The sequence below is a fragment of the Adiantum capillus-veneris genome, chromosome 16 (assembly GCF_014529385.1).
Source record: "Adiantum capillus-veneris isolate H3 chromosome 16, ASM1452938v2, whole genome shotgun sequence".
Taxonomy (NCBI): Eukaryota; Viridiplantae; Streptophyta; class Polypodiopsida; order Polypodiales; family Pteridaceae; genus Adiantum; species Adiantum capillus-veneris.
Window position 1 is genome coordinate 107,463,415 of NC_140946.1, and position 72,089 is coordinate 107,535,503.

At 41.8% G+C, this 72,089-nt stretch overlaps 1 protein-coding gene across 2 annotated transcripts; it reads left to right on the forward strand.

Annotated features, from left to right (window-relative positions):
- Nucleotides 1-14,019: 14,019 nt before the first annotated feature.
- Nucleotides 14,020-16,879, forward strand: LOC147439604 (isoindolinone tripeptide biosynthesis cluster protein B-like). 2 transcript variants are annotated; one of them, XM_086485427.1, is made up of 3 exons: nucleotides 14,020-14,153; nucleotides 14,270-14,715; nucleotides 14,814-16,879. In XM_086485427.1, exons 1-3 carry the CDS (start codon nucleotides 14,110-14,112, stop codon nucleotides 16,469-16,471), a joined length of 2,148 nt encoding a protein of 715 aa, XP_086341553.1. In that variant the 5' UTR covers nucleotides 14,020-14,109; the 3' UTR covers nucleotides 16,472-16,879. The 2 variants fall into 2 exon arrangements, with proteins under 2 accessions (XP_086341553.1, XP_086341554.1); XM_086485428.1 differs by having other exon boundaries at nucleotides 14,817-16,879.
- Nucleotides 16,880-72,089: the final 55,210 nt, after the last annotated feature.

Genomic DNA, 72,089 nt, shown 5'->3' on the forward strand with positions numbered 1-72,089 from the left:
CCAAACAATTTACAACTTCCTGCAATGCTCGTGCCGAGCCATGCCAGCTTCAAGTGGTCCTACTTACATCGGTTGATTGGGGAGCCACCCCATGACAAGAGATGAGCCCACACCTTTACCCCAACAAAATAGCCAATGTGCAGCTACCCAATGACGAGGAAAAATCCCACTCCTTTATTCTTGTCAGTCATTTATCAAGACGCACAAGGCCTTTTTCCACTCTTCAGAGTTACTCTACTTTCCAATGGTGATGATCGCCCCTTGGATTTCTTGAATTATCTCTATAAACTTGGCACTTTTCATGGTGTTCTAAAAAATTTGACAGTTCCTTGCCTTCCAAATATGTTTGAAGTAACTAAATCTCACTATTTGTGTTGCAATGAGTAATGCTTGGCTCTTGAACATCTTCCCTCCCAAGAAGAGATTGTTATTGAAGAATCCTATTTTAAAAGTCTTTTGAACCTATTTGCACACCTTCCCTGCCAGGCCACAAATCAAGTGGCATTCCTTTACAAGGTAAGGGAGGTCTTTGCTAGCCTTTCTGCATTGCAAACATCTATCCAAGTCAATTCCCCTGGCGAGAACCTTCACCCCAGTTGGCAAGGCTCACCATAAAACCTTCCATATAAAGACCTTCATCTCATATGGCCATTTTGGGTACCATATGATCTTCGCGACTGTCTCCCATTTTAACTCTGGCCAGTCCTTGCCCCATTGCTTGTTCAACAAAAGGAACCAATCCTCCAAATATATAAGTGTTAAGTACACTTCCTTAGTTTGAGGTTTAAGGAAAGGTATGTTCTTTGGCCATTGCCACACTTTCCACTCGAGCTTGGATTCACAGCTCGACAAACACCACATGCTAAGCTGTTCCAGGGCTCTTCTTATCAGTAATCTTTCAGTGACATTGAGGTTATAATGAGAGCCAGTTGGTTCATCTCTTTCCAGCTATATTTGTTGTAATCCCATAGCTGACCTAGACGTTTAATACCTTTATCATTAATCTCCCTAGAAACTTCTCTCTAGAAAGGGGTTAGAAGAATGTTTCCAACCTTAGAGAGCCAAGGGGACCAGTGAGTCATGGAATTGTGGAAATAGTACCTTGACACCTCTCCCCATTCCAGGGACTCAGTTTTCCTCTTGAATTTTTGATTGAGCTCGCCAGTCAAACCTCCAAGTTTCAGGGATGGTCGAACTAGGGGCAATAAGCTTGTCATGGTTTCAAGCCCTTTCCATTGTCCACCTTTTGAACATAGCTTAGAGCTTTCCATCATAGGCTCAATCATAATAGGAGCCCAAGCCTGGTCTTGCTTTGATAGTGTAACCACAAACTTAGCACATTGGGCCTCTGCATGAGTACTAGGGTTTGGAATCACGAGACCACCTTGCTCCATAGGTCTCGCAATTGTCTCCCATTTAGCCCATTGCCAGGGTATCAAGTTTTTAGTGTTGTTCTTCCATAAGAATCTCTTTACTGGTTTCAAGAGCTCTTTCCATTTGCATTTGGCAAGCTTCAATAGTGGGCCAGTAAAGGCAATATACGAGAGTGTAAAGGAGTTAATAACCTTAATTCTGCTTGGAAAGGGGAGAAGCACATACTCCCACCTTCGTATCTTATTCTTTGTCTTTTTCATGACCACAGGAACCTTTGCTTCTGGGTTCCCTTTCAACACAATCTTCCCTGTCCACATAGACAGATCCAATGAGTCATTCTCAGATAGTGAGATCATTCTTGACTTGTCAATACTGCACTTTGACCATGATGCTAAGGGATACGTTTGCACAATTTCTAAAGCCTTCTGGATGACCTGAGGGCATGCTTTGAGGAATAGTAGGGAGTCATTTGCAAACATCTTAGCCAAAAGTTGATTGTTGCTAGGAAGACTTAGCCCTTGAATCTCTCCTTTAGTAGCATTGTCTTCAAGTAAGGTTACCAAAGGATGGGATCCAATGGAAAACATTAGAGGGACAAGGGGGTAGCCCTGTATAATTGACCTCTTGACCTCAAAAGATCCCACAATTCTCTCATTGAAAAGGAGCTCTGAGTGGTTGTTGGCACAAAGGGTGATGACCGGCCGACTCATCCGAGGCCCAAATCCTAGTGATTTCATGACATCTTCAATGAAAGACCATGTGATCTTGTCATAGGCCTTATCTAGATCTAGTTGTAGTAGGATACACTCTTGTTTTGTGCTTGTAGCGTATTCAATGCCAACCATTGCTGCCAGCATGTTATCATAAATTGATCTTCCCTTAAGCTGGTAAGGTATGGGGACTTTGTCAAGGAGGGGTGAGAGCCTGAGGGCTATAGATTTTTCAATGATTTTATAGACAGTTGACATCATTGTTATGGGTCACCAATGCTTGAGATAGGAGCAACAGACTTGTTTTGGGATAGGCTTTATGAGGCCCCTTTTAATGCTCAAGTCTAAGACTCCATCAACCAGGGCTTGGTTAGCCATCGACGTGATTGGAGATGTAAGATACTCACAATTTTTTTGGAAGAATTCTATTGTCCATCCATCCCAACTCGAAGACCTCTCATTGCCTAAAGCTTGTAGCAGTAGAGAGCATTCATCCTTTGTGAATCCCTCCAAGAGGTTAGCCTCGGAGAGGGAAATTGTTATTCTGATGGTTCTAAAAAGAGTAGATTTGCCGAGTCTACATCAAGGAAGCGACGGTCCTCGGGCTGGCCTGTAATATTTTGCAAGTGGTTAGGCATTAGTTGGGCCATTTCATCCAGATTCTTAAGATCATTTCCATCCCCATCTGTAAGCAAGTGGACCAATCCTTGATTTATTTTAACTTTGTGGGCCCTAAAGAAGTGATCTTGGTTGCCCTCCTCTAGCTAGAGAAAGGTTTCTTTGGATAAGATCCTGGTCTTCCTTAGGAATTCCTCAAGTTGGTGGTCAATTAAGTCCATTTTTGCATCTAGCCATCTTTTGTGCTCAGCCTTCGAGGCTGCCCCTTCCATTTATTTTAGGACAACAACAATCAAGCCCAATAGGTACAAGGTACATACTTTACAAGTATTTTTTCTTCTTTTCAATACGATGTACAATTTGACAAGGTTGACTATATGTGCATGCGCGACAAGGTCAACATTATTTTTCTATGACATTTGTGAATGGGCAAGAGTATCTGTTAGCTATGAGCACCAAAACTCCATGCACACTTATGTGAAGAAAGGCTTCCACTTTGGCATTTGGCATCACGGTTTTCAAAGTTTGGAATATGCTATTAGCATACGAACTTGGAGGAACTTTCCAAGCTGTCTTCAGGTTATTATGTCACAAGAAGAGGGCGTATATGATACATACACTAACTTGAGCAATACGTATGGCTATGAGCCAAGTTCAAGCGAGCTTCGTAATTATGAATTATTAGACACCTAGCCACAAGTGAGCAACTAGGTTAGACAATTTCAAGTTTTCTTGTTTTTCTACATTTTAACCTTTAAGTTGGCAAGGATTTCCTATTGTACAAAGAAAAGTGCTTTGGAAACATTCATGAGAAGCAAAGCTTCTAACATGTGCAAGGATCCTGCCATTGACTTTGACTCAATGACATCGGCACACAATTGTGGGAATTTGGAAACGTGAGGATATAAGCTCACAATTTACGTATGACAATGGCGAATCGTGATGTATCCATATCTGCTTGTGCAAGGCACTTTTGGTATCCACTCAATCTGTAGGGGCCGTCATTGTCACCAACAGTTTACACCTCTGCGCGCATAGACTGCTAGTGAGGTGGACATAATTCCATCTCAATATTGTTTACACTTTCGCCATAATACTAGCTACTCTGTCAAGGACGAGGTAAGTTACTGATGTCTTAAAATATTTTTTATTCATGTTTATTTCTCACAGGCAAAGTGCCATACTTAAGTCACCCAAGTACATTCATGACCACATACAAGGTAGGTGGGTCAAGATGTGACTTATGTTACCTCTCTCGACGAGAGCCTTGTACAAGCACCTTGTTGTACGCTTATACGATAAGCTACAACACAGCCATTGTCTGCATAGAGGCATATGCAGGGGGCAAACAACATAGTAGAATCAAGGATTTTCCTCAGCCCAACATTCTCTCTCTCTCTCTCTCTCTCTCTCTCTCTCTCTCCCCCCCCCCCCCCCCCCCCCCCCCTTCCTAATTCTCTACGGGAAAATTGAAATTAGGCATGATTTTACTAAAATATTTTTATGTCGATATAGTAACAAGAAGGGCTAAGAGCCATCTGTTTATAATCCATTAGTGATTGCTTTCAAGATTGAACAATTCTACTACCCATCAATTCTAATGGACAAGCAAGAGTCTTGCCATTACTGATTTTTTGGGTGTTATTTTAGCACTACATACTTTAAGTGTGAAGGTCAAGTTGAGTTTTTGCAAGTCTTAAACTCATAAAGGCTTATCTCTACCAAGGTGTATAGATGAAGCAAGCATTTTAGACAACATGGATGTTCGCAAAAACACAAGATTATGGACTTTCACGTCTAGAAAAGATCCCGTTGTGAATACATTCCAACTTGAGTGGATCTCCTATTTCGTCTATAGCACTAAGAGTGTCTAAGCAAGCGTACTTTTGGGGTAAGACCTAGCTCATGAGTACTAAATCATGTTGATGGTCAATTCTTGGAACCTTCACACTTGCACTTTTACGGAAAAAAGTGCACAAGCTGCCAAGGGGTAGTGGACAAATTCAGTTTTTTTAGTTGATTTCAAATACTTTTGACCATGGTAGACTATGTTTATCACCCTTGCCTGTGCTAGGCTAAGTAGTCTCCTGGCAAAGTCTAACCAAGGGGTTTGACAATGTAGATTTTAACCAAGGGGTTTGGATTGCAAAGGCAACACCAAGGGTTATCCGTGCACTACTACTTGATTTTCACTAATTTTCAATTAGTGTTCCTAAGCCTTTGCAAGCCAAAAATTTAGGCAGGTACATTTGATTACGGTGTGAGCGGGATGGAAACACACGGAACGCCTCTATAATGATCCAACACACACTCTTGGAATGATACACACACACTCTATGGGGCACCACTCGGCTTACACAACCCACCTGGCCGAGACAGGAAACACACCGATGGAGTGAGAGGAGAGAGACTACCCACTTACCCACTCCACACAGAGATACACACACACACACCCAAAAAACTCAGCTCAAAAGAGGAGAATTTCTGATGTTTAGATACAATTGAGCTTGGGTCAACACCAATGGGGAAAATAGCTCACACAATATGGGTAAAATATGCCAGATACAATCACAAATTGGAGCAGAAGCTTCGCTCATAGGAGAAACTTACACAACAAAAACAACAGAAAAACAGTGAGGAATTTGGCAAAATGGACAGCGCCATCGCGTCTAGAACGGCCCAAAACCTCAGTCTACAATGTCAAAGTGCTCAAATCCGACCTCGGATGAGCAGCTTATGGCCAAAACAGGTTCCAAAATGGGCAAAAACACAGTTGCAGCTATTCCTCCTCTTCTATCCACGTTTTTTTCCGGTCTTCTCTTAGGTTTTTCAGTTCCCACACTTAGCTTTATTACTTGGGCACCCTTGGCCTTTTAGTTGACCTCAAACCGGACTCCGAACATGCCAAAAACTGACCTCGCAGTGCATAGTTGTCACCTTTTTGCATCCATCCGCACACCTGACACTCAGCTTTTTCCAATAATGCATCCCGCCACCACGTGAAGTGGCCCCAAAATATGGTCCGCATGATGACCTTTCTGCATAATTATCACAAGAAAACATCCACGTTGTGCCCGTACTTCTCCACGTGCAAGTATTGACCCCATTCGACCTCCTGACGCCACTAGATGCCATCTGACGCATCTGCTTACCTCATGTCGTCGGCCCGCGGATAGCTTCCTCGAAAAGTTTAACGTGCTACCAACTCCTCATTATTATAGAAAAAACACACTGGTACTGGTGATAGTGAAAATCGATGCACTATGTACATGCTGTCCTACCTGTACACATGTGGGCCCCACGTAACTACCTGGCTCTGAAAAATGGGCAATCCTTTATTTGATGCACCATGCATGGGTATGTACATATGCGCAATCCCTTGCTCCAAAAAACTCATGACAACGGGTACGTGAGCACTATGTTCAACCTCCACGTATGCATCTGAACCAGTTTTATTTCTTTTTCGAATATGTTTTTGTTTACTTTTCCAAGTAGAATGCATAAAATTCTATGTATTCATCTATTTTCCACTTTAAGAGACATGACCAAGGTCATGTAGGAGCAAAGTATTTTGGGCCGTACTGTCCAACATACATTCTTGCATTATGCAGTTGAAATTCCAGAGGATTTCCTTGGTCCGGATTCACCACCCAACCCACCATATAGTGCCCTTGGCCCTCGAACCCCCTATTTCACATTGGCAGTCGGTCACCTGGTCTGGGTCCATGACCGCCCCTGGGTACGCCCTTGGCATGACATTATTCCCCCCTTGGAGAAGTGTTTTCGTCCTTGAAAATAAAAGTGGGAAACTTCTTCTGAAGAACACTAATGTTTTCCCAAGTGGCACCTTCTTCAGGTCGATCTTTCCACTTGACTAAAACTTGACGACATACATGATGACACGTACGTAAATAATGATAGTCAAGGATTTACTCAGGTTCATGCGGTGGGGTAGGAGGCTCAACAAAATGAACCAAAATTTGTTGGTCGACAACATTGTTCCATGCAAGTGTTTACGTAAATGGCTTACATGAAATACTGGATGGACATGAGAATGTGTTGGTAACGAGAGTTTGTAAGCACGATCACGAACTCGCTTGAGTATCTTGAAAGGCCCACAATATCTCGGAGATAATTTAGGTGTTGGCCCAGTCTTCAGACTTTTTGAATGTTCTGGCACATGCAAAAATACCTCTTCCCTCTCCTTGAAGGTAACTTGCAGATGTTTCTCATCAGTGTACTTCTTATACCAATCTTGCACTTGTCGGACATTTTGACGAGCAAGTTTAAGCATATCCATATGGTCTTGGATAAAATCCTTAACCTGCTGGAGCTTTTCGATGGCCAACCCCACTGTAATTGGTGGCCTAGGTTGAAAACCGTACATTAGCATGAAAGGACTAAATCCAGTTGTAACATGCTTAGCACTGTTGTAAGAAAACTCAAGAAGAGGTAGATACTCTTCCTAGTCTGTTTGTTTCTTGCTAACATATGCTTGTAGTTTATCTTTTAGCACTTGGTTAACTCGTTCAGTTTGACCATCCGTTTTTGGATGATCTACGGTACTGAGGTTACCCAATCGTTTAAACACAACCCTCCAAAAATGATTGTTAAACTTGGGATCATGATCACTCACAATGTTACGTGGAAATCCATACAACTTGTACAGATTGTCCACACATAACTTAGCTAATTCTGGAGTCTTTATGGTCGCCTTGGTTGGAATAAACTTGCATAGTTTAGTCAATTGGTCTACGACCACCCATATCGAGTCATGACCTGGTACAGTAGTTGGTAAACCTACGATGAAATCCATAGAGATACTTTTCCATTTACCATTGGGAATATCCAAAGGATGTAAGAGTCTTCCTGCCTTCACGTACTCTGCTTTGTTAACTTGACATTTCTGGCAATGCAAGACATAGTCTTGAACAAAGCCATGTAAACCTAGCCAGTGAAACTGTCGTTTTATGAGAGCATAAGTCTTTTTAATGCCTGGGTGCCCTGCACTTGGACTGTTGTGACATTCATAAAGAATTTGGCACCGAATGTCCGTGTCCATCGGTACACAAACTCTCGCCTTGTGGAGTAGGTACCCATTATCGATTGAAAAATTCTTCTATCTGTGTAGTTCATCACTCGACAAGGTGAACTGTGTGTGGAGGTTAACGAAACACTACCAGCATTGGAGAGAGAAGGATCCCTAATTTTCACATGGCTCAACATTTTGGAGTATGCGTCATCATGCTCATATTTTCCCTTCAGAGAATCCAAAAACTCACTTCAAATCCATGAACAAAAGAGAATTGATTTTAGGCATACGACTAAGAGCATCATCGACCACATTGTATTGTCCTTTGCATCATACTCCTGAAGAATCTCATCCCACCTGGCCTTTCGACCCTTCAAGTCAGTTTGTTGTGTAAACCATTTTATGATTTCATGGTCAAACACAATCTCAAACTGAGCTCCATAATGCCGCCATGTCTTTAAGACGGACACTATTGTGTAGAGTTTGTGTTCATAAGCAGAATAATTCTGCTGCGCTGAATCAATCTTCTTGCTTTCAAATGCAATTGACCACCCCTCCTATAGAATGACTGCTTTAATAGCACGGTTACTAGCATCCGTTTCCAAAATGAATGGCTTCAAAGGATCCACAATAGCTAGAATAGGAGCTGTAGCTAATGCATTCTTGAGCGTATCAAAATTTTGATATTGAGCGGCACCCCACCAAAAGGTTTTCCCTTTGCCTATAACTGAAAATCTTGGAAAGTTGAAAATCTATAACTCTTCCATATTTTTGGGTGAAGGCTACCTCCAAATGGCATCCACTTTGGATTGATCCACGTGCAGCCCATTAGCTGAGATAACATGCCCTAGATAGTGAATTTCCTCCTTGAGAAAATCACACTTTGACTCTTTGGCATAAAGTTGTTTTCTCTTAGCAATTCAAACACCTGCCTCAGATGTTGCAAGTGCTCTTCCTCAAAAGCACTATATACAAGAATGTCATCGAGACAAACGATAACAAACTTGCCCAAGCATGGTCACAAGACACTATCCATGAGTGTCATGAAAGTCGAGGGCGCATTAATTAACCCAAAAGGCATAACCAAAAAATCGTAATGTCCAAAGCTTGTTCAGAATGTAGTTTTGGGTATATCAGCAAGTCAAATATGTACTTGGTGATAGCCCACCGACCGCAAGTCTATCTTTGTAAAAATACGAGCATGAGTGAGCTTGTCGAACAGCTCATCCACTCGTGGTAATGGGTACTTGTTCTTAATAGTGACCGCATTTAACCCATGGTAGTCTACGCACATGTGCATATTACCATCCTTTTTCTTCACCAAGAGGATAGGAGAAGCCCATGGTGAAGAACTCGGTTGAATAAACCCTCTGTTGAGATAGTCAGCAAGTTGACATTCCACCTCAACAGCCTCAGAATGACTCATTTTGTAGGGTGGTTTACTAACTAGTTTACTGCCATGTTGCACATATTGTGTCGGAGATAATCTGATGGTAAATCATTAGGAAAAACATCTTGAAATTCCATTAATAAATCTTTTAAATGACTAGAAATGTTTTCTTGTTGAGAAGAGAGAGTAGTAGACATTGCTGGAAGAGAAGAGAGAGTAGCATGCGGCGTTGAGGAATGTTCAATAGATTGAGCATTTGAAAGAAAATGACACAATGAGTAACACAAGAAAACTTCTTCTATTTCATTATTAGAAGTGAGCTTCATAAGCTCTGTTGTACATATCAGTGGTAAGAAGGCACATCCTTCTCCTAAAAACAACACATGTGCACCATGGGATTCAAACATCAGACTGTTGTGCTCGTAGCTATGCTTCAGTGATGGTCCTAGGCTATGCAACCATTCTCTACCAAGTACCACATCTGCCCTCTCCATGTTCATAACCTGGAAATCCAAGGATGTGGAATAGCCTTGAATTTCCAACAGTACAACTCTCACTTGAGTATCCCATACTTTGGCATCATAACCGTTCATCATTGCTACCTTGTAGTGGTGGGATCTCGGAGTTTGGGGCAATTTGGGCCACTAATTCGTAGTAAGGAAATTGTGAGTAGGTCCATCATCTACCAAGATATGCACCTTGTACCCTTGAATAGATCCGCGCATACGCACTAGCTCATGTGGACCAAAGGTCTGTTGCCACATGGAATCTGTGATACAACATTCATGCACCACCTCGGTGTGTGTTACCTCCACCTATTGTAAACATAACTTCTCTATTTTAGCCTTCTCAAAATCCTCAGTAGAGAGAGGCCCTGAAGACCCCTTGGGTTTCTTAGCTGCTTTTGAGTTGGCTACTATAAATTGTGCCCATGCTATGTGTGTGTATTACCATGTGTATTAGCAGGCACATGAGTACTATGTGATTTCTTATCATCTGGATCATCATGAATGTGAGCTTTCACTATGGCCTCCTCAAGTGTTTTAGGGTCTTGAGTCTTGACGTGCTTCTTAAGCTCTAGCATCAAACCATGGATAAACCCACGTACTTATTGAAAGGTGTCTAACCCTTCCAACTTTAGGATAACATCCCGATAATGCAAGATATATTCAAGCAATGATGTGTGTTGGCGCATGAAACACGTGTCCCAAGCCGTCCAATTTCTATCTGCCTCATTCGTGGGCAGGAACTCTTTTCTAAACATAGCCTCAAAAGCTGTACAACTCTATGGTATGACGTTCTTCTCCTTGAGAGACATCCACCATTTATAGGCCTTGCCTTCTAGAGTCAGACTTGTCTATAGTGCCTTGATTGCATCCGAAGTACGTCGTAAGGCGTGAATTCCATCCCACTTGCTAAGAAATATTTTTACTGCATCCTTATTGCGCTCTCGGTCCTCTCCCTTAAAAGTTGGTGGCTTTGTATTTTTCAACAACTCGTCCACCTCCTTTGCAGTGAGAGAGTGCAGAGAATCTGGAGGGGGACCTTGTCCCTGGACAAGGAGGACCCTGCCCCTGATTGGCTACGTGCTCATGCATGTGTGTCAATAGGACCCTTGGCCTTCTATTGCATAAACTATACCACTAAAGTGGATAATTTACTAACATTTTCATTTAGTGATGCAAAATTCGTTTCCATCACCGACAGACATGCTTGGAGTGCTCAATTATCTTGAATATCAAGCAATTCATAAGCGTCATCTCCTCCTGCAGCTTCGCTTTGTGAGAGTACCCGGCCGCGAGCCATCATTGGGAGGATCGAGCATATGATGCTTGTAAATCAAAAGTCATTTATCCAAATCCATGGCGACTGTGCAGTGCTAGAAAGAAAAAGAAGAATACCTTGATATCAAAAATCTCGTAGCCGTACGATGTATCGCCACCTCCAATAATTAGCCGTGCTAATTAGGCTTGTAACCTTAATTCAAAGACGTAAGGGTGTCCACAAAATTAAGCCGTGCTTGAATGTGTGAAGAGATTAACCCAAATCCAAAGTCGTTCTTGGTTCCGTGATTGTATTGTGGTTCCACGTTAGATGTTGACGTCTAATTGCAAGTCTGTCCAATCAGAATGTTCCCCAACGAGCGCCTCAGCATAGAAATTGGATTTGCAAGTAGCAATATGTGCTGCTTAAAGCTTCAATTTGAAATACGACTGCTTCACGACTATGGTTTCAAAATTTTTGAGATTTTGAAAGGTTCTGCAGAAAATTGACAGTTTGTTGATGAAATTTTCCGGCCCCTTGTCGATGAATTTGGTCGATGTTGTCACCGTGTATGCCAGCGAGGAAGAAGAAGGGTTCGACCGTGGGCACTTGCCCTATTTTTAAATTAGGTTTTCCCTAAGGCCCAAACCTTTGGGCGCTTATGTATGAAGCGAACGATGGCGAGCAGGCCGCAGTGGGCAAGGAAGAGAGAGAGAGAGAGAGAGAGAGAGAGAGAGAGAGAGAGAGAGAGAGAGAGAGAGAGAGAGAGAGAGAGAGAGAGAGAGAGAGAGAGAGAGAGAGAGAGAGAGAGAGAGAGAACATTCTGTTGATTTCCAGGCCCCGACCCTGTGTCAAGATATGCTCCCCTGCCTCCTACGACCCTGTAGAGCCGCTCTACAAGCTCTGTGTAGTCGGTGACCTCCCTTCACTTCCCCCTCCTAGGTTGCTTGCTTGCGGCCGTGGCATCCTTGCCTGCTAAGCGGCCATGCCCGCTTGAGATGGTCTTCGGCCCTCCTTGCTTGCATGCACATGCAAAAGCATGAAAGTGGCTCCACGCCCTTGGCCCCAAAAGTAGGCTCGATACCAGTGAACTGTCAGAGGACTACCTTGGTCCGGATTCACCACCCAACCCCCCATATATAGCCCTTGGCCCTCGAATCCCCTATTCCACACTGGCAGCCGGTCACCTGGCCTAGGTTCGTAACCCCCCCTGGGTATGCCCTTGGCATGACAACAATTATGGACCTATATGTAGGGTTTTCTTTGGCACATGTTGACACATGGGATACAACATGGTCTAGAAACTCAAGGAGTTTGATTTAGCCAGTGTGGAGCAAGGTTAATGAAGGTCCCTCTCACTCACGTGTAGAGTGTTTTGTAGTTACCTCCACACACAAGTACATCTCGTACTTGAAGGATATTCTTTTTTCCGACATCCTTAGTTGAGACATATTCCACATGTGGAGAATATGAGTCTTTGGGACTGACACTGGCGGCCGCTATTTTAGTTATGTGTCGCGACAATTCCCTAGGTGCTGGTCAAACATGTTTTATGGACCATTTTCAATATGTTGTATCAGGAACAATTTCAATGGCAAAAAATTGTTAAATACTCAAAATGACTTGTTAAGGTTACAAGTACTGCTAAACAATATTAACGGATGGTTGTTTATGCATATAGCAAGGCTATGTGTTGTTAATGAAAATGTTTCATTGTTTGTACCTAGAAGTGACTTATGTTTCACCTTTTAGCTCAAACGTATCAATAAGGCTTGCAAAGATTGCAATAGAAAGTATGTAGTTTCTTTTTAGAACTATTTACACTCCTCTTTCATGTAATCATATTCGCCATAAGTACTAGCAAGCATGATCATGGATATGCAGGTTCGGATCAGTTTTTTCTAAATGCATGCACACTAGGTGTTATGGACCCTAGTGTTTAGCAAAGGCTGATTTTGAGCGGCATGCACATTCATGACATAGATCTAACAATCACCAATAGAGGTCATGACCCAGTTTGGGTGCTTTTTAATCTTTCAAGTTAACCAAGCTGGTTATTTATAACGTTGTTGATTCCTCAACCATGTTGTAAGGCATTGTGATCCCTGTTTACCAGTCATTTTGGAAGATTGTCTGTATGCGGTGGAGAGAACATACCTCAATACTATCAGTTATCCATAGAGAATAGGCAGATTACAAAGTGTAATCTTGTGCTATAGGATATGTGAAACGCATACGTTAGCACCAAGCAATCGAATTAGAAAGCATATATCACTCTAGGTTTGAGTTTGTTTACCATAAGGTAAAGCATGTTTACAACTAGGTTTAGTCTCTTCATGTGTAAGTCAGGCTCTCAACCTTGAACACTAGTTATAGTGGGGTTGTTTCCTGATGCGATAAGATAACAAGTCAAGGACTTAAGTTTTGCTGATGAGTTACATCAGCCAGTTACTTTCATGGAAAGTGAAAAGAGGTACTCTTTGGGGTATATATTTGTTGTGATAACTCGTTTAGCCTGCTCATGGGGTTCTACATGGAGTTTACACGCTATGTTGGTTATGATCCAGTTACACAAGACGGTTGCAAAGGGACAACAATGTGGAAAATCAAGATGGAAGTCTTGGTTTCATTGAACCTCCTTCTAAATCGTGTTCTGATCCAACGAACAACTGGATCCATAAAGGATGCCACTGTGGAAAACATTACTATTCCAGGGGTAGTGGGGGACAGTGGGGGGAGTGAGTTCTCCAATCTTGGTAAATCCTATAATGAAGCCAGGAAAATCGAACGTAGCTTCTAGCACTTTGAGAAAGGGGGGGGGTTTGAGCTATTTTTTTGGTTGATAGCAAACGAACATAACTCTCGCCATCTCGAGCCAATGAGACAGCTTCACTTTTTAGCATTTTTCAGCAGGATATTTGTAAGCTATGCTAAGCGTTTCTGGGTGCGACCAAGTGTCCAGTAATATGATGTTAACCCTACCAATGCTAGGGCGACTCAGCTCTTAGATAGTACATATATAGATAGCTCGATTTTTTTTCTAGGTGAGGTGGGGTGTGTCCTAGACCATTTTTTCTTCGAAAAGACCAAAAAAAGTTGAGGTTTCCAAGATTCAACATTTTGTCCTTTTCATACCCAACCATCACTACGTGACACCTTCAAAAGTTCAAGTGTGCGCATATCGATCGATCTTCTCCACCAGCAGCAGTGCAGCAGCAGCAATGCCGCTTCTTGCTCGACAACTCCTCCAGCATCACCTGACGAGGTAATCAAGCTCATTGTTTCGTTTATACTCACAAACACACACACACACGCACGCTTGTGCGTCTGTTTGTGAAAGAATGTCTATGCATGATTCCTTCATTGGGTGGCTGCATGCAGATCAATGGATGGTGTGGACGAAACGGTTGAAGAGGATCAGACGAAGACTGGGAATGTGAAGGATCCTGAGTGGAGATGGCCTACTCGCGAGAAATGGTACTCCATGCTGGAGGGCGTATGGAAGATGAGACGAACAACCAAGGGCAAAGGTCTTCAAGATGGACTCCAATGCCCATTTGAGGTCACTGCACTCATCAAGGAAAGAAGTGAAGAGCTTTCTGAAGTTAATGTTACAATCCATTCACCGTATCTCATCACAATTCTCCGCAAATACTTGTCCGGCATGGTAGGAGATCTCTGCACTCAGGAGCCCAGCATTGATGTTAAAGACCTCTTTGGGATATGGGACTCTCTCAAAGGTGAACTAAAGGTTTCTCAATCCGAGTGCCATTGCAAAGAAGAAGCTACTGAAGATGGGATCAACGGTGTTGCTGTAGAAAGAGAAGGTTGGTCAGATTTTCACATCTCTTCCTTTTCTTCCCGTGACTTGCTCTCTGTTTCTGCTATATACTTGCACAAGATTCACTGCTTAATTTATGTTCAGTAGGCAGCAATGCGGCTGCTGATGGTAATGTTAGTGCTAAGAATGATGGCAGTGGTGTTGCCAATGGTGTTAGTGATGGTGAGGAGCAAACCTTCTCTCGCCTACACCTTCACCACCTGCTACGGTTTCTAGACGAACATTTCAAAGATATATCTGCTAAATTTGCATGGGTAAAGCGGGAGGGCCGTGTCTCATACAACATGCTGTGGACCTTCCTTGCTCCGGGTGTTGAAGTTTGCTGTCTCTGCAACATCTCTGGTCAGGTATGCCATGCTGTGATAAGTGAGAAGGGAAAGTATGACCATAAAAGCTGGGCACCAGATGAAAATGGGTTTAAGATCAAGCTCAATGTCATGGCCTTTAATGGCAAAAGCTACCGCCACTGCACCATGACCTACAAGATTGACGAGTTTGATGGTGAGGTGCTGTTCACATCTTTGCGTGTTTGTCCATGGTCTTTCTTTCCGAGCCAACAGAGGCAAGACATGATGGACCACCTAGAGCAGCGTGGACAGCTCTTCTACAATTATGCAGTGAAGGAACCTTTCATGTTCATGCATTTTCATGGCTCCCTGGGCTACTACCAAAGAAGCGCCAATGGATGCTTTCAGTTACGTCGGGTGAATGCCGACGGACGAGTGATGGTGGATCTGCTAAGCTTGGCCAAGGCAAACCCGGATTGGCCATTGGGTAATGCACAGCCACCATCCGAGCTGCTGAGAGGCCTTGGGGAAAAGGGGACAGAAGAAGCAAAATCAGAGAAGGGAAGGCAGCTTACTAAAGAGGAGCTTTGTCGGGCACCGGCAGTAGTATATGGGTTCTCTTTCAGCCTGAAGAGGTGGGGCTGCTTCGATGTTGAGGGTCTCCGGGAGATAACCTTTGAGGATCAAGCGTATGAGCAGCTGGTGATGAAGAGTGCCAAGCAAAAAGAGATGTTAAAGGCCATTGTGACCACTTACCTATTGGAAGAGGGTGGAAGGGGCAAAGGTGTAGATGTTGTGGCTCAGAAGGGAGAGGGATGTGTGGTGCTATGTTACGGGCCGCCTGGCACAGGCAAGACCTTGACAGCGGAAACGCTAGCGGAGACGCTGCATAGGCCATTGTGGGCTATCAGTGCCTTTGAGTTGGGGGAGGAGGCTGGGGAGCTGGAAAAAAGCTTGAGCCAAGTTCTTAACACAGCTTTACGGTGGCGTGCTATCGTCCTCCTCGACGAGGCTGATGGGTATCTGGAGCGTCGAGCATTCAATGTGGATGTGAAGCGCAATCTCCTCACTGGCGTCTTCCTGCGTTTGTTGGAATACTATGCTGGAGTCCTCTTCCTGACCACCAACCGAGTGGGTGCGTTCGACGAGGCTTTCTTGTCGCGCATCTCACTCTGCATCAGGTATCCTGAGCTCGACGATGAGCGGCGTGGTTTCATCTGGCAAACTCTTCTGGCACGGGCTGCCATACCCACCAATGAGGCCAACTTCAGCGGCCTTGTGCAATGTGGGCAACCCCTGAATGGGCGAGAGATCCGGAACATCATCTCCCTTGCTCAAACATGGGCTCATAGCTCTGCACAACCCCCAAGCATCAGCCACGTGCTTGATGCTCTTCAGCTGGTCATCTCTGGCTCCAAAGAACTCCTCCAGGACCTTGGGTCTGCCATAGCTTGATAACACCAGTGGTCTGCTTCTTTGTTGCAGACCACCAAGGGAGAGACAAGGTGTAGTCTCATGCTAAACAAAAAAATTAATATTACTATTATTAATAATATATGAAATGAAGGGACTTAACTACAAAACAAGCATAAGAAATGTTAAAAAAGTATTTAGGATGGCTTGGCAATTAGAGGAACCTTTGAAGATCTTAGACAATAATGGAAAGAGTGACTCTTTAACTTTTACTTGATATTGTCAAAAGATTAACCCAATTTTTTCCATATATTTATGGCATTGGGAGATTTACACAGCAAAGTGTCATTCTTTCTAAAAGTTGAAAAGATTAGTCCAAATCCCATATGTAATAGTTATTTATGCCAACCCATCTACTTTTAAGTTTTTGAGGCAAATTATTTTTGGCGATCTAAAGGCCTTAGTATCATATGGGTGAAGGTCGCTCAATTCTAATTGTTAGACATGTATCCCTCAAGAGAGCTTAAAAGTCTTGAAGAAAAAGAAATCTGGTCCTTTTCAAATGCTATTTTTCAAAGCTACATTTATTTTTTTGTTATGTTGAAAAAAGTTTGTATTCATAAGAGTGTGATCCCATGACGTGTAGTATTGATTCGTTAATACTTTGATTTGTAAAGAGTTTTTTTATTTTAAGACTTCATAAAGATTCATTTCATTAAATTGTTTTATTCATTTTTATGCTTATTAAATCTATCTTTTTTTATGAAGGTTTTAAACTATACTTTTGTTTCAATTTTTCTGAGTCTTTTTATTTCATTTTATTTTGTTTTCAAATGATAATATACAATGTGCACATTTCGTCTTATTATTTAAGTGGAGCCTTTCTTAATATATAAATCATTCGTGATTATGTATGTATTTTAAGACTTCATAAAGATTCATTTCATTAAATTTTATTATTGATTTCTATGCTCATTACATCTATCTCTTTTTATAGCGGTTTTAAAATGTACTTTTGTTTTGGTTTTTTAATGTGTGTTTTTTTTTTTCAAATGATAATATGCAATGTGCATCTTTCATCTTATTATCTAAGTGGAGCCTTTCTTAATATATAAACCATTCATGATTATGTATGTATAAAAGATAATATAATGTATATATGAGAGAGAGAGAGAGAGAGAGAGAGAGAGAGAGAGTCGAAGCCTCAAGTAGCGGCACCGATGGAAGTAGTGTTGTTGGCGTAGAGGAGTGATGGGTCAAGCATGTTGCTAAGGCTAACTTACACGGGAAAGAGTGCTAGGAAGTCTAATTATCGCAAGGCAGAGCACGGCTAAGTGTAGGAGGAGCTGGATTGATACGGAGGATAGGAGTGCTATGCAAAAAACAAAGGGAATCCAATGTGAGAAAAATGCACCTCACATGAGCATCCTCACAGACGAGTTGTGGCAACACTTAATGAAAAACAGTCAAGCAAGACTTTAGAGGGCAAGAGATGGCATTCATGTAATGACATGAGATTTGAGGCAAAGGAGGAAATCTTTGAGAGTTGGCAATGATTGTGAGTAGAGTGTTTGTGGTTAATGAGTAAAAGTAACGAGGAAATGATACATGTTTCTCAACATACTATATTTTCTATACTAACCATAATACCGTTGTAGTGTTGCCCCCCCCCCCCCCCCCCCCAAACCGGCCGCCTTTCTAAAAGCAACACAACAAGCTAGAAAAGTAATTACAACACAATCGATAAGCGCGTATGCAGAAGCTTTAGCAGTACATAGAAGTTGCTTCCACACCATTATGCATGTATTGTGCACTCCATGTATGCGTACGTGCACGTGTGTGCGTGTACGCGTGTTGATGCTAAGGATTGTCACTCTTACAAAAGTGTGTGAGTAAGAAAAGGTTTCTCGTTAAACTATTTGATGCTTCACATTACATTGAAAAAATAAGGTGAGGTTTCCTTAGGTAACAATGCCAAAGCAAGAAAGCTTTTTAATAGTGCGGTATTATTTTCTTGCTCATGTAGTTGAGAGAGAGAGAGAGAGAGAGTAGAGACAGATGGCAGGATGCAAGATTATATAAGGGAGATAAGTTCCAACTCTCTCTCTCTCTCTCTCTCTCTCTCTCTCTCTCTCTCAATATACATGTAGGGCTTGCTTGAATTGCGTGCTACCAAGCCCACCATCACCATTCGACTTTCGTCCGCCATCACGAGTACCCTTATGCAATGCCAATTAATGACCCCAATATTTTATTTTATCTCAGTCGATACTCCCTACTTGTAATTGAAATAGTTGTGTCATCATATTATTCTTCAACTCATCAACTCATGGTTATGGTGCTCTCTCTCTCTCTCTCTCTCTCTCTCTCTCTCTCACACACACACACACACACACACACACACACACACACACACACACACAAATATTCACACATTTTCTTTGTTAGTTTGTTAGGTCATAATGATAAATTTAGGCTTTCAAAACTTCCAAAATTTGGCATACATATAACTTACAAAACAAGTTTTCTTCTTCGTTGAGTATTCTTTGCATATCAAGACATGACAACTTCTCGTCTTCAAACTTCTACCAACATTGAGGGAAATCAACATTAAGTCTACATGTGATTAATCAATAGGAAAGAAATGGACTCATTTTTGGGCCTTTTAGCTCTAGTGAGAGAATGCTCCTTATCCAATAGGAAGAAGGCTAACGTTATGTTGAAAAAACCTTTTTTCTCATTTTGAAAATGTCCATGAAAACCATTTTGGTGAAATTGTCACTATCATAAAAAAAGTAAGGCGCTTGATAATGACATCTTGCACAAGCGTCGAACGCCTTTTTATGACCCGTTGTTGCTATCTTATAAAGTGAAGTACTTGTATTTGTGTATCTCGCACAAGTATCAATCACCTTTTTATAAAGTACTCGCAATTTAAATTCGAACATATCGTACTTGATAGTGATTGATAGGTACTATTTAAAACTATGAAGGAGTCAAAACTAAGTGAACAGAGGCCCTTGAGGGGCCTGTGGGACCTCTATTCACTTGGTTCTGACTTTATGAGGCCCTATGATTAAGATATAGCATTTTTAAAGCCCACCTATACATTCGGAACGTCCAAAAACCTTAGGATAGCTTTTTAAAACGTTGAAATTCGATGTCTCTATAGCATTTTTAAGCATAGGGCCTCATGAGGTCAGTACCAAGCGAATAGAGGCCCTTGATTTGCTTGGTACTGACCTCATGAGGCCCCAAGCTTAAAAATGCTATAGAGACGTCGAATTTCAACGTTTTAAAAAGCTATCCTAAGGTTTTTGGACGTTCTGGATGCATCCGTGGTATTATTTTTGTATTTTGAAATCAACTCTTATGTGTTTTCTCTCATCGCACATCACATCACTCATTAAGATTTGTAGACATGGATTTTTGTGTACACTTAAGTTGGGCTCTCGAAAAGCATTTTGTACGAGCATGCATTTAAGTGATTGAGAAAACTTTTACGTATGTACTATGAGAAATAGAATTCCAAAAAAAAACTTTTGCATTTGTCATAATTACCTCTCTCTATGCTGAGTTGGCGTTTCCTACAGGGCCAAAAATTGAGTCCAAGTTTCTTCGATATTTCTTCATGGACAACGCTAGTTGTGTGATTTTTTTAATGCTCTGCTAGCTCCTAAGAAAATTCTCATGGATTTTGAAGAAATTGCCCTTGATAATGAAATATATAGTTGTTCATGGCTAAATTCTTGTAAATTTGGTGATCTGTGAGTGCAAGGGAAGAAAATGAGAGAAGGGGAAGGGTATGGAGATGAGAGGAGACACATAGGTGTTTTGGTGGAGCTTGTGAGAAGATAGTTCTCATTCTCCTTATTGTTCATTATAACCAAAGAATGAAATGGACGGGCACCCGGTCACAACCCGGCCATGGGGCCTGAGGGCCTAACAATCTCCCACCTGAAGGCCAACATGGCCCAAGTGGCTAAATAATGTAGGGGCTATTATGTACAAGTGTATAAATGTGAAGCATGGTTGTAGCTTCACCCTACGCCCATTATCTCTATGCAATGTGCAAACCACTCTGAGGCTAAGCTCTTGGTTAGAGCATCGACTGGGTTTTCATCCGTATGAACTTTGAATAACTCAATGTGTTTGCTAGCCAAAATATCCCGTACCACATGATACTTGACCTCTATGTGTTTCGACTTGGAGTGGAATACGGGGTTCTTTGCTAACACAATCGCACTCTGACTGTCGCAATGTAGCACTGGAGTCTATTGTATACCAAAGTCTTCCACTAGACGAGATAACCACACAGCTTCCTTACTAGACCTAAAAACTGCATCATACTTTGCCTCAATGGTGGAAGATGAAGTGCAATTCTGGATACATGATCTCCAAGAAATTGCCACTCCAGCAAACAAGAAAACGTAGCCAGATGTGGATCGCGTAGTGTCCACACAACCCGCATAATCCAAATCAGTGTATCCAACTATGGATGTATCACTGTTTCCAAAGCGTAAGCACTTGCCAGCTGAACCCTTGATGTATCGCAAGACGTGCTTCATCACTTCCCAATGCTTTCTGTATGGATTTTCCATAAATTTGCCCACTCCCACTACACATGCAATGTCTGTCCGTATGCTAACCATGGAGAACATAAGACTGCCAATTGTCGAAGAATATAGTACCTTTGCCATCTTTACCTTTTCAACATCCGATTTGGGACAATCATGCTTGCTAAGTTTTTCGTATGCTGCCATTAGGGTACTCAATGCTTTCTCTTCTTGTAGAGTTAAAACGTTGCAAGACCTTGTGAATATACTCTTCCTACGAAAGTTCAAGTATACCACGTTTGCGATCTCTCTTGATACGCATACCATGAAAGTGATGTGCATCGCCCAAATAATTCATAGCAAACTGCTTGCTTACAACATCCTTGAGAAGTGCAATCTCATCTTTTGACTTCCCGGCTATGAGCATGTCATCCACGTACAAAATCAAAATGATGAGGGAACCATCGTTCAACCTCTTTGTGTACAAGAAGTGATCCTCTTGGCTCTGTACATAACCCTGGGACTGAATGTACTTATCAAACTTGATGTACCATTGCTGTGAGCCTTGCTTTAATCCATACAAAGATTTCTTGAGTCTACACACCAGTTCTTTCCGTGTTGGCTTCTCAAGCTTTATTGCAAAACCTTCTGCATGTTTCATGCGAACATCCTCTTCAAGATCCCCATGAAGAAATGATGTCTTTATATCCATTTGGACCAATTCCAAGTCCTCAATGACTACTAGACCAAGCATAAGACGTAATGTAGTCATCTTGACCATTGGAGAGAATATTTCATCGAAATCCACGCCTTTCGTTTGCTTGAACCCTTTAGCAATCAATCTAGCCTTATACTTAGGCTCATGATCATCTGTGATATGCTTCTTCTTGTTCACCCATTTGTATGGCAATGAATGTTTACCCATAGGTAACACTGTCAATTTCCAAGTTTCATTAGCTAAGATCGAGTTATACTCAGATTGCATAGCCTCTTTGCACATCATGCTATCATCCATTTGAATTGCCTCTTTGTAGGAAGTGGGTTCACTGCAATCAGTGACTAGCAAGTAGTTCAATCCTGGCTCAAAATTCTCAGGTGCATGAGATGTATGAGTAGATCTCCGAAGTGCATGATTGCTCAATTTCGCTCTCTCAAGAGAAACATGTGTGTTTGTACTAGTGGAAGGTGCATCACTAGCACGTCCAACATTCTGTGTAACAAGTGTTGAGGAAAAATCCTCAAGCCGTACTTTGCGATACTCAATGTCTTTCACTGGCTTTTTATGCATCTTAGACTCATGGATTATCACTTGTAAGCTGCATATAAACTTCTTAGATTCTGGGTGCCAGAGACAATATCCCATCTCTTCGTCTACACCATATCCAATGAAGATGCACTTGTGTGATTTGGGATCCAGCTTTTGTCTAAGCGCGTTTGGCATATGTGAGAATGCCTCACATCCAAATACATACACGTAACTTGTCATAATTGAGCTTTTTGTCCGTCCACATCTCCTGGGGAACCTTGTACTTTAGTGGTGTCCTAGGTGACAGATTGATCAAATAAGTAGCCGTTGTAATAGCTTCTCCCCAAAGTTCTTGAGGTAAGTTGGCCATAGACAACATAGAAGTGACCCGTTCCTAAATGGTTCTATTCATTCTCTCAGCCACACCGTTTTGGTCGGGTGTGTAAGGCATGGTAAATTGTCTTCTAATGCCTCTTTTACTGCAAAAATCCTTGATCTTGGAGAAGATGTACTCGTCTCCATTGTCACTGCGCAAGGCTTTAAGATTTCTACCCGATTGGTTCTCTACCAATGCTAAGAACTTTTGAAAGACACTAAAAACGGAGCTCTTCTACTTCAAGAGATAAACCCACACCTTTCTAGTAGAGTCATATATGATTGTTACGAAGTATAATGACGCTCCCCCTAGAGACTTGACTGGCATAGGTCCACAAGTCGCTATGAACAAGTTCTAAAGGACTCCCTAACTCCTTGTCCAAAGGCACTGACGTCAACCTAGTCTGTTTGCCATGTAAATACAATGCTCACGTAAAGAGAGGTTAGAGTAATCTAACATAGGGATATAACCAGAACGCTGCAAGACTTTCATTCCCTTTTGACCATTATGTCCTAGCCAGCTATGCCACAACTCTGTAGACGGTATTTCGGCTACACAAATATTTCACTGAAGAGACATAAAGTGAGTACAATGAGCCAGATTTCTGGCCTTTAAGCATGATGAAATTTTCCTTCTTGATAATCCAAGAACCATGAGAAAATATGGTAGTATAACCCAAATCATCTAGCTATCCAACTGGCATCAAACTCTTTGTCAATATGGGTGCATGTGACATTATGCAGCATAAACTCTGTGCCATTACGCATAGAAAACTTGATGCTGCACACACCACTTATATCAAGATCATAAGAATTGCCTAGCTTCACTGTGCCATGTGTGGCAGTGTATGTAGAAAACCACTCCTTATGAGAAGTCACGTAAAAGCTAACAACCGAGTCCAAAATCCAATTCTGTGCATAACACTTGTCATGAGCTAACAATGCATTAGGACTCAAACTTCCAACGTGAAAATCAACACATCATTTTGGAACGTCAGAAACTGTCTCAATGGATGAATACTCAACCACATTAAGCTCTTCAATTTTCACGTTGCTTTTAGGTTTTTGAGAATTTTCTTTCTCTTTGACCTTATCACGTTGCACTGTGTGGAAATCTTTCTTCAAGTGTTCCTTTTTATGGCAGTAGTAACACTCAACATTTCACATGTCTTTGCCGCGACTCTTGCTACGACCTTGCTTGTGATCTTGTGAATGACCGTGGCTACGACCATGCTGCCTTTGCTTGTCACAATTTCCACTAGCCACATATGCATCACCATGCCCACTCGCATCAAGAGATTGAAGTCGAATCTCCTTAGTGAGCAACACACTAGCAACATAGCTAAAAACTAGCTTTCCATTGGGTGCAAAATTTCTTATGGCTATGTTAAAGGTATCCTATGATGATGGTAGCAAACAGAGTAATAAAATGGCCTTCATTTCATCATCAAAATCGAGACCTTTTAAAGTAAGCTGTGAATACACGTTGTTCAACTCGTTCAAGTGAGAAATAACATTACTGCCTTCTTTCATGTTCATGTGCATCAATTTCTTTATCAAGAAAACCTTGTTCAAGGCGTTGCTGCCATCCCAAGCCTGGCATAGAGCATCCCACAAATCTTTGGCATTGGTCTTATCCATTATGGTAAACTAAATGGATTCACCAAGGTGCAGGAAAATGGTCGCCATAGCATGCTCATTCAAATCACGCCACTCATCATTGGTGTACGCATTCTCTCTTCTTGCGCACAAGGGTGCTATCAAGCCTTTGTTGATCAAAACATCTTGCATACATTGCCGCCAAATGATAAAATTTGAGCCATCAAACTTTTTGATGGAGTATTCTTCTCTTTCAAAAGCAATACTCGTAGCCATGATTAAGAGAATGTAGCCAAAAACTCTATAGTGAATTGCTTGGGACAATTTTGGCAGAGTTTCCCCTAGAATACGAGCAAAAACTCAAACCAAAATATAGTAAAATCATTGTGTAAGAACAACTAGAGGTGCCAAGAATGCATAAAACGGACTCGCGAAAAAATATCCGGCAGATTCTCCTTTGTATGAGGAGTCAAAACTCAACTAAAAAACGCATACAATTATCAAAAGAACCATTGGGCATCAGCTGCTCAAAAACCATTGTTGTGTGACCACCAACTCAGTGTCAAAAGCACAAAAAACCGTCCAGATACATGTCCTATGGTGAAGGTATCGTAAAGGGGAACTCCAACTACCTGTATCACGGAAGGTATCTCAACATTCAAGAATACCCCAGATCAAAGAAAACCTTAGCCATAGTCTTAGAAAGGGCTCTTCCGGTTCGAGCCTCAAAACGGCCGAGAAAACTACCAAAATAGCCAAGAAATGCTCCACACAAAGTACAATGGGCAGTGCCCGCAACTCAACGTACATTAGTGACTGCGCTCAAACATGCACCAAAAAACTATTGCATGCAATAAAAGTGATCCCTACGGGAAAATGCTCTCAAAAGAGATCATAAGCACTATGGTGTGCTAAAGTAAACATGCATTTGTCAACGCATCTATCCGCAGAGAAACTATTGTCAAAATGACTGGCAAAATCACTTGAAAAGCGTCGTGTCTTGGAACTTGGAGAATTTGTGTGTAAACAGGCTCAAAGGCCCTTTATAACTTGCGTATCGATGTCGGTGTTAGTATGTGCCAATTTTTGTGGCCTAACGGAAATGCGCTAATTGAATAGCCGCCAAAGGTGCTTGGAGTCCAAAAAGTATCGTAGAGCACAATCGGTGCGCTCGTCCGTGAAAATGCACGTTCAGGGTCGGATGCCAATAATCCGCCCTGTAATTTGCAAGAATGGTGTCATGGCCGTCGAGATCGGTGTTGAAATCGATGTGTCGTGTCGTTGAAAAGATGTTGGAAATTGAGTCAATGCCGAGGGACTAACCAGTGTTTGAGATATGGTTTCAGTGTCGAAGCCGGAGCTCTTTCTCTCTCTCTCTCTCTCTCTCTCACACACACACACACACACACACACACACACACACACACACACACACACACACACACACACACACACACACACACACACACACACACACACACACACACACACACACACACACACACACAATTCGTGAGAGTGGTGTCGATGTCGGAGAATCGATGTCAAGAAATCTAGTGTTGATGGCCGAAAACCTACTTGCTCTTTCTCTCACTCGCTCGCTCTCTCACTCTTAGCTGTCTCTCAAGCTCTCAAACTCTCTCTCTCTCTCTCTCTCTCTCTCTCTCTCTCTCTCTCTCTCTCTCTCTCTCTCTCTCTCTCAGTTGTCTCTCAAACATGGGGTGTGTGAGAGCGGGGTCGAGGGATGTAGGTGGGATTGAATCCTTACACACAACATTTGTGTAAGTCACTTGATTTTTTTTATAGAAAAAAATAATTTTTTGTCAGCAGAGTTGTCGAAAGCTTGTAGAAATTAACACGCTTTGACAAAATTGTAGAGGTGTGTGCCATAAGAAAACCATGTGTGTGTGAGTGTGTGTTCAACACACAAAGTTTTGCTTTGCTCTGATTCTTTCTGTCTCGATTTCCTACAAGGTTTTGCAGCATTGCTCGATGCTTTACCCACGACCTCACTCACAGTGTGAGTGTGTAACACACAAACACATTTTCCAACCCTCTGCAAGCTCTTGCTTGGCTTTGCTCACTGCCCGATTCATGCTCACTGGCAGCCCGCCTTGCCTTTAAATGCTTTTGATTCACTGTAGCCACGATGAACTTCAATTGCTTCAAGATTTCGAGTTGCTGCATCCCCTGATTCCTACAAAGCTTCAAAGCTTTCTCAAGAAATTTCAAAGCTCATCCCAATTATCTGCTCGATCCTGCACAGCTTGCCAAACTCCCTTGCTTAGGGTCGATGAACACACAGTTAATCGGGGCTCGAGAGTCAGGTGCCATGAGCTCTGATACCACTTGTAGATCAGGTGATCCATGAGTGCAAGGGAAGGGAAGGAGAGAAGGGAAAGGGTATAGAGATGAGAGGAGAAACACATGTATTTTGGTGGAGCTTGTGAGAAGATAGTTCTCACTCTCCTTATTGTTCGTTATAACCAAAGAATGAAATGGGCGGGCGCTCGCCAGCCACAACCCGACCACACAGGCCCTTAAACCTAACAATTCTTGTGTCAATAAATATATTCCGAACTTTGATATACTTTTTCTTTGAGGTTCATTTATCGCCATTGCAAAAGGCAATTGTACAGGAAACTGTCTTTATCTCATTTCAAATAAAAGAGGCATTGACTTTGGAATGAATGCTATTGTTGGTAAAAACTCTATTTTTAGTGTGAGTTCCAGTAATGATTTCAACTTCAATCATATTTTTGAAAGTTTTTTTTACAGATCATTCGTGTTTCATTACATGGACCCCTTTGTGGGTTTATGTTTCTCAATAATATTATAGGTGCATTCTTTTTCAACTTCATTTTATGAGGTGGATATCCATTTCCAAGATTTAAGTTATTTAGATACTCAGTTGTAATCATATTTGCATTTTCATCTCGTTTGGATATTGAATGTGCATTGAATATTCCGTTATATCTCTTTCCATCAAATCCATAGCCATTAGATTTACTCTATGAACTTCATCATTTTTTGGTGCAAGAAGAATCACTCTCTCCTTGGAGAGCTTTTGAAAAAAAATTATATTATTTATACCTTTTTGAAAGAGAGAGTATGTGAATCTAAGGATGCTTCATTTTCTATAGGTATGGGCATGCTTGTGTATACAAATCATTGTTTATATATGGATTGTACATGGAAAGTTTCTAATAGTTTGAATTATTTATAGAAGGATTGTACATGGGAAGTCTCTAATAGTTTGAAATTTATAAATTTTTTCTTTTTTTGTGTTAAAAATGAGCAAATTTTTTGCTTGAGATATGATTTCTAATAGAAAATTTAGTGTCTTTTGACAGTTCTTTTAAAAATATTTCCATAGTAAAATCGGTGAAATTATATTACAAAAAATAAGTATCATTGCAAATAAATCACATAGTTGTAAGCATATTTGATGTAAAGAAGCTTTTTCTTTGAAAATTTTCAACTCTTCATTGCTTTCCAAAAGACCTCTTGCAATATACGCTCCTTTATAGGTTGTATAGAATTGATTGTCAATGGATTTTAATTCTTCAAGTGACTTGCAACCTTTGCAATTTGTTAATAGCATTCATGAAAAACATTTTTCTTCTGTTGATGTCAAAAATATAATACATTATACCATTTGAAAGTCCTTCTTTCCTTTTAGTCAACTTACATAATGTTTTATTTCAGAAAAATTTTGTTGGAAAGTCAATAAATAATAAATTTTGTGCTTCTTTATATTCTTTATTACATACAAATCATTCTAGGAGAGTTGTTTTTTGGCTTTCAAAAGGCCATAGGAGAGTGGGTGGAGAATTGGTGCAATTTTTGAACCGTTGATTAAGAATCACAGATTGGTGAGCTTGTTTTATAATGTCTATGGGTCTTTCCATCATTGTAACTTGGTCTCTTCTTTTAATGCTCAATTGACTTCTTGTTTTATAAAAGTTATATTTTCTTCTTATAATGTAAATGGGTCTTTTCATCATTGTAATTTGGTCCCTTTATTTAATGCTCACTTGATTTTAAAAAAAAATCTTTGTTTAATTTATAAATTTTATAAAGGTTATATTTTCCTTTTATAATTTAAGTGTCTCTTGTCATCATTATAATTCGGTCCCTTTATTTAATACTTGATTTTTTTTTTAAAAATATTTGTTTAGTTTATAAATGGGTCTCTTCATTTAAAGATCTAATGACTTTGTTGTCAACTTTTTGATTTAAAACATACTTTGTTTCTTGTAAATTTATTTTTCATTTATAGACAATTTCTAACTAAAAGATTATAAATTGTCCTTAACTGAAAGAATTTTTTCACCACCAAGGTTTTTTTTTTCAGCTTTTGGTTTTGACATGCAAATGTCACTTTATTACTTTAGTGCATGTATTATTATTAGGGATTAACTTTAGAAGTTTTTCACAACTAAGATTTTTTTTAAAACTTTTTGTTTTAACATGTAAATGTCACCTTGTTACTTTAGTGCATGTATTATTACTAGGGATTAGATTTAGACATTTTCAATATTCATTTTTATCCTAAAGATATTTTGGATTTCTTTCATTTAATAGAATGCATCATTTTATTGTGTAGTTTCTTTTATTGATATATTTATGCAAGAATTAAATCAATTCCTCAACTCTCACTAATATTTTATATGCTTTATGTTTTCATGAGGTCAATTAATATAATACTCATACACTGCAAGAGGTACTTCACATTAGCGACGCTCGCAGTGCGACGCTCAAAAGTGAAAACCCACGGCGTCGTTAGTTTACTTGTAACTTAGCGACGCTCATAGCGACGACCATAGCGACGCTAACAGGGGTAAAAAAATAACCAAGAGCGTCTAAAAACTCAGATCTCAGATTTGAGTTTTCGGTGCTCAAGCAAGCAACGGTAACCCGCGCTCTCCCTCTCTCTCTCTCTCTCTCTCTCTCTCTCTCTTTCTTCTCCACACACACACACACACACACACACACACACACACATACACGAGGAGAGGACGGAGAGCGAGGTATGCTCCTTCCCTCTCCTCTCTCTCATGTTCCCTTCCCCTCTTTCTCTCTCTCTCCCTCTCTCTCTCTCTCTCTCACACATATACACACACATTGTGTTTTTGAGAGAGAGAGAGAGAGAGAGAGAGAGAGAGAGAGAGAGAGAGAGAGCATGCATAAACAAAAAACACACACACGCATACATGCATAAACAAAGAATGCATACACACACATTGAGAGAGGAAAAGAGAGAGAGAGAGAGAGAGAGAGAGAGAGAGAGAGAGAAGAAGAAGAAGAAGAAGAAGAAGAGAGTTTTAACGTCATAGGAAACTATCCCAAGAGACCTTAAAGATCTAGTCGATGAGGAGTTGAACTCAAGACCTGTTATTCAAGAGGGAAATGGCATAACCAATCTACCACACTTGGGTGATAGAAAGGTTATACCATTTTCCTCTTTTTATTGGCGCACACACACACCCACACACACACACACACACACACCCGAGAAGAAGAGAGTTTTAACGTCGTAGAAAACTATCCCAAGAGAGCTTAAAGATCTTGCCGCGACGAGGAGTTGAACTCAAGACCTGTTATTCAAGAGGGAAATGGCATAACCAATCTACCACACTTGGGTGATAGAAAGGTTATACCATTTTCCTCTTTTTATTGGCACACACACACACACACACACACACACACACACACACACACACACACGAGAAGAAGAAAGTTTTAACGTCGTAGGAAACTATCCCAAGAGACCTTAAAGATCTAGCCGAGGAGGAGTTGAACTTAAGACCTGTTATTCAAGAGGGAATTGGCATAACCAATCTACCACACTTGGGTGATAGAAAGGTTATACCATTTTTCTCTTTTTGTCGTTTAAGATTAGCTTAGATTTAGATTTATGTTAGATTAGATTTAGGTTAGATTATATTAGATTTAAGTTTATTTTGAGTTAGATTTACGTTAGATTAGTTTATGTTTATTTCCGCACGTTAGATTTAGATTTACGTTAGATTAGATTAAATTTAGGTTTATTTTGAGTTTAAGATTAAATTAGATCTAGATTTATGTTTGATGGACCATGCGGACTAGCAATTCCACGACAGTCTAGCGGTGGTGGTTGTTGTGGCGAGGAGCACGTCGTTTCTCGAGCTCATGTGTTGAAGAGTCCCTAGGACACACGGAGGAGTATCCCTGCTTGTGAGACTGCTCAGACTACACCGAAGGATTATACTGCCTACGCGTTTGAGAGTGGTGTCCCGGCCACTGCATCGGAGATGCTGAGGATTGACCCGAACACTGTATCGGGGTCGCCTAGAGGCCTGGACGACGAGCATTCACCGGACAGGGTTGCTATAGTTCACGGGAGGGATATGCCAAAGGGATACGTCTACCTCATCAATCATATGTTCGATGAGATCATTATGACCCCTGAGGGGAAGCAGGTGATGGGTCACATACAACAGTTGAGTAGACAGGTTTTCTGACACACTGTAGTCTGTCATGGTCTCTTGGAGGGCTCAGGATAAAGCCTCCAAGGATTATCTTATTGCTACGCTGCAACGGGAGTTTCCAGTTCCCTCTCTGGAGAATACATTTGACGATGCTTGGATGAGGAGACGCATGCACGACTACATGAAGCATCGGAGGTCAGATGCAGAGATGCCAAACCTGCTTGGCTTGAAAGACAGGAGTGGAGGGGCATCAGGGAGGAGAGGATGACCAATCCAGACAGGTGGTGGCAGTAGAGGGACGCAACAAGAGTTCGCATCAAGACGGGATTATCCCATCACCTGGGGAGTGGCGGCTGGGCCCAGCTTCGAGGAGGATTTTATCCCATCACCTGGGTCATGGATTGACGGGGTGGAGAGCTGAGATTATTAAACTCTTGCATTGAAGTATTTGTATATGTGAGGCCCATTCACATCTACGCAGCTAGTAGCCCCATTGGTATGTCTTTTACCCTTCAATGGAGCGGATCACCACATGTTCAATTACGTTAGATTTAAGATTAGATTTTGGATTGAGTTTTTATATTAGAGTCTACCTTCAAGATTACGGTAAAAAAATTAGAGTTAGACGAACGATAAAAAGATCTACTGTGAAAAGATGTTAAGATGCTGTGAAATGCTACAGCTAGAGAAGAGGCAAAGGGGTTTTATCCACTACATGCACTATCATGTAGACGTGGGTGTGTAGATTTCTTGTACCCACAAATATAGGCATTGACCAATAAAGACAAGATTATAACCTGGTGGTTCTGATCTTCGTGCACCTCTAGACCGAGGTGTGCTGAAATTGGACATGACTAGAGAATGTGAGGTAGTTTATAGTGTGAACAGAGAGAGAGAGAGAGAGAGAGAGAGAGAGAGAGAGAGAGAGAGAGAGAGAGAGAGAGAGAGAGAGAGAGAGAGAGAGAGAGAGAGAGAAAGAGAGAGAGACGAAGAATGCCAATAGTAGATTAAATTTATTGTCCAGGTTATAAGGTTTTTACCCTCATTATGAGTAGTGACGAGGATGTGGGGCCGTCCAACCAAAACACCTATCTCTCACTGAGGATCTTATGTCCTTGTAATCAATGCAAGCATGCTGTGCGACGGACAAGACGCGTTTCTTTGCAGCACGTTCGCGAATTTGGCGAGTTTGATCCATCTATTATAGATCGAGTTGTTGCCAATTATAACTCGTCGTACTCTGACGTTGGCCAACAGGCAGCAATCGTGCAACCCAATAGAGGTGTTCGCGCAGGCACTTTGGTCAAGCAGCATATGTGAGGCCACAAGAGCCTCTGATAGCTCGGGGGATGATCATGCATACCACATTCCCAACGAGGAAATGTTTGAGCCCGAGATTGATGAAATGATCGAGACAATCATGGATTCAGAAAGGCTTATCTATGATGATATGAAAAGTGAAGCTGATACGCCATTGTATGATGGAGCACGTGAGTTTAGATTGAAGGTGCTCTTGGTTCTTCTCAACATGCAGACAAAGTTTGGATGGAGTGACACTAGTGTCACAACGCTTTTCAGATGATCTATTACAATGTATTTACTTTAATAAAAAGCTCTAGATGTATAATGATATAATAGATTTTTACACAATTGTACCGTATTCTTTTGCTGTGTAGATTGCTCAAAGAGCACATATTGCCAGCTGATAATGTGATGCCTGATTCCAGAGAGGAAGCAAGAAATATTTTTTGAAACTTGGGGATGGATTACAATTTGATCCACGCTTGTCCTAACGACTGCATTCTTTTCAAAGGGGAATACATAGAGATGGAGAAGTGTCCGAAATGTGATTCCGAGAAATATCAAGTAGATCTCCACATAACAAAAATTCCACAAAAGGTTTTGCGATATTTTCCTCTGCTTCCTTGCATCAAGCATTTCTTCGAATGTAAGTCCATGGCCACCCTAGCATCATGGCATGAGGAGAATAAATCTTCGGATGGTGTGTTACGGATTCCTGCAGATTGCGCAGCCTGAAAACATATAGATGAAACATGGTCAGATTTTTCCACGGAAGCTCAAAATTTGCACCTAGGCCTGACTATGGATGACGTAAATCAATTTGGTCAAAGATCAACATCTTACAATGTATGGCCCGTTGTCATCGTCAGCTACAACATTCCCCCGTGGTTGACTACGAAGAAGGGGCACCTATGGCTAAGCTTGATTGTGTCGGGGCGGTATAAAGTGAAGAATATGGATGTGTATCTTCGTCCACTATTGGAAGAGCTATAACAATTGTGGATTGGCATAGAAGTGGTGGATATGAGCCGACACACAGGTCGACGGAATGCTTTGATGAGAGGCATTTTAATGTGGACCCTGCATGACTATCCCGGACTAATAGAATGCTCAGGTGATTTACACTTAAACTCAAACACTGGAAATCTTGGTTTTTCTCAAGCTTATCTATTATCATGTGTATACATGTAGGGCTTCAAACAAGCGGATACAGAGCACGTGTCACATGTGGACCTAGATTGAATGCACGTCGGGGGCCCTCATTGAAGAAGCAAATCTACGAAGGTCATCAAGCGTATCTTCCAGAGAATCGTGTTACGCAACGGCTTTTTGGGAAGAGAGCCATCAAGGATGTCTACAAAAGCATGGTTAGAGCAGAAGGAGATGTGTGATGTTGGTTTTCCCCAAGGGATGAAGAGACTCTCTCTATGGTACGAGTTACCATATTGGCCTCGACTCATGATCAATCACTTGCTCGATCCAATGCACATATTCAAGAATTTGGGTAATCTACTATGGGACCATCTGATCGGCAAGAAAGATACTTTGGGAGCCAGGGTTGACCTTAGAAATGTGGATCGTATGGAGAAATATTGGCCGCAGATAGCATCCGATATATCGATAAAACTCCCTAAAGCGCCATGGATTTTCACAACACCCAAGAACGCAAAGTAAAAGAGACAATTCGATCTTTGTGGACCCCCGCCGGCGTAATGCACTCGCTCCAAACGTGTTTTACTAAAGAAGGAAAGCTTACCGTTTTGAAGTCACACGACTGGCATAAAATGTATTAGGTATGTTCATAGTGGAATATATCATAGTGGGAATTGTGTAACAAATTCGTGTGTGGACTTTAATATCATTGCTGTACGTGTTTTGCAGTTTATTTTAACGGTGGCCATTGAGGGATGTTTGTCTCTTGACGTCCGTAACATAGTCTACAAACTTGCGAAGTTGGTGCAATGGATTTCACAAAAAGAGATCAACGTAGACTCCATATCATTTGCCAAACTAAACGCTGCGGAGGTTGTGTGAATGTTTGAGAAACACCTTCCTACTACCATGCTAACCATTCAGGTGCATCTTCTTGTTCACATAGTTGATGAGGTGGAAATAGCTGGCACAGTACATTCCAGATGGATGTTCTTTTTAGAAGGTTTCATGAAAATTCTCAAGGGATATGTGCGTTAGAAGGAACGTCCGGAGGGTAGGATGGCAGAAGGTTGGCTGGTATCAGAGTCCCTAGTGTACATTGGAGAGTGGCTAGACGGATTTGATAAAGCCCGGGACATGCTATGGTGAACCATAGATGCTGAGCGCATATCTGGGATTGTCATGTGCAATCTTGGTGTTGACAAGAAGATGATGGAAGATCTAGAGGCTAAAATCAACCGATTTTTCATGCTTCATAATCCAGTGATGCAAAAGTGGATTTCACAATATGAGGATGCAAAGCAAGAGCAACAAAGGGCACGAATCGAGTGGAGACGGGGAAGATGACCACCGATGCACTATCCGACGGGTCTGGAGAGCCTACCAACATTCATGCGCTTAAGATGGTTGCACAACCAATTGAAAAGCGCACAACAGTGCGGTGAAGAAGTGACTGAGGAGGAGTGGGAGTACTCTCGGGGTTGCACGACCAAGGTAAGTTTACAATGTACGACTAGTGACTTTCTAGATGTTTGAATGGCCACTCATAATCTTTGTTGGTTGTAGTATAAGTCATACACAACAGCATGGTGTAAAGGTCGACATTTTAGGGTGGAACGGATCGACAAAAAGCGTTTTACTCAAGATTGTGGAATCATGGCAAAATTGAATAGTCTAGTCGACGACGGTCCTCTGATGCAGATCCTATGGTGGTGGAACTCACTTACTTCGGCACGCTACAAGAGATTTTGAGGATCGATTATAGAGGATTTTTTGTCGACTTGTTCGACGTGCAATGGTTCAAGATAATCATGGAGGGTCGCAACGCTACTGTGCGTAGAGGAGAGTCTAGTTTTCTTGAGGTGGATTCGACTAAGAAATGGACTGACCTAAGAGACACTTTCGTACTACCCAAGCATTGTGAACAAGTAACTATGTAAATACTTAACATCTAATTTTAGAAGTTATGTGCTTGGAAGCTCTCATGTAAGTTATGTGGCTCTGGCAGGCGATATTTCATCCTACAAAGTCTGCATCAAACTGATGGTATGTCATAGAGGTAGCCTCTCGTAGTGCACGGACGTATGAAGGCTATCATGTGCCAATCACAGCGGCATCAATGGAGGAGATCGGAGAAGATGCTTAGCTAGAAGCCGCTGATGTGGTGCCAAACGAGCATCAAGCTGCTACTCTCTATGGGGTGCATGCAGAAGATCTACAAAATGAAACGGAGGACATCTGTTTAAACGGAGGGCTCTATATAGATATAGGAAGTTATGCTGAGCTTTGTGAGGATGAGAGAGAGACCTCTTAAAGCCATAAATATTGTATTTGAACAATCTAGCTCCATTTTATAATGTATATTGTATTCACGTGGCTTTTTGTCCATTTCTGTCTATATGCGTCATTGCGTCATTGTATTTAATAGTCATTGCATCATTGCGCCATTATATTTAATGGTCTTTGCATCCACTCTAGGTACGTATGCTCTAGGTATTTTCTCTCAAGCAGGAATGACGAGCACTGCGCTTCGAGTGGGATGGAGACTGAAGCTGCAATCGTGAAGCTGGTCTGCTCAATATAGATGATGAGCTCGTCCCACCGCTAGATCTAGTTGATCTAGTGAAAGAGACACTAAGAAGCACTACTACTGCTTCTCAACGTCCTTTCACCCGATAAATTAGATTTAGTGGTGAGGCAAACAACTTCTATGAGCAGACCTTCGCGATGCAGCTTCAGTCTCCGTTGCACCCAAAGCGTAGTGCTTTTATAAATTCACAGAAATTCAACAAAATCTCACTACACAGGAATCCTTCCCCCTTTATGAGTCCCCTCTCTCTTTCTCTCTCTCTCTCTCTCTCTCTCTCTCTCTCTCTCTCTCTCTCTCTCTCTCTCTCTACTTGTCCATGTGTTCTTCTCCATTCATTCAACATTAAGTTTAAATGTTCGTTTAATGAAGGTATGGATGATGAGCAATTTCTTTTTTCTTTGTCACCCGAGCAGAGGCAGTGGTATGTGGAGCGTCATCGCTTTGGCGCACCATCATGCGTTCCTACTCCGGCCGCGTCTCCCTCTATTTTGGAGCATTCAGCGCGATCCGAAGCTTTGATGTCGAGGAGACGATCTTCACACTCGTCCAGGCACCGGTGCTCTAGTGGTGGCGGCGGCCGTTGTTGTGGGGATGCCGCCACCGATGCCTCAACACCACTTCGTGTTTGACGAGGCTCTTTACCCTCCCCTTCTTTTCCCGCCCCAACACCATCCACGTCATTGCCATCTACACCAGTTTTTGTGCGGCTGACGGCCGTTCCTAGAGGCTACACACCACTAGCTACTATTACAGGAGTCACTCCAGTCTCAACACTCCTCGCTTCGGGGCCCAGACTTCAGTGGAGACACCTGATGTCCATATCCCCATCGACACGCCGCTAGAGACCCCTACCGGGACACCCAGGTTCACGCGTCACCGACGAGAGGGCTTGCCTTACTCCGTCGACTTTAGCAGCGACAACATCTTGGATGATGAAGGTAAGAAGGTGATGTCGCGCATGTACGGTCTTTGCTCTCAGGTGTTTAGACACTACATACTAAACACCTAGAGTGAAGTACCAAGTGATTTAAAAGACAGAGTCATCAGCATGCTTCAGACAAGTTTCCCGTTCCAACACGGGATGACCGCTTCAATGAAGATGTGATGAAGGTTCGAATGCGCGAATATTGCAAGCACAAGCGTTACGAAGTGCAAAAAGCAATTAAGTACGGGTGGAACAGACTAGATTGGTTGCCTAAAGAAGATTGTAAGAATTCAAAGAAAGGAGCGCGCGAGAATTCCGACAAGTGGAAGCAACAAAAGGAGGCAGCGAGAGCGCGAGTAGAGGCAGGGGGCTTGCACCACTTGGAGAGCGGCGGGTGGGCATCATTTGAGGCCGATTTTGTAAGTGTTTTTGTATTGCTCTTTAGGTTTGATAGTTTAGGGTTTAGGGGTTTTTAAATTCTAACATAATGGATTCTTTTTATGTTTTGACAGTGGTCGATGTGACAGAATGTGACCCCACACCGTACGAGCGCGAGTACGCAGGCAGGAAGGGCTTAAACGCTCTGATGGACATTCTGAGTTCTCACGGTGGCATGGTTAGGATTAGGGTTTACTTTTTCCTATTTGTTGTATTGTTTTATAAATGTTGCTATATGTTTATACTTACAGAAAGCTGTTTTTTTTTTGTGCAAAATCCGACAGATATGTCGCTTAGACGCGATGAGACATCCAATTAGATGACGTCAGTCTAGCCGTAGCTAAATAGCATTAGTTTCCTTTTGTTATAGCATATGTATCATGAGATGATGTTTATACGTCTTTTTGAAAACCATGTATATTTTTTCAATAATGACCATGGTTTTGTAACTATTAGATTTGCAAAGTTTAACAATCAAGTGATTTTGCCTATGATGTGTACAATTGTCATTGATTTACTTTCATTAATTTACTTTTGTCAGTTTTGTATCTTTATTCTGCAAAGCAAATAGTACTATGGATGATGGAGTTAATGGTTATATTGTCTTGTGAGTGACTACTTTGGGTCTATATCTAAGCTTGCACTTCTTTTAAAGGTGAATCAATTATTGAAACATTCAATATGGTTGAATGTCTTGCCACCAATTTTTTTTCTCTCGGGCGTCGCTATGACCGTCATTATATAAGGCTCTGCAGCGTCGCTATAAACATCGCTATAGGTGGCCTGTAAACATCGCTATGATCGTCCCTATAGGTGTCACTATATAGCAACGCCTATGGCGACGCTTATAGAGACCGTTATAGCGATGCTAATAGCGACGTTCTCGTATCGACGCTCTTAGCGATGCCGAGAAGTATAAAAACCCAATGTAATTTTCGTCTCGCTAACAGCGTCACAAGTGTACACAACCGCTTGTAGTGATACATAAGGGCATAAGAAAAAGTGAAGATTTTTGGTGCAATTCCTTTACCATTGAATTGAATTGTTGGATGTTCTCCATGTGGCATTTGAACGTTTTTGGATTTTATTGAGTGATGGGAATGTCCTCCCCCCCCCCCCCCCCCCCCACTCTCTCACTTCGTTGGAGTCTAGGTACGTTGCTCTCTTTCTCTCTCTCTCTCTCTCTCTCTCTCTCTCTCTCTCCCCTGTAGGCCGCCGTAAATCTTTACCTTGTTTAATTTTTTTTCTTTCTCAATTTTTTTTTCTCAAATCATCATTATCTTGAAAATACACATGGTTTTGATTCTCTAAGTGAGCATATTAAAATCTTGATATATTAAAAGGTATAAAATTTTATTAGTTATAATTTCAAAGAAACAAAGATACCTGTAATTGTTGTCTACCCTGCTTTTTTTTCAGAAAATTTTATTGAAAGATTATCCAACATGCCTCTGAAGCACACATATATATATATATATATATATATATCATGCATCCAAGTATTTTTTATTTCATAAACTTCTTTATTTTGTATTTGGTTGAGGATTATTGATTGTTTGTAAATGTATATTTTTCTCTCTCATGACCTTTGTACACATATTTGTAGAGGTATTTTACTACTGATATGGTTGAGCAAACCTCTACATTTATATGTGCATTAGATTTTACAGTCAAGAATGGATTGTAAGGAACAATCCACAAATTGTCCAATATTCCTTCTTTAGCTTGCATTTATTTTTTGCTATATGTCTCATGTATATCGAATATTCATCTACATCCAATGTAATGGTTCATGTAGATTTTCTCAGATAACTGTGAATGCATTCTCCCATTCTTTTGCTGCATTTTAATAAATGTCTCCAAATGGACCATGTACATTACAATAGTAGACAATATCATTAAGTTCAGAAAACTTTTCTTTGTTTGAAATCTCACCACAAGCCAATCTATCATACTGTTAAACATTATTTGGTTTGCTTCCCCTTGTCAAGATCAAAAGAATATGAGAATAAGGTAAACCTCTTTTTTAAAACTGGATAACATAGACACGGCCCTTTATTTTACCAAATTTATTTCTTTATCAAAGCATTCATCAATTCATTGTGCTATTTGTGAAAAGACCTTGTAGCTAAGTTTGGACGATCATCAGGTTTTTGGTTTGGATGTAAAGCATCTTAAATTTTTTTTCTTTTTGGATTACATGCGACTATTATAAACAAATCTTGTTTACCATTGGATCTGACAATTGCTATTGCATCTAGGTAAAGTTGATGCATAAAAAGTGATCCACTTTGGAAACTTGATGGTAAGATTATTCTTCTTCAAGTACCATTTCCTTTGATTTTGATTGAAACATCCACTATACTTACCATGTCAAAAAGCCCTTGATATATTTCAGTACTTAGATTTGCCTAATTTTTCTTTAACCAATATAGTATGGATTCTTCAATGCTACAATAAGTGTTTTGACTATATATTCTTGAAGAAGCCTACCTCTCCTCAATGGACATGCATTGGTGTCATTCTTGATTTGCAATATGTAAGCATAATACTCTCTGAGTAATATTGAAATATTTTTCTACCTTTTTTTTGTGTTTGGATGTATTTTAGATATGTTTTGGCATACTTAAATTCCATCTTCATCTCCTTTTGGAAAAAGTAAGACATAAATTCATGGTATATAAGAATTGTTTAGATTTATGATTCTCTTAATACTGCCATAAATATTCAAAAGTTGAATATCACGATGCTCAATATTCTCATCATCTACATGTCCTAGCATTATAGCTATTAGTAAAACAGCACCGCCTTCGGTGGCGGTATGGCCCCTCTTACCCTGAAGCCCCTTGCTCTTGACAAATTTTATAAAAGTAGATCAAGAAAAGTACTCTCCCTCTCTCTCTCTCTCTCTCTCTCTCTCTCTCTCTCTCTCTCTCTCTCTCTCTAGTCCATTGAGTAGTGCTCAAAAATAACAAAGGTCTAGCCTTTAATCCCACCTTCAAAATTTGAAATCTACCTTAAAAGAGTCATAAAATCTAGTGTATTTGAGAATTAAACCAAGTTTTCTAGAAAAAAACTTATCGAGCCCTAGTTCTAAGGTCTCTCTCTCTCTCTCTCTCTCTCTCTCTCTCTCTCTCTCTCTCTCTCTCTTTCTGCGCGTCTCCCCTAGGAGAGGGCGGCTCGGTGGTGCATTAATGCACGAACCCTACACCATGCCCAAGTCCGACTCTATTGCGACTTGCTCGTCAACAGTGCCTCTATTGTGGCCTGCTCGTCACCAATATAAGGTAGATTTGGTTCAAGAGACTCTCCCTCTCTCTCCCTCTCTCTCAGCCCATCAAAACCTAAGCTTCATCCTCTGCTCGTCCAAACCTCCGTTCTCTGTTATCCCGTCTACACAGAGCGTGGCTGTTAACCCTCACAGACACCCTATCACCTACGACAGACACCGTATTATTTATTTGGTAGAGTCAGGGATCGGGCTTGTCGGTGCAATAAGTGTGTAGGTGATTGCCGATGAGAGGTGCACCACTTATCTTATTTTTACAGCAGTTGCGCAAAGATCGACCAATGTGGGCATCCATGTGTGAATAGGCCAAACTCTTATGAAAGGTCCATTTGACCTAAAAATCCTCATTCTCTGAGGTGTAGGCTAAGAAGTGCTCTTGCTCCATCTCTGTCTCCTTCTCCTTCTTTGTGTGTGTATGCTAGAGAGAGAGAGAGAGAGAGAGAGAGAGAGAGAGAGAGAGAGAGAGAGAGAGAGAGACTGATTGAGCATTGCGGTGACATCGACAGTGGCATAAATGGCAGCTCCTTCTTCTTCGCACCATAGGATGCGTTATGACAGCAACATTGAGAGGTGACACACCATTGTCCTTTGAGCTTGCTAGGATTCTCTAGCTGTCCTTTGACACACCATTGTCCTTTGAGCTTGCTAGGATTCTCTAACTGTGTGTTTGCAGCCTTTCGAGGCTCGCACATAGTGCACAGGCAAGTTCCCAGCGTTCGACACGTCTGGCAAAGCGTACATTTTTGGCGCCACTGCCGGGGACAACATTACATTAAGCTTGAGGAGCGCTCAGTGCTACCTCTGGAAGCTTTTCTTTCATCTGTTTTCTATTTTTTGCTGAGTTCTGTGAGAAGTGTTTAGTGATTGTAAAGGATAGATTAGTAGGTTTTTGGCAAATTATGTTGGTAATTGTAAGCTCTGTTAGTGGTGCATTGTACTGGTTTTTGTTAGTTTTGCAAGATCTATATTGTGCAGGTGTTAATAGAGCTATTAGTGAGTGTAGACAATGAGAAGTAGAGTAGACAGTGAGCAGCAGAGTTGACTGTGTGTGTGTGTGTGTGTGCAATTCTGTGTTAGACAGTTAATTAGCTATTAATTAGTTGCAAGGAGGTTAGATAGACCTCCTAAGAGCTTCTGTGTGCGCGTGGGAGCTCGGCCTCCAAGTGGCCACATTATCCTCAAAAAAAAAAAAAAAAAAAAGTTAAAAAAAAAAAATTTTAATTTATATATATTTTTTAAAAAAGTAAAAAAAAAAATGCTTTGGCACTAAAAATAAATTCAAAAATTAAAATTAAAAAATATTATTCTAAAAGAAAGGGATCGTGATCTTTCCCCAAGCCCAAGCTGAAGCCCATGCCTCAATCCTGAGTCTTATGATATATTGCTCACACTACCTTATATATAAAGATTAGGATCTCAAGTGAAGGGAGGGCATGTGGAATAAGTTCCTCAAGTCCTCCACCATCCCCTTCACACTCACCCTTTGGACTTACTAATTCTAACCCTCTCCCTACCTAGGAAAATACTAGTTTTAGGATTTTGAGGGCTGTACGTAACCGAATCGGGGGTTGTAAAGCATGACACGTCTCCCTAGCCAAGACACTCGTTTTGAGCTATCATACGTCATATTTCGTGGCTCGATTAGAAAAAGGGACCAAAAATACAAAAAAAAAATGATTATAAAAACCTAAAAAACTAGGTGAGCGGCCTTCACGGGCACTCATCAACACTTCTAGAGTGTTGAGGTCACATGCACCTACGCTCTAGTTCTGTGCCAGAGGACGAGCACATCAAGAGTGTCTCTGTTTACATGGACACTCATTATTCCTCTACCATAGGCTCTAGACCCTCAGTGGGAATCCCAGGTAGTACCACTCAGGGCCCACATATTGCTTCTAGTGACTCTTCCTCTGACTACGACGTCATGGAGGGTTACCTAATGCCTAATCCAGATAGCTCAAGCCAAGAAAGACATGCCATGGGCCCATGGTCCAGGCCGAGCGTGCTTAGCCGCTTGAAGGGAACCTTTAGTAGAGCCACTCGCTCCGAATGTGGAGCTAACGATGTAAATGAGGGGGCTGGGGAAGTAAATTTGCCATTCATGACCAACATAGACCCCATGCTCCTGGAGAGTTTGTACGTGAATACTCTATTCACTTCACCCCCTGACTCTTCAGAGCTATTCCCCTCTGAGGTTATATTACCTAACGGTAGAAGCCTTGCCAAAGTGCAAGAGGTTGAGCGGTATATCATTGCGGCTAGGGAACAAGTAATCGAGAGCTTACGCAAGGCGGAGCAACTTAAAAGCGAAAGCCCATATGTCAATATCCTTGCTAGGAGAGCAATCGACTGCTCTTGAATAAGCGACCACTAAGGGTCAACCCATAGAGAGCCACATTGCATCTAGTTCAAAGGATGCCCCTAACACCTCAATCCTAGATGGAACGTTCCTAAATGACAACTGGGAGTGTGAACTACAAATGGAAACTCTAACCGACCTATACACAGGTCACACCTATCATGTGGTGGGCTCATTAGATGTCCTACAGTCCACAACGGGTGCTACTAGTGTAGAGGATCAAGAACAAAGAGTTTGTGAGGTCATCCATAGGGTTATTGAGCTAGAGAGACTAAACAAGGGGATCCACATGCCTTCAACGGGTCTCATGAGATTCTTGGATACAGGGAAGGCTAAACAACCAACCTTATTGCAAATGGAGACTCCCTCAGTAAGTCAGATGGATCCTCGATGTGTTGTTTCACCAGGGGTCTTAATGAAATCTGAGCCCACAAGTGATAGCTTTACTTTTCCAAGTCTAGCCCATCTTTCCCTTGATGACACCACGGATACGATGCCCACCCCAGTGATGGGCATGTCAAGAAACACGCCATGGACCTCTTTTGTTAGTAAAGCACCGCTACATGGTAGCTCAATGCCTGCAACAATACCTACAAGTGTGTATCAATCATATACACCTATGGGTCCTCGTACTCATGTAGCTCCTATCCCTCCCATTGTTTCAACAACCTATGCTCCACAACCACAACACCCAAGATCTTATTTCAATGGGACCATATTGGCTAGCATTAGCATGTTACATCCGACATCTGCTATGCCTAAGGCTACACATATGAGCTTTGGGCTGCCACATCACACAACACTGTAGCAAACTTGGAACCCAAGGGCTTCCTATGCGCCAAGACCAATTCTAATACCTACTCCACATGTAGTCTCTGGAGTGCCTTCACCCACAATGCTTGATCACTTAGGTGACTTCACAACATTTGCTCAAGCTATCGATTGATCTATTGCTGAGAATATGCGTAACATGCCTGATAGAGAGCGTAGAAGTAAGGTAGTACAAATAGCCAAGCTCACACAAAAATTTAGTGGAGATGGGGATGTGAGAAAGCTTATCAAAGTGTTTGAACAAATATGCGATTCTCTAGGAGGACACAATGACCTGCATAGAGTAATGCTTCAAGCCTAACCTTAAGTGGGAAGGCTGGGGATTGGTATAGAACCCTAAGGGTGGAAGAAAAAACGATTTACCCTACTCTTAGGAGACTGTTCTTGAAAGAATACATACAAGAGGGAGTGCTTTGGGGTGTAGAATCTCAGCTCCAGAAAGCCCAACGAGAGGAAGAAGAGTCTGTGAGAGACTTTATTAGTCGCTTGAAGCATTTAAATTCGCGTTACATAATCCAAATGAGCACTTTAATAATAACCAATTGCTTGATAGATTCATTAGGGGATTACGACATGAGGATTTCTACAATGGCTTAGTCATTAGAGGTAGCACCACTTGGGAAGCGGTCACCACCAATGCGATCCAATTGGAGGATAATTTAATGATTCAAGGAGAAAGAGTGTTGATTGGGTCTAAATCTACTAGCTCGCAAGCATCGGGGCATCAGCCAATGACCATAAAGCCTATTGCTAAGGAGCCAAAGATATCTGAGATGACTTTAGCAGATCTCACCAAGGCCATTCAAGAGAGTCTTAGAGACAATCATGCTCCGCAAAACAATCATATGTATCAAAGAAGGGAGCAACAATGGTGCTCAGTATCTATGGTACACATAGTACCAGTGAAGGCCCTACTTTTAGAGTAAAATTCAATGGGAATTGCAATGCCTGTGGGAGGTATGGTCATCAAGCTAAGGATTTCATAGTATTTAAGCACGTGAGGGCCAATAGACCAACCTTAGCATGGACGGACACATCTCAAGTGCCTGCATTGATGCCGGTCCCACCTTTTGAGCAAACATCACAACACATGGTCCCTAGGGCCCAAAATGTTGTTCAAGCAACACCTTTACCACCTCCAGTACTAGGACCGCAACCACCACATCCGAAAATCACTTCTGTGAATCAAGTGGGTTGTGAGTCATCTATTGCTTATTTGGAAGGCTGTGAGGAGGATATAGGCCCTAATATTGCCTATGGAATTGATGCGCTTGAAGAAAGTCCACAATACTATATGGAGGACTATTGGGGACAAGTCAAACCTGTCTATCAAGTAGCTGCTCTTGCTGCAAGAGGTCAAAATATCAATTACACTACCAAGAGACCATCTCTTCAATGCTAAGAGTGTGGAGGTCCACATTGTGTGACCGAGTGTCCTATTAGGCTACAAAAGAACGCCACACTAATGCAAACCAATCAATTAATTGAACACATTGACAAGTGATTCTTATAATTACAGTTTGTATCAGGTGAGAGATTAAACTCTTCACAAAATACAAACTTTCAACTATTTACTAAGTTTTTCAAAACAAATTCATATATTTGAATCACAAAACTTAAAATTCTATTGAATTTTAATTTTTATTAAACTCAAATTATTTTATTTTTTACAAATTACTTTTTTTGATCGTTTGGTGAGAGTACTCACATGGACAACACTGACTATGAAAGCTGGTATAAGGCCTGTCACGTGCTGCTATATATACTAACATATTCGATCGTTATAATTTTTGATCGAAAATAATTTCGTTCGAAAATAATTTCGATCGGAAAACCAAGAAGTTATACGATTAGACATTTATGCTGATGTGGCACCATATAATATGGCCGTATAATTTAGATAAACGAATAATGCAACTTAGCTGAGGACAAAGAATCTGAGTTAAATCTTAGTGCAAATGTGCGGACAAACCATTCAGGACCTAGTGGTACCCTAGATGACAATCTATCCAAGGGAGCAGAAGACACAAGTAGCAATTCATCTAGTGATTCTTCACTAGAGATTGGCTGTAATTGGAAATTACACAAGAACAGTAAGAGATATAAGAGGCAACGATATTGAGAAAATGTGCGTGCTAGAATAAATGAAAAGAAATCTACCGCAGAATGGCTTAATTATATAGGGGCATGTGATGCTCATCGGAAGTTGGTAGATAACTCGGGTGAATGCTTTCAAAGCATTATGTGGGGTAGTCCACAACCCATTGACATCGTAGAACTAGAGGCTATAGAGAAGCCAAAGTTGAGCCGTACCGTAAGGAGATGACAAAATCGAGAGTTAGTTCAACAACAAAAGGAAGCACAAGTAAAATCACAGTTCACAGAACAACAAGACCCCACATACTTACACCCGGTACCCGATCATTTCAAATCCTACACCACGGAGGAGCGTAAGGTTGTGTATACAAAGGCTCAAAGAAAATATATCGATGGAAGCAATGGAGTCTATGATGGTCCAACAGTAGTTAAGGAATTAGAGTTAGTAGATCCAAGTGAGGAGTCCAAACCTCTCTTCATTGCCCAAGATCTGACAGAGACTGAGGAGTATGTGCTTAAAGAACTTCTCAAGGAATTCAGGGATATATTTTCTTGGACATATCATGATATGAAAGGTGTTCCACCTTTCGTGGTGCAACGAACAATCCCCATGAATAGCATGGCTAAACCAGTTCAACAACGACCCTACCCAATGAATCCTAAGTATGCAAAGATCGTTCAAGAAGAGATTGAAAATCTTGTGAACTACGGATTCATATACCCTATTGAGCACTCAGAATGGGTGTCTCCAATAGTGATTGTACCAAAAAATAATGGGAAACTTAGAGTGTGCATGGATCTCAAGAAGTTAAATGCCGCCATTGGGAGGGATCATTACCCCTTTCTATATTTAGAACATGTGCTTGAAGAGTTGCAGGGAAGGAAGCTTATAGCTTTTTAGATGGGTACTCTGGCTTTAATCAAATCACAATTGTGCTAGAGGACCAAGCTAAAACAACCTTTATAACCGAATTTGGAGTGTTCACATTTCATGTTCTGGCTTTTGTCTTAACCAATGCCCCTGCTACCTTTCAAAGAGTAATAAACACTGCTTTTAGAGAATATTTGAAGGGAGCTTTGTGAAGCTTTCTTAGATGACCTTTGTGTTTATTCCTCTTGGAAAGAACATCTATCATGTTTACAAAAAGTGTTTGAGAAGTACAGATTGTATTGCATCTCCTTAAACCCTTTCAAATGCCACTTTTGGATTAAACATGGAGTCATTTTAGGGCATATAGTGTCCAAAAATGGGATTTCCATAGATGAGAGAAAAATTAAAGCCATTGCTGAATTGCCACCACCTATGAACTATAAAGGAGTTCAAAGGTTCATGGGCCATGTTGGTTATTACGGATGGTTTATTTTAAACTTTGTCGAGATAGCTCGTCCTTTGTACAAGCTTCTTATTGAGTTCCACTGGACCGCGGAGTGTAACCATGCTTATGAGTATTCTACAAGTGCCCAATTAGAATATAATTTTCCATGTGCATATTGATGCATCAAACTTCTCTCTTGGGTGTGTTCTAGTAGAACATAAATTGGACTACTCCATTAGCTTTGCAAGTCATCAATTGAATGATGCCGAGAGAAACTACACCACTACAGAGAGGGAAGGTTTAGCTATGATCTATGCAGTAAAGAAATTTTGCTACTACCTTCTGGCCAACAATTTTGTTTTCTATGTTGATCATCAAGCCTTGTTGTATCTAGTAAATAAACCTTGTTCCATGGGAAGATTTACACGATGGTTGTTAATTCTTCTTGAGTTTGATTTTACCGTTGTGGTGAGACCTGGTAAAAGACATGTCATGGAAAATCATTTGTCTCGCATACCCAATGGTGAAGCCCCTACTGGAGTCGATGATGAATTGCCCGATACTTCTTTATTTCTAGTCGAGACCATGCCTAAATGGAGTGAGAAGATTGAGCTTTCTAGTTAATGGTTTTCCACCCAAAGAGCTTTGTAAGGACATAGCTCAAAAATTGTTAAAAGAATGTGAACCTTATTCTCTCATTGCAGAAACTCTCTACAGGCTAGGGAAGGACGATATTCTTAGACGTTGTGCCCGTCAGGATGAGTATTTATACATATTGCAAGAAGCCCACATGGGTATATCCGGAGGACATTTCTCAGGGGAACTAACTGCTAGAAAGGTATTGCAATCAGGCTATTGGTAGCCTACCTTATTCAAGGATGCATCACTTTTTGCAAAAGGATGTGATGAATGTCAATGTTACAAGATCACACAACGAAAGGATAAGATGCCCTTACATCCTGTTAAAGTGACTTAACCATTTGAAAAATGGGGTTTGGACTTTGTAGGCCCAAATAGTCCGACAACTTGTAACACTCAATCTTGATAAGGCTAATGCGAGGTCAACTACCAAGTTTCTCTTTGAGAAAATTATTACAAGATTTGGTTGTCTCTTTGAGATTATGAGTGACAATGATACTCATTTTATAAATGGAGTGATAAAAGAACTAACTACCAACTTCATGATAGCTCACCATGAGTCCACAACTTATTATCCACAAGAAAATGGCCAAGCTGAGAGTACCAACAAGACCTTAATCTCTATCTTGACCAAAACGGTGAAAGCTCATCACACAAATTGGGATTTGAAGCTGACTTCAGTCCTATGGGCTTATCGTACTACAAAGTGGCTATTAATCATGTACACCATTCAATATGGTATATGGCCAAGAAGCAGTTATGCCATGGAAGTTTGTAATTCCTAGTCTGTGTGTAGCTTCACAAGAAGGTTGGGATGGTAACCCTTTAGTTGAGCGCTTATATCCTTGAGAGGTTAGATGAAGAAAGGCAATTGGCTGTGTAAAATGCACTTGTAAAGAAAGATAGGAAAAAGAAATGGTTTGACCGTCATCTAAAGGACAAAGATATCAATGTTCATGATAAAGTCCTTATGTATGGAGTACATAATGAGAAGAAAAAGTTGAAATATGCGAGAAAAGGACCATATAGAGTATGCGAAATCACCCCACAAGATACCATTCGGGTCGAAACTCTTGATGGAGTAGAAACCATCGGATTCCTCAATGGGAGTAAATTTAAAAGATACCATGATCCTTTAAGCCAAGAGGAGCTACGTGCCATCCATAAAAAAAAGGCAGCCAAGGCACAAGCCGAGTTGAAGAAGACACAAGCTCAAGCTGAGGCTAAGGAGCAACAACAACATACAAGACACCAACGAGAGGCCAACCAAGGAGTTACACATGCATTCCACATTGAAACAAAGGATGATTGGTTGGACTGTGACACACCTCTATGATACCCTATTGAGCTAAATAGTGCCTATGGAAAAGTGCTATATAACGCCTTATTGGACACGGGTGCTAAGTATAATCGGCTATTATATGGGGTGTGGTGTCAGTTAGGAAAGCCATCTCTATCTGAGAGTATTATCCAAGTCAAGAATGTCAACAAGAAAAAAACCATGATTTTTAGAATCTGACACACTTTTGTCAGTTATGACAATGGGATTGTAGCTCAAGTTTTTTTGGTCATGCCTGTTGGAACTATGGAGGGTAATATAAACCTAGGACTCACGTGGATGATAGCCACCAAATGCATTATAGATTGGGGGACTCAGCGTGTCACAACGTAGAAACCAACTCTTAGACGTACCACTCAAGCCATAGTCCCTGAGATATTGCCTCTTAAGGAAATAAAACCGACAACATTGCATGTCCAAGAGGTTGAACCATATGTCCCCATAGCCCAACTCTCTAGAGCTTCAACTGCTGTAGTTGAAATAAAGCTTGAGACACACAAGACCCATCCCAATATAACAAAGAAAACATACAAGTGGGTCCCTGAAGCTTCTTTAGCGACCATAGCTAGTGCTAAAAGACAGGAGCTTGGTAAGAGACATCCCACTCGCCCCAAGAAATGTAAAGAAATGTTGTGTTGGATTCCTAAAAAAGTATTGGAAGCCCAAGGCTACTATGAAGGAAATGATCAATCTGGGTGCCAAAATGTAAATTGTGCTCTTACCTGTCACCTGACCCATGTGAGCCCAATCCTATAGCTCCAAAACGAATTGACGATTGCGGAAAGGAAAGAATCACAAAATCCTACACAGTCGCTCCAGAGGTAGTTTGGGTACCGAAGAAAGAACAATTTGATCCACCTAGCTCAGGAACAGGGAAATGAAGCTTCTTTCTCTTCATGTAGTTCCTATACGGAAATAGAAGCTTCGATACAACCTCCATCTACCATTGTACATATCCATACAAACAAGTAAGAGTTTGCACCTCCCGTACCACCTACAACAACATTGCAAATAAAATCATGGGAGAGTATCTTACCACCCTTGCAACTAGATGTAACGCATAGGCCGGTTGAAAACTATTGGTTAAAGCCTTCACTCATAACAACTTGGAACAATTGGTTTCAAAAGGTGATGACATCATTCAAAAAGATATGATCTACCCAAGGAAGGGGGGAGTGTTTGCTCACAGCCGTCATTCACTCACTCCCCTCTTAACCTTCCTCCCTAATCTCTCAATCTCCAATCTTAGGGAATGTATATATAAAGCCTTATACTCACAAGACAAAAGTAAAAATGTAAAAGATCAAGAGCCACGAAACAAAAAACTGGAAACCTACAAGTTCTATACGTAACACAAAATCATAAAAATATATTATGCACAAGGGCACGACCTTTTAACACGACCCTTATAATATTTTCACTCTAGCCATCATCTATCTGTGTGTACAAATATGGCTAGTACGATAGAGTCATCCACTCCTACCTTGGGTGAGAGGTACCCTCTTTACTTTGCACAAGTGTTTCACATAGTCTACCCGATGCTTGCATGTGAATGGGTTTGGTAGATACGCTAGCGTGTGAGAGAAATTTCGAGGAATTAGAATGGTTGATACGTCTCTTGAGCACAATTGATCCATACTTAGTAGAGGACGTCACCCCAATTGCACAAGACTACCCTCTTGACCAAGATGACTATAGACGTCTAGTGACGTTCTTAGTGAACATTTGTGCCTCTAATGATGAGGAAGAGTTACATGATTGCACGGATGGCACATATGGTCTCACAGATGATGACTTTGTTTTTCTTGATGATGACGAGGATAGGGGTTTAACCTTAGGGTTCCCCCCAATCTCTACAATATCCTATTCCCTTGACTCTGGGAGAGTGCAAATAAAAAGGTTAGGGTTCCTTCTGTTGTTTGATTGTGTTCAATAAGCGTTGGTGCCTCTTCCCACTGATGTGCCTCCTAGAGGTATTCTTTGTGTTTTCTAGTGTATACAGGATGTTAGGAATTAAGACTTCATGGAGTCTTTCTCTCGTTCACTCTTTGAATCAAGTGCGATCATCAACACAAACATGTGTTTCTTGTCCATTAGCATTGCCCCTTGTCTTTTTTGCAATCCATGTTTGTCTGCTTTAATTGTGATTGGTAGCAAAATATTCCACACATTTGCCTAGAATAAACATTAGATTCTATATAAATTTTTGTCATAATCCCTTGTCTAGGTTTCAGAATCAAGCAGTCTGACTAAGCTAGTTTGACCAAGTTAGGATTTAGAGATTTTCTCTTAATATCATGGGGAATGCCTTCCTAATAATCAATGGTTACTTTAGGTTCTTAATCCGATTTAGACAACATTGTGTGCAATGTATTAGGGCTTTCTAGTGGGCTTAGTCCCTATTGACCTTTAGCTTAAGTATTGTAAAGGGAGTTTACTAGTATGATGAGTCTGGGGAGGGTAACAATGTTATATGACCCCCCAAAGTTACAAAATTAAAATGCTAAAAATGAACAAACAAAAAAATCAAAGTGCCACAATGTAAAATCTTAAGCTTGAAGAGAAATCTCAGCTTGATTTGGTACTTCACTCACATATATCACCTATGGTACTAGAGCCCTAGAGGTTCCCAATGTAGGTGCTTTTCCTTGAAAAGAAAAAAACCCAAGGCATACAAAATAAGCACACGTATAAAAATTGAATCACTATGAAAAGACTTTGGTGGGGGGGTCAAAGAAAAGGAAATAAGTCAGGCGATGATTTCATGAGCAATTCCTTTTATCGTAGCTTAACTACAAGGTCTTCTAGGTATAGCCTCTAGTCATCCCTTCGACATGAAATACTTGGCTCTCGCGATTAAACAACTTAATTGACCAAAGAAAATTGAGAAGCTTGCCCATGGTATTAATAGTTGACCTCTAGTGCCTTTTGACTGTTAAATTAGCAACCCCATACTTGTTTATTTTTTGACCTTACAATTTTTTTGCGTTTGATTATATTACAATTTAATGTTTATTGTTGACAAATTGTTTAAAATTCTGTTATCAATCAATTTGTCTGTCTACAACTGCATATGCTTTTTAATTATATATGAGAATGCAAATACTGTGCCAATTTTGTTTGATTTTGCAGTGACTGAAGAAGGCTAAAGACATTCATCTCAAATGCTTTTCCACCTCAACGAACAAGCTTCAACTCAATAGCTTCCGAGCACTACAAGAGGTACTTCACATTAGCGACGCTCACAGTGCGACGCTTAAAAGTTAAAATCCACGGCATCGCTATGAGCATCGCTATTTTCTTTGTTGCATAGCTATAGCGACAGTCATAGTGACGCCTATAGCAACGCCGACAGGGGTAAAAAATAAACCGAGAGCGCCAAAAACTCAGATCTCAGATCTGAGTTTTGGCACTCGAGAAAAACAGGTAAACCCGCGCCTCTCCCTCCCTCTCTCCCTCCCCCCCCCCCCCCCCCCCCCCCCCCCCCCCCCCCCCCCACACACACACACACGAGGAGAAGAAGGAGAGCCAGGTATGCTCCTTCCTCTCCTCCCTCTCATGTTGCCTTCCCCTCTTTCTCTCTCTCCCTCTCAATCACACACACACACACACACATTGTGTCTGTGAGAGAGAGAGAGAGAGAGAGAGAGAGAACGTACACACATGCATAAACAAAACACATACACACACATTGAATGTACAAAAAATTACACACATATGCATAAACAAAGAACGCATACACACACATTGAGAGAAGAAAAGATAGTGTGTGTGTATATATACACACACATAAAGATCAAAGATTAGGTTAGAATACATTTAATTTATATTTAAAATTTATGCTAAATTTAAAATTAGGTTAGACTTAAGATTCGGTTAAGATTTAAATTATGTTAGATTACATAAAAGTTAAATTACATTTAGGTTTAGGTTAGATTTAAGATTAGATTAGATTTAGGTTTATGTTGAGTTTAAGATTAGATTAGATTATAGCTCGACTTGTTGCCAATTATAACTCGTCGGACTCTGACGTTGGCCAATAGGTAGCAATCTTGCAACCCAATAGACGTATTCACAGGCACCATGTTTGTTGGTGATCCAGCGGTTGAGGTCTAGGGAGGTTTAGACACGAGAGGGTGATTTGGGGGCTGTGCAGGAGGCGGAGAGGAAGGGGCCATCCTGTTGGATGATGCTGGAGTAGAGTGAGAGAACTCGCAATGTTTCATGAGTGCATTGAAGGGCCCATCCTTGCAGTTGTGGCAGACGAGTTGGCCTCCATTGTTGAATACCTTGTCGTTGAGGTAGATGATACTCTCCTGCATTGCCCCACTGGCGTTTCCGCAATCATCCCTTAGCCACTCCCCGCCCACAGACAGCCTTGTGTTCTTACACGACCGGCTAAAGTTGCCAAAGTAATTGCAATGTGCATTTTCAACCTAATCATGTTAGCACTACTCCGAAACAAAGGCACCTCTCTCTCTCTCTCGTGCTCTCTCTCTCTCTCTCTCTCTCTCTCTCTCTCTCTCTCTCTCTCTCTCTCTCTCTTCTCAACACGGCTGCAGTAGCATAACTCACCTCTGCTGCAAGTTAGAGCTACACAAAACGCAAGCGGAAAACTGCATTACATTTAGGTTTATGTTAGATTTAAGATTATATTAGATTTAGGTTTATGTTGAGTTTAAGATTAGATTAGATTTAGATTTATGTTAGATTTAAGACTAGAGCAAGATTTAAGATTAGCTAGGTTAGATCAGATTTAGATTTAGGTTAGATTTTAGGGTATGTCAATGAAGGGGGAGTTCAAATTAAGCTCAAGGCTTTCCCAAAGAGCAAACACTAGGTACACAAAAATATGTATATTCCCATCAGAATCTGACACCTATTAACTCACCACTAACCATGTTCAATTAGCTCAGAATCACCATATGTTCAATTAGGTTAGATTTAAGATTAGAGTTTGGATTTAGTTCTTATATTAAAGTCTACCTTTGGGATTACAAAAAAAAAAAAAGTTAGGCGAACGGTGATCCATCTCTTCCTCTCTACGGATGCAACCTTAAGTTGCAAAGCTTTCAACGGCATGATACTCAGATTGGAGGCCAACATGTAATGTGCTAAGTAATCCCTCGAACAAGGATTTGTTGTGAAGAGATGTTAAGATGCTGTGAATTGCTATAGCTAGAGAAGAGGCAAAGGGGTTTTGTCCACTATATGCACTATCATGTAGACGTGGGTGTGTAGATTTCTCGTACCCACAAATATAGGCATTGACCAATAAAGACCAGATTATAACCCGATGGTTTTGATCTCCATGCACCTCTAGACCGAGGTGTGCGGGGATCGGACATGACTAGAAAATGTGAGGTAATTTACAGTGTGAATGAGAGAGAGAGAGAGAGAGAGAGAAAAGACGGAGGATGCCAATAGAAGATTGAATTTATGTCCAGGTTATAAGGTTTTTACATTCATTATGAGTATTGACGACGATGTGGGGCCGTCCAATGGAAACACCTATCTCTCAACAAGGATCTTATGTCCTTGTAATCAATGCAAACATGCCGTACGATGGACAAGACGTGTTTCTTTGCAGAACGTTCACAATTTTGGCGAGTTTGATCCATCTATTATAGATTGAGGTGTTCCCAATTATAACTCCTTGGACTCTGACGCTGACACAATACACCATTAAGAACTTACAGATGTACAAACATATACAAATACTTCAATGCAAGAATATTCTCTAGAGAGGGAGCGAGTTCCAATGAAGCTCAAGGCTTTCCCAAAGAGCAAACACTAGGTACACAAAAATATGTATATTCCCATCAGAATCTGACACCTATTAACTCACCCACTAACCATGTTCAATTAGCTTAGAATCACCATATGTTCAATTAGGTTAGATTTAAGATTAGATTTTGGATTTAGTTCTTATATGAAAGTCTACCTTTGGGATTACAAAAAAAAATATAGAGTTAGGCGAACGATGATCCCTCTCTTCCTCTCTACGGATGCAACCTTAAGTTGCAAAGCTTTCAACGGCATGATACTCAGATTGGAGGCCAACATGTAATGTGCTAAGTAATCCCTCGAACAAGAATCTACTCTGAAGAGATGTTAAGATGCTGTGAATTGCTATAGCTAGAGAAGAGGCAAAGGGGTTTTGTCCACTATATGCATTGTCATGTAGACGTGGGTGTGTAGATTTCTCGTACCCACAAATATAGTCATTGACCAATAAAGACGAGATTATAACCCGATGGTTTTGATCTCCGTGCACCTCTAGACCGAGGTGTGCGGGGATCGGACATGACTAGAAAATGTGAGGTAGTTTACAGTGAGAGAGAGAGAGAGAGAGAGAGAGAGAGAGAGAGAGAGAGAGAGAGAGAGAGAGAGAGAGAGAGAGAGAGAGAGAGAGAGAGAGAGAGAGAGAGAGAGATAGAGAGATAAAAGACAGAGGATGCCAATAGAAGATTAAATTTATGTCCAGGTTATAAGGTTTTCACATTCATTATGAGTAGTGACGACGATGTGGGGTCGTCCAACGGAAACACCTATCTCTCAACTAGGATCTTATGTCCTTGTAATCAATGCAAACATGATGTGCAATGGACAAGACGTGTTTCTTTGCAGCACGTTCGCAATTTTGGCGAGTTTGGTCCATCTATTATAGATTGAGGTGTTGCCAATTATAACTCGTTGGACTCTGACGCTGACACAACACACCATTAAGAACTTACAGATGTACAAACATATACAAACACTTCAATGCAAGAATATTCTCCAGAGAGGGAGTTGGAAACTCCCGATGCAGCGTAGCAATAACATAATCCTTAGAGGTGTTATCGTGAGCCCTCCAAGAGATCATGACAGTGTGTCAGAAAACCTATCTACACAACTGTTGCATGCAGCCCATCACCTGCTTCCCCTCAGGGGTCATAATCCTTCGGCGTAGTCTGAGCAGTTTCACAAGCAGGGACACTCCTCGGTGTGTCGTGAAGGTCTGATATGCAAACTACATTGGCTCGAGGCTGATGCAGCACTACGCTCCGAGTGTGATGACGAGTGAAGCTGCAATCGCGAAGGAGGTGATCCATCTCTGCTCATAGATGTTGCTCGTCCCTCCACTAGATCTAGTTGATCGGATGAAAGAGACGCTAAGAGGCACTCTATGTTCGCCTTGCTGGGGCGAGCACTACTGCTGCCATGATCACTCATCCCGGGGAGGTCACCTAATAAAAATGTAACCTATCATGTGAGTTCAACAGAAGGGTATTTAAAGTTCTTGAAACTTACAGAAATATATATACAGAAGGGCATTATTTTTTCAAATTTGAAAAAAACTTACAGATTTTAAAAGAAAAGGGTATTATATTCCTTAAAAAATTCACAGATAAGGGGTTTTACAAACATGTCTTGAACGCACGTGATATGGTAGTTTTAGACATAGTGAACCCCCCGGGTCACTCATACTGACCGAGTTCAAGAACCTGCAACTGCCCAAGAATATAGGAACCTGCATATACAAAATAGATTAGACATACCGCTCTCTCTCTCTGTCTCTCGTGTTAGATAAAGATCTGTCTCGCAAGTAATCGAGAAAACTATGGCAAATAGAAAAGAAATTTAATTTATGACCAAAGTGTCTTGTCACAGCTACATATAAAAGGCATGTTGTTCAAGACATAGCTTTTACAAGATACGTAGAATGCACATGAGAGACAAATTCACAAGAACTTCACAGGAATCTCTCTACACAAGAATCCCTCCCCCTATGACTCTCTCTCTCTCTCTCTCTCTCTCTCTCTCTCTCTCTCTCTCTCTACACAGGAATCCCTCTCCCTATTATCTATAGTATAGATTATAACTTGTCCATGTTTTCTTCTCCATTCAATATTAAAATTAAATGTTCGTGTGTTTAATGCAGGTATGGATGATGATGAGTTTCTTTCTTCTTTGTCACCCTAGAAGAGGAGGTGGTACAAGGAGCGTCATCGCTCTGGAGCATCATCATGTCATTCCACTCCTTCACTGTCTCCCTCTGTTTTAGAGCATTCAGCACACTCCAAAGTTTCAGTGTCGATGAGAAGATCTTCACACTCGTTTAGGCACCAACGCTCTAGTGGTGGCGGTGGCGGTTGCTGTGGGGATGCCTTTGCTAATGCCTTGACACCGCTTCGTGTTTAACGAGGCTCCTTATGTTACCCTCCTTTGTCCAGCCCTACACCAACCACGGCATCGCCATCTACGCCAGGCTTTGCGCATCTATCGGACGTTCCTGGCTACACACCGTTAGCTACTCCTTCGGGAGTCACCCCAGTCAACACTCCTCGCTTCAGGGCCCAGACTCCAATGGAGACACCTGACGTCTGTACCTCCATTGAGATGCTACTAGAGACACCACTCTAGACCCTGTTGGGACACCCAGCTTCACGTGTCACATGCGAGAGGGCTTGCCGTACTCGAAGGTGATCTCGCACATGTACGGTCTTTGCTCTCAGATGTTTCGACACTACATACTAAACACCTGGAGTGAAGTGCCAAATGAATTAAAAGACAGAGTCATCAGCATGCTGCATGACGAATTTCCCGTTTCAAGTCGGGATGAACACTTCAATGAAGACCTGATGAAGGTTCGAATGCGTGAATACTGCAAGCACAAGCGTTCTGAAGTACAAAAAGCAATAAATCATGGGGGGAACAGGCCAGATTGGCTGGCCAAAGAACATTGGAAGAATGAAAAGTGAGTAGCACACAAGAATCCTGATAAGTGGAAGCAACAAAAGGAGGCAGCCAAAGCGCGAGTAGAGGTAGGGAGCTCGCACCACTTGGGGAGCGGTGGGTGGCATCATTTGAGGTCGATTTTGGAAGTGCTTTTTGCATTGCTCTTTAGGTTTAGTAGTTACGTCTATTTGTACTTTTAAATTCTAACCTAATGTATTCTTTGTATGTTTTGAATAGTGGTCAATGAGAGGTCGTGACCCCACACTGTACGAGCGCGAGTATGCAGGCAGATTGGGGTTAAACCCCTTGATGGACATTCTTAGTTCTTGCAACGGCATGGTTAGTATTTCATTTTACTCTTTTACATTTGTTGTATTTAATGATAAGCTAAGAAAATAGATTGTTTTGTAATTATATGTTTATACTTACAGAAAGTCTTATTGTTTTTTTCTATAGAATCCGATAGAAACGCCGCTTGGATAAGATGAGACGTCTGATTAGACGACGTCAGTCTAGCTGTAGCCAAATAGCATTAGTTTTCTTTTGTCATAGCATGTATAATGAGATGATGTGTATACGTCTTTTTGTAATATTAAAAACCATGTATTATCTCAATAATGACAATTGTATTGTAACTATTACATTTGCAAAGCTTAACAATAAAGTGATTTTGCCTATGATGTGTATAATTGTCATTGATTTACTTTCATCCACTTACTTTTGTCAGTTTTGTATCTTTATTCTGCAAACAATACTATGCATGATGGAGTTAATGGTTATATTATCTTGTGGGTGGCTACTTTCGGTCTATACCTTGCACTTTCTTTCAAAGGTGAAACTGTGCTTATCTTGGATTCATTTATGTATACTTTATTATGGAAAAATTCAATATGGTTGATGGGTGGTAGGGCATTCAATGCCCTGTCACCCAAAAAATTTTACTCTCGGATGTAAGCGTCACTACAGAAAGACTACAATCATCGCTATATGCGTCGCTATATAGCGACACGTATAGCGACTCCTATAGTGACGGTTATAGCGACGGTCTTAGCGACACCGGGGAGTATAAAAACCCACTGTATTTTCGTCGCTAAAAGCGTCACAAGTGCACATAACCTCTTGTAGTGGAGGATGGAATCTACATCAAGAAGGGGGGCATGTTAACCCTCACGGACACCCTATCACCTATGAAGGACACCGTATTATTTTGTAGAGTCAGGGGCCGGGCTCGTTGGTCCAATAGGTGTGTAGGTGATCGCCAATGAGAGGTGCACCACTTACCTTATTTTTACAGCAGTTATGCAACAATCGGCCACTGTGGGCGCCCATGTGTGAACGAGCCAAACTCTTATAAAAGGTCCATTTGACCTAAAAATCCTCGTTTTTTGAGGTGTAAGCTAAGAAGTACTCTTGTTCTATCTCTGTCTCCTTCTCCTTCTTTGTGTGTGTGTGTATGCTAGAGAGAGAGAGAGAGAGAGAGAGAGAGAGAGAGAGAGAGAGAGAGAGAGAGAGAGAGAGAGAGAGAGAGAGAGCATTTTAGTGACATCGACGGTGGCAAGGTGGTAGAGCATGGCATCGGTAGTAGCTCCTTCTTCTTTGCAGCATACGATCCTTCATGACGGCAGCATTGAGAGGTGAGTGACACACCATTGTTCTTTGAGCTTGCTAGGATTCTCTAGTTGTGTGTTAGCAGCCTTTCGAGGCTCACACATAGTACACATGCAAGTTCCTAACCTTCTACACGAACAACAAAGCATACGATGGCTTAATGATTCCACTCCAAAATTTAAATCAAAATAAGCCCTTGATCCCATGCACCACTGTGTGTTCAACAGGAATTCCTCTTTTTTGGCCTGATGTCTTCCTTTGGCATCCCTATTGCACGCAAGAGCTTTCTTGCGGTGGCAGCGGCACCAAGGAAGGACTTTGCCTCCCGCCAAGAAGCACAAATAATAGCCCTTGTGGCTCATATTCAAGAACTCATCCGGGAGAATGAGAGACTCAAAGAACGTTTACGCAAGTCTGAAGATGCGAAGAAAGTAGAGAGCCAAGATCTGCTTGAAAAACCACACGGAGTCAAGGCCTCACTCACTGAAATTTTCATGGCAATGCAGGAAGAATCACATGAAGCAACACATAAGAAGATTGACACCAAGATACATGCGGCCCTACAAGAATACCGGCTTCAAGAATCTCTTGGCCTCAAGGTCAGGATTGGGGGGCTACACTCATTGTGGTGTACCACGGGGGACACCCTTGACGAAGCAATCACCAAGCTCAATGACATTCTTCAACCTATCTACATCAAGCCCGAAAATCTTGCTTGGATCAATGATACACATAGACATGTGCCACCTGCACATTGCATACTCACTTTCAAGGACAAAGATGAGTGTATGAAGATGTTATGTCAATCTCGACTTCTCAAGGGAAAAAAGCTTTGGATTGCCGAAGAATTGACGATGAATCAACTCAAGAGTAAAGCGAGCGAGCTCAAGAAGATGTATGAAGCACGTAAGGAAGGCAAATGGGCATTCTACCGAGGTGGCAAAACGATCATCCAGGAGTTTAGAAATCCCAAACCGGCTCTCCCCTCATCCGATCCTCCTTAGGTTTTTGTTCTCTCTTTTTCTCTACTCTACCCTCTTGATGGACCCTCAGTCCTTAACTGATATGTATCAACCCGCACTGAGATGGAATTGTTGTAATGTTGTGTTTTTGGTCCCATGGATCATATATGACCTCCATGGACGATAATTGGATCTATCTATCTATCTATCTCTTTGCACCACGTCCCAGTGGTCTAGCTAGTGCAATCAGACCTCCAAAGTTTGAAATTTACCTCATACAATACATTTTGGATGAAAAACCTACATATCTTGGAAAACAATTGTGTATTTTTGTCTAGATACTCCTAAATTTTGGCAAACGACCTGTTAGGCTGGGCTAAGGACGAACCCAATGTGCGTATATATCGCACGTGTCAATGCAAGAAACTTGCCGATACACTGCGTGCGAGCCACAAATGGCTCCAAGCACACAACAAACCTAAACTAGTAAGCTCACAGTGACGATGGTGTGTCACTCATCGCTCTACGCTTGCTTCGTGGAGGATTCCTCTCCGCGAAGAAGAAGGAGATGCCGCTACGCCACACTCAACTGCCTCACCGCCGTCGTGCCGCCGCAATGCTCGATCGCACTCTCTCTCTTTCTCTCACGCATACACACACACACAAGGAGATGAAGAAGAAGAAGATGGAGATGGAGCAAGAGCACTCTTCCATTGCACAAATGAGAGAATGACTGAATTTTAGGTTTAGTTGACTTTTATATGAGCTCACCCCATTCACACTTCGGTGCCCATGATTAGCCAACTAATCCCTTGAATGTTCCAGTTAGAGTGCGCCTCGGCGATCACTCTTACCCTTTTCCTATTGGACCGACAAGCCCGGTACCTGACTCTACCAAGTAAATAATACAACGTCCGTCGTAGGTGATAGGGTGTCCGTGAGCTATGAGGGTTAACATGCCCCCCTTCCTGATGTAGATTCCGTCCTCGGAAGCTATTGAGTTGAAGCTCGTTCGTCAAGGTGGAAGAGCATTTGAGATGAATGTCCTTAGCCTTCTTCAGTTCACTGCAAAATCAAACAACATTGGCACAGTAATTGCATTCTCATATAGAATTAAAAAGCATATGCAGTTGTAGGCAAACAATGTGATTGGTAACAGAATTTTAAACCATTTGTCAGCAATAAACATTAAATTGCAATATAATAAAATGCATAAATAGATGTAAAGGTAAAAAATTAAACAAGTCTGGGGTCGTTAATTTAACGATCGGAAGGCACTAGAGATCGACCATCAATACCATGGGTAAGCTTCTTAATTTTCTCTGGTCAATTAAGTTGTTTAATCGCGAGAGCCAAGTATTTCATGTTCGAGGGCTGACTAAAGGCTATACCTAGAAGACCTTGTAGTTAAGCTACAATAAAAGGAATTTCTCATGAAATCATCGCCTGACTGATTACCTTTTCTTTGACCCCCCAAAGTCTTTTCACAGTGATTCAATTTTATGCGTGTGCTTATTTTGTATGCCTTGGGTTTTTTGCTTTTCAAGGAAAAGCGCCCACACTGGGAACCTCTAGGGCTCTAGTACCATAGGCGATACATGTGAGTGAAGTACCAAATCAAGCTGAGGTTTCTCTTCCAGCTTAAGATTTTACATTGTGGCACTTTGAATTTTTTTTTTCGTTTTTAGCATTTTAATTTTGTAACTTTGGGGGGTCATATAACACTGTTACCCTCCCCAAGCTCATCACACTAGTAAACTCCCTTTATAATACTTAAGCTAAAGGTCAATAGGGACTAAGCCCACTAGAAAGCCCTAGTACATTTCACACAATGCTGCCTAAATCAGATTAAGAACCTAAGTAACCATTGACAATTAGGAAGGCATTCCCCATGGTATTAAGAGAAGATCTCTAACACCTAACTTGGTCAAACTAGCTTAGTCGGACTGCTTGATTTTTAAACCTAGACAAGTGATTATGACAAAAAATTACATTGAATTTAATGTTTGGTGCTAAACAAATGCATTGAATATTATGCTACCAATCACAATCAAAGCTGACAAACATAGATGCAAAAAAGATAAGGGGCAATGCTAATGGACAATAAACAAATGTTTGTGTTGCTGGTCTCTCTTGATTTGAAGTGTGAACGAGAGAGATTCCATGAAGGTCCAAATCCGAACAACAGCAACACGTTCTTGTACACACTAGGAAACACAAGAATACCTCTAGGAGGAACATCAGTGGGAAAAGAGAACTTTCGTAATCACTCAACTCTAAAACAGAAACACTCCTATCGTACTAATCTTACCTACCCTCCATCACTCAAGTGATGAGGATCAAAGGTGTTTTATGACATAGGTTTCTGCTTCACCGGATGTGAATGTGTAGGTCTGAGTAAATGTTTTGACTTTTATTGTGTATACTCGTTTGCTAATTGCTCTTGCTCTTTATGAAGGGGATCGGGGAGCACCACAGACGGAGAGTGAGAGAGAGAAGGAGACACACGACACACAGATATGGGTGGGGAGACTCAAAGAGTGAGCAGCCCCCTATATACTTATGCTATGTATAAGGTATACAAGTCAGTGGGCGCCCAGACTCTGGGCGGCCGGGCAAGGCACAGACGCCTATACCCCAACAACCTCCCACTTAAAGGCGACTGTGCCTTTAAGCAAGAGAACCTAGTCTAAAAACTACAAAAGGTGAGAGAAAACCGCTCTCAACCGATGCCCATTGGCTGGCTGTGATCGTGTGCATCCGGCTGTCCTGCTCCCGTGTAAGTCTATACACCACCAGACGTACCGCACACGTACTGCAAGTATGTACGCAATACCTGCATATCTCCCTCGTGCACTATGCCATCATCAGTCAACAAACGACTGACAACCCCAACTGCAAATGCTCCCACTGCAGCTGCGATATCCGGTCTCAAGATCAACATCTCATACATGAGACCACCGAATGCCGATGCAATGCTAGCGGGCCCTGCTAGCTCTACGGAGCATGCATCAACATATATATCCCTGGCAATAGGCATCTCTGACTGACAAGGTGTGTCAGCCACATGCATCTCCTGACTGTCCGCAAAAAACGCATCAACTTGTCGTGCAACCTCATAGCAAACCAACTGCTCTAGGTGTCTGCTGGAAGACATATCCTGCACAACTATATCCCCATGCTCACTGTCGAGCATAGAAAGGAATGATTGCATAATCGCTGACGTCTCAGCCTCCTCTGCAATCATCCACTACAAAGATGACCACTCAATCTGTTGTGACTCACTAGAGCTCTCATGCTCTAACTCCATATGCATAGACTTTTGCACAACGTCCTCCTGTCGTGACTCACTAGAGCAAGACCGCTCTACCTGTCTATCCTGCATAGAGGTATCTCGCACAGTTGACTCTCTGCTTTGCTCAGTCACTAGCAAAGCATGCATGTCTGACTCTGTCACCTCTCTGTGTGACTGCTCAAGTCGTGCCCCAACTGTGTGCACAACGAGCTCACTACTCTGCACTCCATGCAAAGCATCCTGCAACCCATGAGCAAAAGAGACTCTCCTGCTCTCTCGCTCTCTACCTGGCTGCGTGATCACAAAGAAAACACCGTCTCTCTCGTGATCCACATGCAATGGGTAACCTGTACCACTCCTGGCACCTCTTGCAATCACTAGAGAACCCAAATGCAACTCAAAAGATCGCTCAAGCAGCGATACCCGACATCCACTATCCCGTAACTGTCTGACTGAGATCAAATCTCGTCTCAGATCTGGCACATAACGCACATAACGCAGGGTAAATCTCATACCACTAGGCAAGGACAAACATACGTCTCCTGTACCCTCAATGTCATACACAGCACCATCAGCCATGTGCACACAACCAAGTCTCCCACTAGAAAACGTGCTAAACCACTCACGACGTGACATGGAAAGTGGCATTTGAATCTAGTAACCAATGTGAAGACAATGTGCAATCTGATATGCAATCCGTAGACATAAGATCGTCTGAAGACAAGCTAGATGTAAATGTGACATCGCCGTCACAAGCATACTCAATAACCACCGTACTGATCTCACTAGCATCTGTCATGCCCAAATCTGCATCACGCATCTGTCGCCTCCGTTGTCTCAAATGCCTGAAACATCGACGCCTAATGTGCCCTCTATGTCCACAATGCCAACATGTCAAGTCTCTATGCCGTCGAGACTTGCGTGTGGGACCAATCTCTCCCATGGACATAGAAGTGGGACTAGACTTCCATGTAGACATGGATGTCGCGTACATAGCATGTAAACTCTGCCATAAAGCATGAGTTGTAGTCTCCCTCGAGACCTGCCAGTCAACAGACTTAACCAGATGCAAACGAATCGTAGACATTGCTAACTCATCAAGATCCTGCCAATCATCATCACGCATAGACTTGGGCTTCGCCGATAAACCACGCAAGGGTTTATCCTGCCCCAAATTCGTCAATGCAACAAGCATATGCTCCTTCCAAGCAACAAAATCTGCACCATCAAACTGTGTCAGACCATAACGCTGGAAGTCAAATGAAAAATCAGCCATAATGCTCGCAAAAGAGCAACCAACAATGAGTAGCAAATGTCAACCAAATCAGCCCTAAACTGGCTCGAATCGCATCAACAAAAGTCTGCAAATATGGCTGTAAATCAGCCCCAAAACAGCCCCAAAATTCAGCTCTTAAACAGCTGCATAAACAAGTCACAAACGTGTCCCAGATCAGCCTACAACTGAGCCATACATGGACACCTGCAAAGAGGAAACAATGGCTGAAAATTCAGCGCCCAAATAAGCCCTCAAACCTGCCTGTAAACTTGTAAACCTGTAGCTGAATCCTGCTGAAAAACCTCAAGCCATTAGTGCTCGAATCCGGCTACCTAGCTCGTAGCCACACAAGCATACATTGAGTGTGGCAAGATAACTGTACGCCTGTCAAACCGTGAGCTAATCACCAAGCCCACACTGTGCGGTATCGATGCATACACACGCACAAATCTCCCACCTGCAGAGAACACCACACGCAAATGCTGAGTGCAACCCGCAATCTCTACCTAGATCGCATAAATGATACGCATAAAACTCCTGGGAAAATTTCGCCAGAGTTTCGACGCACAACGGCTATCAACACAAAATAACCATTGTCCTGCAAGCTCAATACAATGAGCAATCAATGCGCATCAAACTACACTCAATATACATGCATAAGCTCTGCAAAACTATGGCAAACAATGCTCGAGATCACAAGACTCTCCCACCTGAGAGCAAACCATTGTCTCAAGCAAAGAAAGATACACAACTCCTCACTCTTGCGAGAGTGGATACAAAAACACAAAACTGTGTCCAAATTGACAAAACCTGTCAAAGTGAGAGTAAACACTCGATCACAAACTATGGCGAGAATCTGGGAAAAATCTGTCAGAATTTCCCCTGAAAACTGAGCAAAAACTCAAGTACAATCTCTACCATAAACCATAACACTACTCAATGCCAATGAGTAGAAATGCTAAAATGGCTCCACATTTTCACATACAATGGCAATCCGCACTCAACGTACATCAACGGAGTGACCGCGCATAAGCAAACGCCAAAAGATTTGCAATCCAGAAACTTGATCAATGCGAAAACAATGCTCTCAAGAGAGTTTACCGGCACTTGAAAGTGCTCGCCAAAATGCATGTATAATGGGCATCAACCATGTGCCATAACCATATGCAAACCATCCGCAAAGACCATGAATCCAAGCACAAAATCACTGCCAAAGTATTTTGTGAAAACCAGTGAAAGAAGCTCCACCTGTGTGCTCCAAAAACCTGCGTCTCTCAAGAGACCGCTTCGGTGGTGTGTAAACGCCTCCGTACTTCGTTGCCCAAGTCTACCAAAAAACCCTCAAACCACAAGCTTAACACAAGCTGCAATTGCATCTTCAGCTCAGAATTTATGCACTCAACATCAAGCATCTCTCGTGCTTCCAAAAGTGCATCAAACTCGCACACAATGCGACAACAAAAAATCTGGAATTTCTGTATACAGTCAGTCTGAGCTGAATATCAGCAAAACGGTGAGGAATTTGCAAAAAGTTTCTTCTGCAAAGTTGTAGACCACGTCGAAACGGATGGGCATTGTTGATAGAATTCTCAGATCTGCATTCTACAAGGAGAAAAAGGAATCTGAAAATAGTGCTGCTGCGCACACAGTTTTTAGGACAGCACCTTCACTTACACACAATCTTCCACACTTCTTTCTGAGCTTCCACAAGAGCATACATCACTCTCAACTGAGCTCATAAGCTCCCATTGCATTCTCACAAAGCTTCCAAGATTTCTTAATCTCTCTACCGTCGAGAGCGAGCCAGCTATCGCCTCGAAGCTCTCAAAGCCGTCGTGCTCTCCGCGGTCACCATAGCTCTGATACCAATTGAAGGGGATCGGGGAGCACCACAGACGGAGAGTGAGAGAGAGAAGGAGACACACGACACACAGATATGGGTGGGGAGACTCAAAGAGTGAGCAGCCCCCTATACACTTATGCTATGTATAAGGTATACAAGTCAGTGGGCGCCCAGACTCTGGGCGGCCGGGCAAGGCACAGACGCCTATACCCCAACACTTTATTTTTTTATTTTTTCTTGTGAGTATAAGGCTATTTATATACATTCCCTAAGATTGAGAGATTGAGAGGTCAGGGAGGAAGGTTGAGAGGGAAGCAAGTGAATGATGACTTTCAGCAAACACTCCCCCCTTCCTTGGGTAGATCATACTATTTGAAATGAGCTTGTCACCCTTTGAAACCAATTGTTCCAGTTGGTAATAGGTGAGGATTTCTGCCAGTAGTTTTCTATTACCTTAGGTGCCTCGCGAGTTGCAAGGGTGGTAAGGTACTCTCCCAAGACCGAACTTGAAGTGGTTCATGAGGTGCTTCTTGAACACTGAGAGGTGTGGATTCCTTTGTAGCTTCATAGCGGTCCACTATTGTAGGTGGAGGCTCTGGAGAATCTTTTACCTCCATGGATGCATTACATGAGGAGCTAGAAGCTTCATGGGACTCCCCCCTTCCTGAGCTAGGTGGAACAAATCGTTCTTTCTCCGGTACCCAAACTAGCTCTGAAGCGGGTGTGTAGCATTCTGTGATTTTTTTCTTTCCCCGATCGTCGATTCATTTTAGAGCTATGGGATTGGGTGCACATAGGTCAGTGACAGGTAAGAACACAATCTACGTTTTGGCACCCAAATTTGATCATTTCCTTGATAGTAGCCTTGGGCTTCCAGTAGTCGTTTAGGAATCCAACACCATGTTTCCTTACATTTCTTGGGGCGGGTGGGACGTGGGACCCACTTGTATGTTTTCTTTGTTATATGAGGATGAGTCTTGTCAGAAGCTATATGCATTGCTTGTAGCATATTTAAGGGTATGGGCATTTCATCCCCCTAAGGTGTTACCCAGGTCGTCCCTCTATTTCCCTAAGTGTCTACGGTTGCTGCTAGGTGGACCCAATCCACATTGTCCGACTCAGTCATCCCAGGTAGTACATCCATATAAGGAGAATCTTCCCCAACATTAGTGTCTGCTTTACACGTATAACAATACTGCAATTGGGTCGAGTGAACTGTGGTGTCAGATCTATGATCAATTATAAACCTATTTCCTAGAAGATGTGCTTGACCAGTTACAAGATCCACTCGAATGACAGAATCTTGGAACTGCAAGTAGACATGGTTTTTAGACCAGTCATGCACCATTTTTGCTTCCCTCATGAAAGGACGTCCTAAGATCATCTCTGATGCCATAGTGTGTTTGGAGAAATCCATAACAATAAAGGTAATCCTTATTTTATGTCCAAAGACCTTGATCTTGAGATCTTCTAGCATCCCAATAGGTTTAACAATAGACCCATTGGCCATCTTCACTACTATGGTTGTGGTCGCAAGGTGAGGTCTTCCCATAGTTTCCCAGCATTTTTTAGTCACAATGCTAACCCTAGCGCCACCATCAAGGATTCCCTTCACAGTTAATCCCTTAGTAGTGATTGGTATGGTCGCATTGGATTCATCACCCTCAAAGTATTGTCCCAACTTGACAACATGTATTTCTATAACAAGGTTTTCATCTAGGTTGGGTTGTGGATCTAAGTGTTCCTCCTCTATTGGCATCTCCCCAACTCCATCCATTTGTGAAAATTGTGGTAGCCCAAACTTTAGTTCTCCATTGAGGAAGGCTCGAAGAGCTGAGACTAGCTCAGGGTCTTTATATAGTTTGGACATGATGGTGGTTCTAAATTCTGAAGACATGAAATCCATCAATTTGGCAATGTTTAGCGGAACCTTTTGGACTTCAGTCCCTTGACGTGGGGAAGATGGGATCTCCATTTCTTCGATAGGTTCAAGTAGTCCCTCTGTAAACATTCTTTCCATCAAGAAGTGAGTACGCCCACTTTCCCATGACTTTAAGTCACTTTCTTCTTGGATGACACTAGGTATGGCTAAGGGTCTATGGTCTTGGCGAGGTTGTTGTTGCATAGGGAACACGGTGTCTGTAATCTGGATCTTCCTAGGTGCTGGTTCTAGATCCCTTTGGGTATCTTCTATCAAAATCCTTAATTTCTTGACTCGCTCAATCTCCTCTGTAGGGTTTGGATAAGTTCCTATCTTCTTCTCGGATCCTAGCCATTGTGGCTCATGAAGATCTTCCTTGTTGGTTTCTATCTTAGTGGTCGTTTTGGTCTCCATGGTTTCACATGAATCAGAATTTTCTTCAGTGTCGTTCATATATACGGGGTCGTCCCCAGTCCCTATGTTGTTCTTTGAACTGGGGTCTGACTTCGCTGCTTTTTGCGATCTCTTTCTTCGTGTTTTCTTCTTTTTCTGAGATTGGGCAATTGATGCCGTGTCTCTTTCCTCAAGAATATAGTTTTGTTTTTGGAGCATCGATCGTGTGAGTACGTTTACTGGTACCACAGGTGTACTTTGTGATGGCTCCTCTGTAACTTCAATCAAGTTTAATGACGTGATCTTTGGTGCATTTGGATTATTTGGACATTGGGCAATCACATGATCTATGCCACATCGATTACACATGATTATTGGCATTGTAGACGTGCTCACTCGATTGGTTTGCATTAGTGTGGCATTATTTTGTAGCCTAATAGGACACTCGGCTACACGATGTGGACCTCCACACTCATAGCATTGAAGAGGTGGTCTCTTAGTAGTGTAATTGATATTTTGGCCTCTTGCCGCAAGAGCAGCTACTTGATATACAGGTTTGACTTGTCTCCGATAGTCCTCCATGTAGCATTGTGGACTTTCTTCAAGCACATCTAGCCCATAGGCAATATTAGGATCTATATCTTCCTCACAGCCTTCCAAACAAGCAATAGATGACTCACAACCCACTTGATTCACTGAAGTGATTCTCGGATGTGGTGGTTGCGGTCCTAGCACTGGAGGTGGTAAGGGTTTTGTTTGAACAACATTTTGGGCCCTAGGGACAATGTGGTGTGATGTTTGTTCAAGAGATGGGGATGACATCAATGCAGGCACTCGAGGTGTGTCTGTCCATGCTAAGGTTGTTCTATTGGCCATCGCACGCTTAAATACCATGCAATCCTTAGCTTGTTGACCATACCTCCCACAGGCATTGCAATTCCCATTGAATTTTATTCTAAAAGTAGGGCATTCACTGGTACTATGCGGTCCATAGCATACTAAGCACCATTGTTGCTCCCTTCTTGGATACATATGATTGTTTTGCGGAGCACGATTTTCTCTAAGACTCTCTTGAATAGCCTTGGTGAGATCTGCTAAAGTCATCTCAGATATCTTTGGCTCCTTAGCAATAGGCTTTAGGGATTGGCTGATACCCCAATGCTTGTCAGCTAATAGATTTAGATTCAATAGACACTCTTTCTCCTTGAATCACTAAATTGTCCTCCAAATGGATAAAATTGGTGGTGACTACTTCCCAAGTGGTGATACCTCTAATGACTAGGCCATTGTAGATATCCTCATGTTGTAACCCCCTAATGAATCTATCAAGCAATTGGTTATTGTTGAAGCGCTCATTTGGATTACAACGAGAATTCAAATGCTTCAAGCGACTTATAAAGTCTCTCACCGACTCTCCTTCCTCTCGTTGGGCTTTCTGGAGTTGAGAGGCTACACCCCAAAGTACTCCCTCTCGTATGTATTCTTTTAAGAACAATCTCATAAGAGTAAGGTAAATTTTTTTTTCTTCCACCCTTAGGGTTCTATACCAATCCCAAGCCTTTCCACTTAAGGTTAGGCTTAAAGCATTGCTCTTATGTAGGTCATTGTGTTCTCCTAGAGAATCGCATATTTGTTCAAACACTTCGATATGCTTTCTCACATCCCCGTCTCCACTAAATTTTTGTGTGAGCTTGGCTATTTGTACTGCCTTACTTCTAGGCTCTCTATCAGGTGTGTTACACATATTCTCAGCAATAGATCGACCAATAGCTTGAGCAAATGTTGCCAAGTCATCTAAGTGAGCAGGCACCGTGGGTGAAGGCGCTCCAGAGACTACATGTGGAGTAGGTATTGGCATCGGGCTTGGTGCATAGGAAGCCCTTGGGGTTCCACATTGGGTACGATGTTGTGCCATGTGGTGGTCCAAAGTTCATATGTGTGGCCCTAGGCATAGCAGACATCGGATGTGACATGCTAATGCTAGCCGGTATAGTCCCATGGAAATAAGAGCTTGGGCGTTGTGGTTGTAGAGCATAGGTAGTTGAGACAATGGGAGGGGTAGGGACTACATGAGTACGAGGACCCATGGGTGTATACGATTGGTACACACTTGTAGGTACTGTTGTAGGAATTGAGCTACCATGTAGCGGTGCTTTACTAAAAAATGAGGTCCATGGCATGTTTCTTGGCATGCCCATCATTGGGGTAGGCATGGTAGCCATGGTGTCATCAAGGGAAAGATGAGCTAGATTTGGAAAGGTGAAGCTATCACTTGTGGGCTCAGATTGCACTGAAACCCCTGGAGAAACAACATATGGAGGATCCATCGGACTTATCGAGGGAGTCTCCATTTGCGGTAAGGTCGGTTGTTTAGCCTTCCCTGTATCCAAGAATCTCATGAGACCCATTGAAGGCATGTTGATCCCCTTGTTCTGTCTCTCTAACTCGATAACCCTATGGATGACCTCACAAACTCTTTGTTGTTGATCCTCCACACTAGTAGCACCCATTGTGGATTGTAGGACATCTAACCAACCCACGTGATAGGTGTGACCTTTGTATAGGTTGGTCAGAGTTTTCGTTTGTAGTTCGTACTCCCAGTTCTTATGTAAGAACACTCCATCTAGGATTGAGGTGCTAGGGGTGTCCTTTGAGTTAGATGCAATGTTGCTTTCTAGAGGTTTCCCTTTAGCAGTTGCTAAGTCAGGAGCACTTGATTGCTCTCTTAGCAAGGATATTGACATAGGGGCTTTCGCTTTTAACTCTCTTCATTGCTCCGCCTTGCGTAAGCTCTCGACTTCCTTTTCCCTCGGTGCAAGGATATATCGCTCAACCTCTTGCACTTCGGCGAGGCTTCTACCATCGGGTAATATGACCTCGGAGGGAAATAACTCTGAAGAGTCAGAAGGTGCGGTGAATGAACTGTTCACATGCACATTCTCTAAGGGTATAGTGTCTACGTTGGTCACGAAGGGAGAATTTACTTCCCCACCCCCCTCATTTTACATCATTAGCTCCATGTTCGGAGCGAGTGGCTCTACTAAAGGTTTCCTTCAGGCGGCTAAGCACGCTTGGCCCGTACCGCGGATCCATGGCATGCATGTCTTGGCTTGAC

Bases quoted from the DNA above. Each gene is read 5' to 3' on its own strand.
- LOC147439604 (XM_086485427.1), top strand. From the start codon at position 14,110: ATGCCGCTTCTTGCTCGACAACTCCTCCAGCATCACCTGACGAG. The intron at 14,154-14,269 runs GTAATCAAGCTC...GGCTGCATGCAG, and splicing joins CTCCAGCATCACCTGACGAG to ATCAATGGATGGTGTGGACG. The intron at 14,716-14,813 runs GTTGGTCAGATT...ATTTATGTTCAG, and splicing joins TGTTGCTGTAGAAAGAGAAG to TAGGCAGCAATGCGGCTGCT.